The 72,089-nt window shown below is 39.8% G+C and overlaps 1 protein-coding gene and 1 pseudogene across 1 annotated transcript; both read right to left on the minus strand.

Moving 5' to 3' along the window:
* Positions 1 to 8,343: 8,343 nt before the first annotated feature.
* Positions 8,344 to 9,017, minus strand: LOC138910517 (uncharacterized). Its single transcript, XM_070201761.1, has 2 exons — positions 8,817 to 9,017; positions 8,344 to 8,685 (listed from the first exon to the last, which is right to left on the minus strand). Exons 1-2 carry the CDS (start codon positions 9,015 to 9,017, stop codon positions 8,344 to 8,346), a joined length of 543 nt encoding a protein of 180 aa, XP_070057862.1.
* Positions 9,018 to 14,334: 5,317 nt separating this feature from the next.
* On the minus strand, positions 14,335 to 51,815 carry LOC104090112 (protein ROH1D-like; annotated as a pseudogene).
* Between the last annotated feature and the right edge of the window lie 20,274 nt (positions 51,816 to 72,089).

Consider the following 72,089-nt stretch of genomic DNA (forward strand, 5'->3'; position numbering starts at 1 on the left):
TGTGTGAAAAATGGATTAAAATGTGAAATAGAGCTTTAAAACTCAACTAAATTAACTTTGGTCAATATTTTGAGCAAACGGACTCTAGTCAGTATTTTGACAATTTCGGTAGGTCCGTATCGTGATTTGGGACTTGGGCGTATGCCTGAAATCGAATTCCGAGATCCCTAGCCCGAGATATGGAATTTTGATAAAAAATTAAAAGTTTTAAAACTTAATAATTTTTAAGAATTTACTGATATTTGATTTATTGACACCGGGTCCGTATTTTGGTTTCAGAGTCTGGTATAGGTCAACTATAATATTTATGACTTGTCTGCCAAATTAGGTGAGAAACGGAGTTGATTTGACGTGATTCGGTCGTCCGGATGTGAAAATATAAGTTTTAAAGTTTTCTTAAATTTTTTTTTGATTTGGTATCCGATTCGTAGTTCTAGGTATTATTTTGGAAATTTGATTGCCCAAGCAAGTTCGTATGATATCTTAGGACTTGGGTGCATGTTTGATTTGGAGACCTGAGGGCTCGGGTGGATTCTGGATGGTTAACGGATCACAATTTGGACTTGAGGAAAAATCTAAAATTTTGGCCTTCTCGTGTAATCACACCTGCGGTCAATTTTCCGCAGAAGCGGAAACCGCACCTGCGATCAATTTTCGCAAAAGCACAAATGCTGGACATAACACATAAAAATCGGATTTTAGCCATTTTTACTCATTTTTGAGTTTTGAGTCTCGGATTTTGGCGATTCCAAAGCGATTTTTCATGACTTTGAACTGGGTAAGTGTTCTATAACCAAAAGTGATTATATTTCATAAATCGATGTCTATATTCATCATTTATTTCGGATTTATATGGTAGAAATTGGATTTTTTGTAAAACTTTTCAAAAATAAAAATTTATGATTTCCATTTGATATCGGAATTGGATAATTTTTGTATGGTTGGACTCGTATCGGAATGGGTGTTCGGATTTCAAAAGTTTTTTCGAGATTCGAGACGTGGGCCCCACTGTAAATTATTAAAGTGAATTTTGGATTTTATTCGAAAAATTAGTAAATTCATATGGAATTAATTTCTATGATTCGTATTGAGTATATCAAATTGTTTGTGAATAGATTTGAACCTTTTGGAGACAAATTTAAAAGGAAAAGTTGTGGTCGAGTAATTGATTGAAATTACAAAGCGAGGTAAGTGTCGTGGCTAACCTTGACTTGAAGGAATAGAACCCCTGAATTATTTGCTATATGAATTTCATGTGCAACGATGTATAGGCAAGGTGACGAGTGCCTATACTTTGTTAATGTAATTGGTTGCTTAATTATTTAAATATCTTAAATTATTTTAAGATACAATTATTTCTCTCCTATTCTTTGTCAAATATTAATTCTGAATTCTTGCAATAATTGTTACATGTTTATTTGATTTATGTATCTTAATTGCTACTTGACATTTAGCATATTAAATATTAAACTGCGTATGTTCTCCTTGATTTTCATAATAAATTGTTATTTGTCATTGTTGTTTCATAATTAAATCATAATTATTGTATGCTTGTTGTCTTATAATTTCATATTAATTATTGCATTTATTAGGGCAAATTATTTTTATAAAAATTGGTAAATGAATATATTAAAGGAGTGGGTTGCACGCCGCAACAGAATTGATTAAAATGGACATATTAGAGTATCGGATTTTACGCTGCAACAGACTTATTAAAATTCCATATTGGGGGATCGGGTTGCACGCCACAACAGACTTATTAAAAGTCCATATTGGGGGATCGGGTTGCAAGCCGCAACAGGCTTATTAAAAGTCCATATTGGGGGATCAGGTTGCACGCCGTATTAGACTTATTAAAAGTCCATATTGGGGGATCAGGTTGCACGCCGCAACAGATTTGTTTAAAAGTCCATATTGGGAGATCAGGTTGCTCGCCGCAACAGACTTATTTAAAAGTCTATATATATATACTTGATTAAAATAAATATGTCGAGGATTGAAAATCAATATGTTGTGAGAGCGGGTTGCACGCTGCAACAGAAATTGATGAAAATATTAATTGGTTATGACTGTTGAATTGGCTTCAACTGTTAAAATGAGTTACCCGATTTATTTCTATTATTGTTGTTATTACTATTATTGCGTACTTGTTATTGTAAGTGACCTGCCTTAGCCTCGTCACTACTTAGTCGAGGTTAGGCTTGGCACTTACCAGTACATGAGGTCGGTTATACTGATTCTATACTCTGCACTTCTTGTGCATATTTCGGAGTTGGTCCCAGCAGCTTACCATAGACTTGCTCGGATTTCAGCTACCCATAGGAGACTTGAGGTATAACTGTATAACGTCCGCAGTTTTGAAGTCTCTGTCTACCTTATTTTTAGCTGTGTGTTTGCTTTCAGAAAACTTTATTTTATTCAAACCTTTATTTGTATTATTCTAGAAGCTCATGCACTTGTGACACTAATTCTGGGATGGTATTTAGACACCGTTATTTTTATGAATTATTCACTACATTTCAGACTTTACTTCCGCATTTGGTTCTTTGTTATTAATAAATTTAAAAATTGTTTTAAAATGGATAATATTATTCTAACGTTGGCTTGCCTAGCAAGTGAAATGTTAGGCGCCATCACGGTCCGAAGGTAGGAATTTCGGGTCGTGACAGTTGGTATCAGAGCACTAGGTTACATTTGTCTCCCGAGCCACGAGCCAACTTAGTAGAGTCTAAAGGATCGGTACAGAGACGTTTGTACTTATCTTTCAGAGGCTATGAAGTTTAGGAACAATATCACTTCTTTCTTATCTTGTCGTGCGATTTTATTCTATCATCGATGATTGAACCATTCTACTCTTATTCTCTCGCAGATGGTGAGAACACGTAATACATCTATCGATGGACAGGGACCAGAGCCCCCCGTGGATACTATGGCCAGGGGTAGAGGTCGAGGTCGAGGTCGTGTTAGAGGTCGAGGTAGAGGCAGAGGTAGAGCTCAGTCTAGAGCTCGAGCAGCAACACCTGTTGTAGAACCTCAGGTGAATCTTCCGGAGGAGGTTCCAGTTCAAAATGTACCAGTTGGACCAGTTCAGGTCCCGAAAGGATTCATAGCTACTCTAGTGCTTCAGGATGCTCTAGTCCGATTGGTGAGTCTTATGGAGGGCGTGGCCCAGAATGGTACATTTTCAATGGCACCAGCCGTCTCACATGCTGGGGGAGGAGCACAAACTCCCACTACTCCCGCTCCGGAGCAGATGGCTTGCCAGAATCAGGCTCCAGCAGCCCCGCCAATTGGGGTAGTTCAGCCAGTTATTGCGGCACAAACTGGGGATAGGCCCGCTATGTCTTTTGAGGACTTACTGAGACTGGATAAGTTCACTAAGCTCTTTCCAGTTCACTTTAGTGGTATACCTTCTGAGGACCCACAAGATTATCTTGACTGCTGCCATGAGGGGCTGCGGAACATGGGTATAGTTAAGACCAATGGGGTTGATTTTGCTGTATTTCATATGACGGGTTCCGCCAAGAGGTGGTGAAAAGATTATACATTGACCAGACCAGTCGGATCGCCTGCACTTACCTGAGAGCAGTTCTCTCAGCTATTTCTGGAGAAGTTCCTTCCTATTACGCTGAGAGAGGATTACCACAAGCAATTTGAGCCCGTCATGCTCTCCTTTTACTACCTACTGAGGGAGAGAGAGTGAGGAGGTTTATTTAGAGACTCACTCACCCTATCAGGCTTCAGATGACCAAGGAGACCGGCAGTGAGATTTCGTTTTAGGCGGCTGCTAATGTCGCGAGGAGGATCGAGATGATTCTTGCACAGGAGAGAGGGCAGAGGCCTGATAAGAGGCCTCGTCAGTTTGGTGGTTTCAGTGGTGCCTCGTTTGGAGGCAGGGGTAATTTTGGCAGGGGTCATCCTCCCAGACCATTTCATTCATCATTTCAGGCATCTCCCGCTGCTTCAGGGAGTCATAATCCTATTATGCCTTACTCTGGGCAGCTAGCATTTAATACATTCATCCCCTATCAGTGTACCACCACTCCAGAGTCACTACGGTGGTTAACTGCCTCGTTCGGGTCTGCTTCAGCTTCAACAGCCACGACATCAAAATGTGTGTGGGAACATTGGTCACATCAGGAGATATTGCCCTAGGTTGTTGAGTAACAGATCTCGTCAGGATTAACGTGCCATCATACTGGCATTGGTTTCTTCACCACTTGCTTAGCTAGTTAGAGGTAAGGGTCAGGCAGGTAGAGGTGGAGGTCAGGCCATTAGAGGTAGAGGTCAGACTGTTGTTAGAGGTAGAGGCCATCGAGTTAGAGGTCGTCCCAGGGACGCAATTCAGAGTGGTGGGGCTCAACCCCGATTTTATGTTTTTCTAGCTAGGCCTGATGCCGAGTCATCTGATGCTGTGATCATAGGTATTATTCCAGTTTGCCATAGAGATGCTTCGGTTCTGTTTGATCCAGGATCTATTTATTCCTTTGTGTCCTCCTATTTTGCATCATATATGGTTGTGCCTTGTGATTTTCTGAGTGCTTCTGTGTGTGTATCTACACCGGTGGGAGTCTCTATTGTAGTAGATCATGTCTATCGTTCGTGTGTGGTTACTATTGGTAGTTTTGAGACTAGTGTGGATATTCTACTTTTCGATATGGTAGATTTTTATGTCATCTTTGGTATGGATTGGATGTCACCCTATCATGCTATATTGGATTGTCATGCCAAGACAGTGACCCTAGCCATTCCGGGGTTACCTCAGTTAGAGTGGAAAGGAACTCCTGGTCATTCTGCCAGCAGGGTTATTTCTTATATGAAAGCTCGGTGTATGGTCAAGAAAGGGTGTCTAGCCTATTTGGCTTATATTCGCGATCCAGTGCGGATGTTCCTTCAATGGACTCAGTACCAGTTGTTCGTGAATTTACAGAAGTATTTCCTGCAGATTTGCTGGGAATGCCACACGACAGAGATATTGACTTCTGTATTGATTTGGCTTCGGGGACTAAGCCCATTTCTATCCCACCATACCGTATGGCCCCGCCGGAGTTGAAAGAATTGAAGGAGTAGTTACAAGACTTGCTTGATCAAGAATTGAAGGAGCAGTTACAATACTATTTATAAAGAAGAAAAATGGCTTTATGCGGATGCGTATATATTATTGACAGTTGAACAAGGCCACTATCAAAAACAAATATCCGCTGCCAAGAATTGATGATTTATTTGATTAGCTTCAAGGTACCAAGGTATTTTCGAAGATCGATTTGAGGTAAGGTTACCATCAGTTGAATATTAGCGCATCTACTGTCCCTAAGACATCTTTTCAAACTCGATATGGGCATTATGAATTCCTAGTGATGTCATTTGGGTTGACAAATGCCCCAACAGCATATATGAATTTGATGAATCGGGTGTTCAAGCCCTCTTTGGATTATTTTGGGGTTGTGTTATTGATGATTTCTTGATTTACTCCAGCAGTCGAGAGTAACATGAGAAACATCTTTGGAGTGTGCTTCAGACTTTGAAAAATAATCAGTTATATGCTAAATTTTCAAAATGCGAGTTTTGGTTAAGCTCAGTTGCATTTTTGGGGCATGTTGTATCAGCAGAAGGCATAAAGGTGAACCCTAAGAAGATTGTGGTTGTTCTTAGGATACTGATGATTCCTTGGATTCCTCCCGTAACAAAGCTTATCGTCTTTCAATGAGTCTCAACTTGCTTTCCAATAAATTAATTGTTCCAAATCAAACACCAAACTCCTTGAAGACAAGGAAATTGAAGAAAATAACTCTTGATTTGAAGTGGGTTGTGTTGAATTTTAAAACTTAATTGGGTCAATTGACATTTTTTAGATCTGCTGCACTTAGTTTTGGACTTAATTAGAAATAGTCCAACATTTTCGCTTCTGAGTTCTTTCCAGATGGAGCAGACATTGATGAAATTTTTGGTGAGGGTGGAGTGAGGATGAAGCAAGGGTGGTCCTTTGCATAAGGTGTTGTCATGAAATTGCCTACGTCCAATTGATTGACCACACATTGATTAGTGGTATTAACACCACAGTAGAATGTTTGTTGGATCATGTTGTCCGTCATATCATTGTTCAGGCACTCCTTCACCATAGTACGATACCTCTCCCATATTTCATGCAAAGGTTCATTGGGCTCTTGCTTGAAATCCAATATTTCATCTCGTAGAGTTGCCATATGCCCGGGAGTGAAGAGGTTTGAAATAAACGTCGCTGCAAATTTATCCCGTATATGAATAGAATGATTAGGCAAGCGTTCCAACCAATCCAAAGCCTTACCCCTCAGTGAGAAGGGAAAAATCTTTAACTGCAAAAACTTTTCTGAATCATTTGGTTTTTTGCTTCCCCAACAAGTAGCCTCGTTGCTCGAGTAAAGTGAGCATGGCGAAAGTTGGAAAATAGACGATTTTCGGAAAGTACGATCAAAGGTTGAATTTTTGATAACAAGACCGGAATCCGATTCTGGAAATTGGAATTATATCATTTATGACTTGTGTGTAAAATTTGAGGTCAATCGGACTTGATTCGATAGGTTTCGGCATCGAATGTAGAAGTTGGAAATTTCATAATAGACTAAAGCTCAAGTGAGTTCGCATAAGACCTAACTTCAAATGAGCATAACTCTCATGATACAAAGTGTTATATAGTGTATTACTATCAAATGAAAGATCTTTGAGTCTAGTTTCTAACGCTTCAAACCGTTTGACATTTGGACATTCCTACAAGAAGTGATGACCAAATTACCAAAGGCTGAAAAAAATATAATTTTGCGACCAATTTTGCGATCGCAAAATAGTTATGCGATCGCGAAACTGCTTCTATGACCGCAAACTGGTCGCAGAATGAACCAGAACAGCCCAGTTCTGGGCACAAAATTTTACGATCATTGTGCGACCCGCATACCCATTCTGCAGTACATTATGTGACCGCAGACCTGCTTTCGAAGGGTTAATCTTTTTATTTTCGTAACCCGACCTCATTTTAATAAATAGCCTTTGGGGCTTATTTTGGGGTGCTTTTATGAGAGTTTTAGATAGATGTAAGATCATTTTAGATAAAGAAGGAGGGAACCTAGCATTCTAATCATCCAATCTTCAAAAATCAAGGAAGCTAATGGCAGGAGTCTCTACACTAACATCCCTCACAAAAGCCAAATAGGATAGACAACCCTTCTTAACCATCCGCGGAGCCTTCAAGTATGAAATCTCTCTACTGGAAACATAGTCTATAGAACCGCTCCACTCAAATCTTGGCAACCCCAGTATCGCTAACATCACGGTCTTAGCGTGACAATCTAGAACAACATGACATGGAGACAACCAATCCATACCCAAAATCACGTCAAAATTGACCATACTAAGCAACAAGAGATCCATTCTAGTCTCCAGACTCGCAATAGTCACCACACATGTCCGATATACACGGTCCACAATGATAGTATCGCCCACTAGAGTGGATACATGAACAGATGCAATTAGAGACTCACGGGCCATAACCAGATAATGAACGAAATACGAGGACACATATGAATAAGTGGAACCAGGGTCAAATAATATAGAGGTATCTCTATGGAAAACTGAGACAATACATGTAATCACAGCATCTAAAGCAATGGCATCTGGTCTGGCAGGAAGAGTATAGAAATGGGCCTGGCCAACCCCTAATCGGCCTCCTCTTCTCGGGCGACCCCTAGCTGACTGAGCCCCACCTCGAGCTGGCTGGACGGGTGCTGGAGCTGTTGGTGCTGATTCCATCGACCGAGTACTCTACTGTGGAGCGCCACTCAACAACCTAGGGCAATCTCTCTTAATGTGTCCAAAATCTGCACACTCGAAACAACCCCTCCCCTGACGAAACTGCTGCTCTTGATGCCCCGAAGAACTACCCGTAGACACCTGAACTGACGAGGCAAGGTGGGAACTCTACGCTGGTAGTGCACTGAATGAAGACTGACCCTGCTGATAGTTGTGTGAACAATGGCCAGATGATGCACCACGGTGAATTGGGCAAGCCGTCTGAGCATGTCTGAAAGGACGACCCCTACCATGGTGGAACTGCCCCTCAAAAGGAACATCACTAAAGCCACCCTGGCCACGAGGCCTCTTGGCCTCCCTCTCGACATGCTCCTGGCTGCGAACCGTCTCAATCTGATGGGCAATATCGACAACCTCATCAAAATTAGCACCAGACACTCTCTCTCTAGTCATAAGCAATCGCAGCTAAAAAGTGAGGTCATCTATGAACCTCCTGATCCTCTCTCTGTATGTGGGAACCAACCAGATAGCATGGCGGGCCAACTCAGAAAATCTCATCTCTTACTATGTCACAGACATATCACCCTGACAAAGCTGCTCGAACTGCTTGCGCAACTCATTTCTGCGGGACTGAGGCATGAACTTCTCCAGAAAGAGAATGGAGAACTGCTGCCAAGTAAAGGGTGTTGCGCCGACCGTCTTATGCCTTTCGTAAGCCTCCCACCAAATGAATGCAACCCCTGAGAACTGAAAGGCAGTGAACGAAACCCCACTGGTCTCCAGAATACAGGCTGTACGGAGTATCCTCAGACATCTGTCCAAGAAGCCCTGTGCATCCCCTCCCTCTCCACCACTGAAAGATGGAGGCTGGAGCCTCCCAAACCTCTCCAATCTACGCTGCTCATCCTCAAGCATAGAAGGAACAACATAATCCTAAGCAACGGCAACCGGCTGGGCTGGTGGTGTGTCGGTGTCTGGAATACCTGTACCACCTACTCTGGTGTGCGGGCAACGGGAGTTTGAGCGCCTCCCCCGACCTGAGAAGTGGTTGCTGCGTCCGGAATAGAGACCGCCTGAGCAAGACTGGTACACGTGGTCAGAATATGAGCTAAGGCCTCCTGAAGGCCTGGAATCACAATGGGCACGGGTTGTGCCTGAGATGGTCCCACAAGCTCATCCCCAACTGGTGGGTCTACAGGTACTGCCCTAGATGTTGTGCGAGCTGCACCTTTGCCCATACCGCGACCACTACCGTGACCTCGGCCTCTCGCGGCCCTGACTGGTGGTACTGGTGGTTGTCCATCCTACCTAGTAGTACGAGTCCTCACCATTTGTGAAAGAATGAAAAAACAGATGGTTAGTTACTAGAATCAACAGATTCACACGACAAGAATTCAAGAATGTGGAGTTTCCTAGGCTCTGATACCAACTTGTCACGACCCAAAACCTAACCCGACGTGATGGCGCCTATCGTGATACTAGGCAAACCAGCCTTTCCAAAACACTTTCAAAATTTAACAGAAATGAATTAAAGACATTTAAAATAACCGAAGTTTTTTTCTCATAAAAATGGGGGTAAAACCCAAATAAAACATAAGTGCAGAAAGATAGCCCGACATCGGGGTGTCACTGAGTCATGAGCATCTACATGTCCAGTCTAATAAAACAATGTCTAAGTATCAATACAAAAAATAAGGAAAACATATAAGGAGAGACAAGGTCTGCGGACGCCGGCAGCTACCTCGTAGTCTCCGGTGCTCGATCGCGTACGAACTCAACAACCTCCGTTATCAAACACACATGGATCTTCACATGAAGTACAGGGTGTAGCATGAGTACAACCAACTCAGAAATTAACAGAAATAAATAAGGAACTGAGAAAGTAGTGACGGGCTATACAAATACAGTTCATTTTCAACAATTCCAGCAAAGAATAGACATGATTTCAAATCCGGTAATTCAAATCAAATCAGTTTTTATACAGTTACAGTGCAGGTAAATCCGTATATATAATCTTTCATAAATTTCACAACAATGACAGATAGCAACTATGTGCATCAACAAATGAAAATAAGAAGAGCAAGTACAGCCTCTTAGGGCAACAGTCACTCAACTCGTCACAACAGCTCAAATCACTCGGCTCTCAAACCTCAGTACTCCCACTCAATAGGTACCTGCACTCACTGGGTGTGTGCAGACTGCGGATGGGATCCTTTCAGCCCAAGCACTATATCCGCACGGACAACTCACGTGCTATAGTATCAATATGTGGAACCGCACGGACAACTCACGTGCTGCACGGACAACTCACGTGCCATAGTATCAATATGTGGAACCGCACGGACAACTCACGTGCTGTATGGATACCTCACGTTCCATAATATCAATAACTCACAGACATGCCCTCGGCCTCACTCAGTCATCAACCTCTCTAATCTCTCGAGCTCTCGGAAATCTCAAAGATCGGCCCAAACAAAGATAACATAGTGTATCAACAAGAATCAAGAAGAGGCTGAGATATGATACGCAAGTAAAACCATGACAGAGTACAAGACAACAATTAGCAAATACTTTAGTAAGTACGCGATTTCTGCGGGTCCCAACAGTACCATCACATAGCCTAAGCATGATTTCTAACATAATATACAGTCAAATTTCTATAACACAGAGGGAACATGTAATTAACAATAGGCAGTTAGACTTTACAGTCTCATGGGGCAGACCAAGTCACAATCCCCCACGGTACACGCCCACATACCCATCACCTAGCATGTGCGTCACCTCTAAAATAGTCACATAATACCAAAATCTGGGGTTTCATACCTTCAAGACCAGATTTAAAACTGTTACTTACCTCAACCGCGCAGAAATCCTACTCTGAAATGCCTTTGCCTCTCGAATCGGCCTCCAAATGCCCCGAATCTAGCCACAAACAGTACGAGATAATCAATATTGGCTAAAAGGATCAATTCCACAAGAAAACTACTAAAATATAGTCCAAAATTTGAAATCGGCTCAACCCGCCCCCGGGGCCACGTCTCGAAACCTGATGAAAGTCACAAAACTCGTAAGCCCATTCTCTCACGAGTCTAATCATACTAAATTTATCAAAATCCGACTTCAATTGCCCCTCCAAAACCCCAAAATTCACTCTCCAATTCCCAAACCTTAATCTCCCAAATCTTACCTCAAACACTCACCAACTAGGGGTAAAAATCAGTGGGGAAATACCATTATTGAAGATAAATAGGCACAAGGAACTTACCTTAGTGATTACTCCGAAATCTCTCTCAAAATTCCCAAAATCCGAGCTAAAAAATGATGAAAATGGTGAAAAATCTCGAAGTATTCTATTTATAGCTTCTGCCCAGACTTCTCGCACCTGTAGCTCCATTTCTGCATCTGCGGAGCCGCATCCGCGGGCAAAGCCCCACTTCTGCAAAAAAATCACTAAAACACTGCCTCCTCTCCTACGATCAAGTAACCGCATCTGCGCTCTTCGCAGGTGCGGGAACTATATCGCACTTGCGGTCCAAACTCGCACTTGCGCCCCTAAATCCGCTTCTGTGATCTTCACAGGTATAGGAATGCCATCACACCTGTGTCCTCTGCCCAGATCCTCCTTAGCCGCATCTGCGGCTCCTCCTTCACTTCTGCGGGCTCGCACCTGCGGTTCCCATTCTGCATGTGCGATTACACCAGTAGCAGCAGCCTTAGCTGAAATTCCTCAACTCCCATCAAGCCGTTAACCATCCGAAATCACCCCAAGGCCTCCGAGACCTCAACCAATTATACCAACAAGTCCTAAAACCCAATACGAACTTAGTCGAACCTTCGAATCCCTCAAAACAATATCAAAACGCCGATTACACCCGAATTCAAGCCTAAAGAACTTCTAAACTTCAGAATTCTACAAACGATGCCGAATTATACCAAACCACGCCCGATTGACCTCAAATTTTGCACACAAGTCATATTCAACATTACGGACCTACTCCAACTTCCGAAAATCTAATCCGACCCCGATATTAAAATTTTCACTTCCAGCCAAAATCGCCAAAATTTCAACTTTCGCCAATTCAAGCCTATTCTACTACAGACCTCCAAATCACATTCCGGACAAGCTCCTAAGCCCAAAATCATCTAACAGAACTCCATTCCGGAGTCGTCTTTTCACACTTCCGACTATGGTCAATTGCTGAGACTTAAGCTTTCGATTAAGTGACTAAGTGTCTCAAAACACTCTGAAACCAAAAACAAGACCTCCCGGTAAGACACATAAGCAGAAACAGATACGGGAAAAATAGTAAATAGGGGATCGGGACTAATACACTCAAAACGACCGGCCGGATCGTTACATCAATTGGCTTGAACATGTACTAATTTTTGTACTTTAATCATTCTTTAATTTAAGAAGAAAAAAGAGATGCCGACATAGATTCTAGTCCTTTCTATGAAGAAAAATGGTCATCAAAATGGATGAATTTTAATTCAAATAAGTTGTAGAATTGGATTCAAATTGCTGCTTATATTGATTTTCTTCTGAGACTAGAACTATCACTCTATAAACTTTTCAAAATAATCGAAAAGGACCTAGTAAAACAAAACTTGGTTGGTGAACTCAATATGGTTAAAAGAAGAAATTATGTCAAAAAGCAAATATTTGGCACTTACTTCCTTATGTCCTATATACTCCTAGAAGCAAAAATTATTAATATAGAACTTCTTCTAGATGTTGAGGTCCACTTTCTTTGTAGCCTACCATAAAATCAGCCAGCTAATATTTTTTTGGCAATTAAAGCACACCTTCATAATACTTGTAGATTCATTCAAGAAAAGGTCCTCAACCTCTCACCACTTAGTGGCCTCTCAAATCCTACTATTGATAGCTATTGCATAAAATGCCAAATCTCAAATTTTTGAACATATTATAGATCTTAATAAACATGCCAGCTATGATCCAGTTCTCAAAATCAGCAATTAGCTGGCCAGAGAGATATCAAAATCTACAAGGGGTTATTGAGGTGGGGATTTTTGAGGGGGGAGTTGAGTTCCTTCTCTACCATGTTCTCAACTCTTTGGCAAATTAAGCAAACATGTGATTAATTATTTCAAGATAGGCTATCCTGCTTTGTTTATCTACTCTGGTTTTTGGATTATATCTATGTATTGGAGTCCTCTAAACTAACCACATCTTATGATTTTTCTGAAATAGTTTTAAGTTTTTGTGCATGACTTTTCATAGTAAGCCTATATAATTACTTGAAAATTCATTAGCAATCTGATATATTAAATTATGTTGATGGGTGTAAAAATTCTTTACAATCAGTGCATGTAACTTAAGTCCTTTTGGGAATTATTCCTAATCCTCTCAATAGTGAAAAATGGTTTCACTAAATGCGATTTGATACATTTTTTAAGGTCGTTAAACAACTCCAAAAACAGTAAATATCCCTTGTAAAAGTATGATTATTGGTACTAACAACAACATCAACCCAGCAAAATTTTACAAATGAGATCTGAAAAAATATCGTCTGTGAGGATCAAACCCACAACCACGTGGTTAAAAGCTACGCGCTCTACCACTAAGCTAAGAAGGCTAGTTTATTATAATTGACACTAAGTAAAAAGAAAAACGCCATTAATAATCCATGCCAGCAGAGATAGACAAGTTGCTCTACACAATAATAATCTACAAAAGTTTAGTTAATTTATGCCCAATTGCCAATGAGTTAAAAACAAGGAACAAGAAAAGAACGTCATCCTAGTCTGTCTTAAGGCATATTTGTTTTTTCACAAGACATAACTAACGTGCCTTCCACAAATAAAAATAGTATGAAATATCGTCTCGGTCAACAAGAAAGGCAAAGGTTTGACCAAAACCTTGAGACAACCACCTCTTCAAAATCACATGCTGAAGAAATGTATATGACTTTCCTCAAAGATGAGAAAATTTCAAGTGGTAGATAACAGAAACTGCAAACTCAGAGAACTAATGTCAAACAAACATTTTAATAACTCATTAATAAAGTTTCTGTTCTTGACCAAATAGACACTACATGACAAAGCCAGCTCTAATGTCAGAACAAAAACAAAATTGGCCCCAACAAAGGTAACTTCAAAAGTATCAATATTTTGGGATTGCAAAAGGGTTGTCTTTGATTTAGGATAAAACGAGCCTAAATCAAATGGGCGTGTAATGAGCAGAGAACAGCCTTGAACAAGAGCAAATCACATAGCATAAGAAAAAACTATTTGGAGTAGATGACCAAATTGAACCTGTGACATTCCTTTTTATAATGACAAGTCATTCGGTAAGCTTTAAAGAAGGGAAAAAGTCAAAAAAACATAAACTTGGTTTGAAAGCAAATGTATTGTCAAACAAGAAGATAGAAACAGAGTGACAATGAATGATTTTAATGACCATTTCTAGACAGTTTAACATCTTAATCAGAAAAATTCTAATTTGATTGTCAATTCCAGTTTAATCAACGACATGTATCAATACATATCAAGGTTGTAAGCAACAAAAACAAAGAAATTGATACAAACGTCTCAGTTAAAAAGCAACTTAAGTCAGAAATGTGATTATACAATTCCAAACAAGATGAACATCACCAAAAATGGACCAAAGATGCACCTTTTTTCCTAATTTCTTTACATATATAAAGTGCAAATACATGATTTTCACCTCTTTAAACTACTTATTCTTTAGGCACATTACACCATTAACCATTCTCCCTCCTCTTCTCATCTAAAAAAAGGGTCAAACAAAGAAAAGAAAAAAAGGGGAAAATCTATATCATATTATGCTCATGTTCTAATAATCGATGCCTTCTCAAAAGACAACCATTACCCAATTCTACACAAATTTGTCACTCATGATTTCATCTTCCAATAGAGTCAAGGCCTTCAGTCCTGCTCCGAACGATCCTATGAAACACTTCTCTAACCTGGCGCTCCAAAGGATCCAATCCACTCTTTAAACCATCATAGACAAGCCCAAGTTCATGAATTCTTTCCTTTACTTCTCCATCTTTTTCCTCTGTGATTGGGAACTGAACAGTATCGATCAATTCGTTCATTTGGTGCACGCATTTCTCAATCTCCTGAATCTCCTTCAACAATCCACAAGCATTTCTACGATCCCTCTTCTTCGATTCCTCCAAAATCCTTTCGTGAAGAGACAAAATTGGGCCGGCCCAAACGAATTGCCTAGTCACATAAAAATGTGTTTGCAGGCCGCGGTCTTGTCAAGGAATTGCAGCCACTAGTGCCCACATTACTAAGTACAACACATAACTCATTGTAAAACAGCCAAAGCTAATCCATTAGTAGCAATAATTTCATTACTTTTCGGAGCAACTAAATTATTACCAATTGCTTGGACCTGCTTAGCAGCAGACCAATTCCTCGATACATTCCACGATAACAATCTAAAATGCCCCATAGACCTATGATCATTCTGAGTATTGTTTCGCCCGAATGACCTGTTTCTATGGTTAACAGTTGCATTAGAATTGTTGGCGGAGAGACTGATGTTGTTATCAATTTCAAGATATTATTTTTGATTGTGTGTAATTTTTAAGTTGTGTAAATTTTATAATTTTTGTGAAGAAGAATGTTATCAAGAGGATTTAAGAAGAAAATTGGTGAGAAACTTGAAAATGTGAAGATGACTGATTCAGGCGACAAATGAGAGTGAAGAAGAAGAAAGATAATAGCAAATATAAAAAAAATTACATTTTAGCTATTCATTCACGCGCTGGACCTGAAGTGAAACTCACTCTTTGTGCTACATGTGCATAAATGGTTCAATAGGTACAAGTATTTGAGAGTCTAATAGGTACAAGGGTTAGTTGAGGTGTTTAAATGGATTTTGCTGCCAACATTAAGGGGCAGTCTATGTATTTGGCCTTATAATATGATTACTAGCAAGCTTTTGTGACATTTATATCAATACCCAAACTAATGGGCCGCGACGGGCATCCGGTACCTTACTCAACCGAGTACCAACGTAACATATCTTTCTTATTACATCATCATATACACATGACATACAGGCTTAATAGGCCAACATGATCATTTATAGACTCAAAACATAGGCCGACAAGGCCGTGCAATCTTTCACGTACACGACATATGTCTACAAGCCTCTAAGGATACAGAAATATCATAAAGGTCGGGACAGAGCCCCGCTATACCAAACAATACACATCTAATGTGATGACCCAAAATATCATCTTTAAAGTTAATAATTAATTCTGTATTCTAAGACCTTGAAAAATACTATTTATCATTACTCGACTTGCATGCCCAATCAGTAAAATTTTCCGGGAAGTTTTTATGTGAAAAATAGATTAAAATGTGAATTAGAGCTTTACAACTTAATTGAGTTGACTTTGGTTAACATTTTGAGCAAACGGACTTGGATCAGTATTTTGACAGTTCCGGTAGGTCCGTATCGTGATTTGGGACTTGGGCGTATGCCCGAAATCCAATTCTGAGGTCCCTAACACGAGATATAGAATTTTGATGAAAAATAAAAAAGTTTAAGTTCAAATAGTGACCGTATGTCGAATTATGTGCAAACGTCCCCGGAATAGAATTTTGATAATTCGAACAGTTCTGTATGGTGATTTTGGACTTAGGAGCGTGATCGGAATTTTATTGGGAAGTCCATAGTGAAATTAAGCTCGAAATGACTAAAATAGAAATTTAAGTTTGGAAGTTTGACCGAGGAGTTGACTTTTTCATATCGGGGTCGGAATCTATTTTTGAAAATTTTTATAGTTCCGTTATGTCATTTATGACTTGCGTCTAAAATTTGAGGTCAATCGGACTTGAGTTGATAGGTTCCAGTGTTGTTTGTAGAAATTGAAAGTTTCAAAGTTCATTAGGCTTGAATCTATGTGTGATTCGTGTTTTTAGTGTTGTTAGATGTGATTTGAAGACTCGACTAAGTCCGTATGATATTTTAGCACTTGTTGGTATATTTGGTTGAAGTCCCAAGGGGCTCAGGTGTTTTCAGATGGTATTTAGAGTATTTTCCTTCATTTTGGTACTGCTGGTAGCTACTAATTTATGGTATTTTAAACCTTTTTCGCGATCGCGTAGGCTTAGTTGAGGCAGTGTGAATTTTGTTCTTCGCGATCGCGTGAGTTCAACCGCGATCACGTAGGTTTGGCAAGCTGTGCATCACGATTGCGTGGCATTGTTTGCGATCGCGTAAGGTTAATTGAGGGCTGCTAAGTTTTGTGCTTCATGATCGCGTGAAGCGGGATGCGATCGCGTAGCTTTGAGACCTTGTGACTCGCGAACGTGTGAAAAGGACTGCGATCACGTAGAGCTGGGAACTTTGTGCTCTGCGATCACATAAGGATATACGCGATCGCGTAGAGTTAATTTGGGCAGTGGTAATTTGTGCTTCGCGATCGCATGTGGATATTCGCGATCGCGATGAGTAAAACCCTGGGCAGAATATTTAAGTTCTGAAAATGGGACTTCGTCCCTTTTTTTATTTTTAATGATTTGGAGCTCGGATTGAGGCGATATTTGGGATATTTTCAGAGAAAATATCGGGGTAAGTGTTCTTAACTCAATCTTGGTTAGATTGCCCGAATCCATTATTGTTTTTAACATTTAATTGGTGATTTTAGTTGGAAAATTTTAAAACCCTCTTGGATAGATTTGATGGTCGAATCGTTATTGGAATTTAGTCATTTTGGTATGGTTAGACTCGTAGTTAAATGTGCGTTCATATTTCGTAACGTTCGCCGGATTCCGAGACGTGGTCCCCACAGGCCATTTTTGAGTTAATTTCGAATTTTTATTGAAAAATATAGTATTTTCTTATAGAACTAATTCTATAATTTTTGTAGACTGTATTGAATTAATTATGACTTGATACGAGTCGACCGAAATCGGAAAATCGAGGAAAAAACATACTACTTAGTTAAATTGGAGCAAGTCGAGGTAAGTGATTTGTCTAACCTTGTGTGGAGGAAATTTTCCCTAGGATTGCTATTAACTGTAATGTGATGAAAGTCGTATACACGAGGTGATGAGTGTGTACACGAACTAAATATAAAGGATTATGTTTTTAAATTGTGAAAATCACTATTGCATATTAATTAATTTATTAAATCTTGTTATATTCTCCATTATTGATTTGATTTGTAATACTTTTAATTTGCTTGACATTTTTCTGCTAATTATTTTACATGTTTAGTTGAAACTTGGTTACTTTTATTCTGTGCATTATTTGAAATTAATTTTCTTAAATTTAAATATTATTAATATGAAGTATTTGACATTTTAAATTTGGCAATGAAGCAAAGTATTAAAGATTCTGAAATATTATTTTACTGAATTATTTATTCCTGAATATTTGTCTGAGATTTTTGTACTCATTGTGATGGAGCCGTGAGCTTTTTATTGTGAAAAAATATTATTGATGATTTATTTTGGCATGAGCTGTGAGCTCTTTATTGTGGAAAAATTTTATTGATAATTTATTTTGGCATGAGCCGTGAGCTCTTTATTGTGAAAAATATTGTTGTTGAATTATGTTGGCACGTTAAATTATTTGTGCACTTGAGGTGCAAATTGCGATATATTGTGATATTGATACGCATGCGGTGGTATAAGGTCTAGGTATTGAAAAACATGCGGTGAGATACGGGTGACTTGATGTGCGTGGCTAGTAGAGGGAACTACTAAAAGTCATGCAGTATGATAAGGATGGTTAAAACGCAAGATGCTATTTCAGGAAAAATATTTTCTTTAAAATAAATTGTGAAGGCTTCCGCGGTGAGATAAGTAAATGACATATTATAAATTTATTTATGATTTGGGACTACGAGGCGGTACCTCGGTAGTGCCCTTTTTGATATTGATTATGGTTGTAGTTGCCTTTGAGTTTTATTGTGATTTTTCTTAAGTTGAAAAGAAATTATGTTTTGTTTCCACTAGGTATTTATTTGCCATTACTTGGTATAATTAAATGTGACATACTACTTGATTCATTTATATTTTCATTTTATCTTATTAAATTGGTTAAACATTTTTCCATGTCATTATTTATTCTCCAGTAGGGCCTGACCTGACCTCGTCACTACTCTACCGAGGTTAGGCTTGGCAGTTACTGGGTACCGTTGTGGTGTACTCATACTATGCTTCTACACATCTTTTTGTGCAGATCCAGGTACATCTTACCAGTCTAGACGTCAGTGAGTTACCTGCGCACGGAGACTTCGAGGTGTATCTGCCAGCGTCCGCAGACTCCGGAGTCTCCTTCTATCATTTTTATGTTGCTTCCTTATTTTTCTCTAGACCTTAATATATAGAGACATTGAGAATAAATTTTTAGAAACTTGTGACTTATTTCTACCGGATTTTGGGAGTTGTAATTATTTGAATTGTAGTTTATTTATTTCAGATATTTATGATTATTACGCATTGATAGGCTTACCTAGTCTTAGAGACTAGGTGTCATCATGACCTCCTACGAGGGAAATTTGGGGTCGTGACAAGTTGGTATCAGAGCACTAGGTTCATAGGTGTTATGAGTCACAAGCAGGTTTAGTAGAGTCTTACGGATCGGTACAGAGACGTCTGTACTTATCTTCGAGAGTCTATGCAACTGTAAGGAAATATTCACTTCTTTGATTCCTTATCGTGCGCCTTTGTTGATTTCAAAGTTCTAAACAATTGTCTTTATATTCTCTCACAGATGGTGAGGATACGCACAACTGGATCTGATGATCAGACAGTCGTGCCCCTTGTTGGAGTCACAAGAGGCCGGGGTCGGGGCATAGGCTGAGCCAGAGGCCGAGGAAGACCACGTGGTGCAGCCAAAGCACCTGCACGAGTTGCTACACCAGAGCCACCAGTAGCTCCAGTTAGAGAGCAAGCACCTGAGACGCCTGCTACTACTCCTACACTTCACGAGCCTCTTGCCCAGGTTTTGAGCATGTTTGGCACTCTAGGTCAGGCAGGGTTAATTCTATTTGCTCCTGCCACATCTCAGTCCGGGGGAGGAGCACAGACTCCCGCCGCCCGTACTCCAGAGCTATGGGCCCAAGTTGACCATGCCCAAGAGGTTATACCAGTGCAACTAATTGTCCCAGTTTGGCCTGAGATTAGGACAATAGTCTCAGAGGGGGAGCAGCTCAGGCTCAAAAGGTACAAGAAGTACCACCCTCCCACTTTCAGCGGTTTAGCTTCACAGGATACTCAGGGTTTTCTGGAGGAGTGTCACCGTATCCTTCATACTATGGGTATTGTGGATTCTAATGGGGTTTCTTTCATGACATTCAAGTTTAGAGGAGCATCCTACCAGTGGTGGCGGGCATATGAGTTGGATAGTCCGGCTGAGGCAACTTCACTCACTTGGACTCAATTTTCAGATATGTTCTTAAGGGAGTGTGTTCCTCAGAGTCTTTGAGATGCATGGCGCGCAGAGTTTGAGCAGCTGCGCCAGGGTTCTATGACCATGTCAGAATATGCGTTTCGATTCAGCGATTTGGCTAGGCATGCACCAGCCTTAGTTGCTACTGTTCGAGAGCGGGTTCACAGATTTATTGAGGGTCTTCACCCTAGTATCAGATACAGTATGGCCCAAGAGCTAGAGATGGACATCACATACCAACAAGTGGTGTCAATTGCTAGGAGATTGGAAGGTATACGGACTCGGGAGAGGGAAGAGAGGGAAGCTAAGAGACCCCTGGATTCTGGTACATATAATAATTCTCGTGCCCCAGTTGCATCCCGTCATGGTAGAGGTTATGTGAGTCGTCCTATTCATTCAGCACTTCCAGTTTCTAGTGGTATTCCGGCTACTCCCAGAGTTCAGGTTCCATATTATGCACCGTCAGTGTCTTCTGTATCTCCTGTACGGGGTGCTTTTAGCAGGCAGTCTAGTTGCTCAGGCCCGAGCCAGTCCCAGCAACCACGCCCTCTTAGGGCTTGTTTTGAGTGTGGTGACACTCGTCATATCACGAGCGATTTCCCCAGACTTAGGAGGGGTGCACCTCCATGGATTTCTCAGGCCCCACCTATTCCACAGGGTCCTCAAGTTTCTCAGGCCATGATTACTGCACCAGTTGCCACTCCACCTGCACAGCCAGCTAGAGGTGGAGGTCGGGCAGGTAGAGGTCGTCCTAGAGGGGGAGGCCAGGCCAGATATTATGCCCTTCCTGCTAGGATAGATGTCGTTGCATCTGATTCTATTATCACATGTATTATTTCGGTCTGTCATAGAGATGAATCAGTCTTATTTGATCCAGGCTCCACTTGTTCTTACGTGTCATCTTATTTTGCCCCGTATTTGGGTGTATCACGTGATTCCTTGAGTTTTTATGTTTATGTATCTACACCCGTGGGTGAATCTATTATTGTGGACTGTGTGTATCGATCGTGTTTAATTGTTATTAGTGGTTTTGAGACCAGAGCTGATTTATTATTGCTCAGTATGGTGGATTTCGATATTATTTTGGGCATGGGTTGGTTGTCTCCCTATCACGCTATTCTTGATTGTTACGCCAAGACGGTGACATTGGCTATGCCAGGTCTACCGTGGGTGGAGAGGTACCTCAGATCATGTTCCTAGCAGGGTTGTTTCATTTCTTAAAGCTCAACGAATGGTTGAGAAGAGGTGTGATGCGTATCTGGCCTATGTGAGAGATGTTAGTAGTGATACTCATACTATGGAGTCAGTTCCTGTAGTAAGGGAGTTTCGGGATGTATTTCCAGCGGATCTTCCGGGTATGCCACCCGACAGGGATATTGACTTTGGCATTGATTTGTTACTGGAAACTCAGCCCATTTCTGTTCCACCATATCGTATGGCCCCAGCAGAGTTGAAAGAATTAAAAGAACAGTTACAGGGATTTCTTGATAAGTGTTTCATTCGGCCTAGTGTATCGCCTTGGGGTGCTTGTGTCTTATTTGTAAAGAAGAAGGGTGGTTCTATGAGGATGTGTATTGATTACCGCCAGCTGAACAAGGTTATAGTGAAGAACAGGTATCCATTGTCACGTATTGATGACCTATTTGATTAGCTTCAGGGTTCCAAGGTATTCTCTAAAATTGACTTGCATTCAGGCTATCATCAGTTGAAGATTCGGGAGCCAGATATCCCGAAGACTGCTTTCAGGACTCGGTACAGTCATTACGAGTTCCTTGTGATGTCTTTTGGGCCGACCAACGCCCCAAAAACATTTATGCACTTAATGAATAGTGTCTTTCAGCCCTATCTTGATTCTTTCGTTATTTTGTTTATTGACGACATTCTAGTGTATTCCCGGAGTCGGGAAGATCATGAACAACACCTGAGGAAGGTGCTTCAGATTTTGAGAGAAAGAAAGTTATATGCAAAATTTTCAAAGTGTGAATTCTGGCTTGATTCAGTGGGATTTTTGGGTCATATAGTTTCATGCGAGGGAATCAAGGTAGATCCGAAGAAGGTTGAAGCGGTGCAGAGTTGGTCTAGACCGTCTTCAGTTATGGAAATCTTGAGTTTCCTTGGTTTGGTAGGGTATTATCGCCGGTTTGTAAAAAGGGTTTCTCTTCTATTGCTGCATCTATGACCAAATTGACCCAGAAGGCTGCTCCGTTCAGGTGGACCGAGGAATGTGAGGAGAGCTTCCAAAAGCTCAAGACAACTTTGACTACAGCCCCAGTATTGGTATTACCTACATGTACAAGGTCTTATACTGTGTATTGTGATGCGTCGCGTATTGGTCTAGGTGCAATGTTGATGCATGATGGTAGGGTGATTGCCTACGTGTCCAGACAGTTAAAGGTGCATGAGAAGAATTATATTTTACATGACCTTGAGTTAGAGGTTATTGTTCATGTCTTAAAGATTTGGCGGCATTATTTGTACGGTGTCCATTGTGAGGTCTACACCTATCACTGGAGTCTACAACATCTGTTTAAATAGAAGGATCTTAATTTGCAGCAGCTAAGATGGTTGGAGTTGCTCAAGGATTATGATATCACCATTGTCTATCATCCTAGGAAGGCCAATGTAGTGGCCGGTGCCTTGAGTCGTATGGTGGAGAGTTTGGGCAGCTTAGCATATTTACCGGTAGCAGAGAGGCGTTTAGCCTTGGATGTTCAAGCCTTGGCCAACCAGTTTGTTAGACTGGATGTTTTCGAGATGAGTTGAGTGTTGGCTTGCGTGGGTTCTCAGTCTTCTCTTTATGATCGTATCAGGGAACGTTAGTATGATGACCCCCATCTGCTTGTCCTTAAGGATACAGTTCAGCCTGGTGATGCCAAGTAAATCACTATTGGAGATGATGATGTATTACGGATGTAGGGCAAGCTATGTGTGCCTAATGTGGATGGTTTGCGTGAGTTGATTCTCCAAGAGGCTCACAGTTCATGACACTCCATTCATCCGGGTGCTGCAAAAATATATCAGGACTTGAAACATCACTACTGATGGAGGCGGATGAAGAAAGACATAGTGGAATATGTAGCCCGGTGCCTAAATTGCCAGCAGATGAAATATGAGCATAAACGATCGGGTGGATTGCTTCAGAAGTTGGAAATTCCAGAATGTAAAGGGAACGGATCACTATGGATTTCGTTGTTGGACTCCCACGGAATCAGAGGAAATTCGATGCAGTTTGGGTGATTGTGGATAGATTGACCAAGTCATCTCATTTCATTCCTGTGATTACTACTTACTCTTCAGAACAGCTGGCTCAGGTATATATTAGCGAGATTGTCAGACTTCACGGTGTACCAGTATCTATTATCTCTGACCGGGGTATACAGTTTACCTCATGGTTTTGGAGGGCTGTACAGCGAGAGTTGGGTACTCGTGTGGAGTTGAGTACATCATTTCACCCTCAGATGGACGGACAATTTGAACGCACTATTCAGATACTGGAGGATATGCTTCGTGCGCGTGTGATATATTTTGGGGGTGCATGGGATCAGTTCTTACCACTTGCGGAGTTTGCTTACAACAGTAATTATCAGTCAAGCATTCAGATGGCTCCGTATGAGGCCTTGTATTGTAGGCGGTGCCGGTCTCTAGTCGGTTAGTTCGAAGCGGGCGAGGCTAGACTATTGGGTACAGACTTGGTTCAGGATGCCTGGGAGAAGGTTAGGTTGATTCAGGATTGACTTCGTACAACCCAATCAAAACATAAGAGTTATGCGGATCGGAAGGTTCACGATGTTGCATTCCTGGTTGGTGAGCGGGTATTGCTCCGGGTTTTTTGCCTTTGAAGGGCGTGATAAGGTTCGGGAAGAAGGGCAAATTGAGCCCTAGGTATATTGGGACTTTTGAGATTCTTGAAAGAGTTGGAGAGGTGGCTTACAGACTTGCGCTACCACCTAGTCTCTCTGCAGTTCATCCGGTATTCCATGTTTCTATGCTTCGAAAATATCACGGCGATCCGTCTCGTGTGTTAGACTTCAGTTCGGTTCGGTTGGACAAGGATCTATCTTATGTTGAGGAACCAATGGCTATTTTAGATAGGCAGGTTCGAAAGCTGAGGTCAAAGAACATTGCTTTTGTGAAGGTTCAGTGGAGGGGTCATCTAGTCGAGTAGGCAACTTGGGGGATCGAGCATGATATGCGCTGCTGTTATCCACACTTATTCACCAGCTCAGGTACTATTTCTAACCCCGTTCGAGGACGGACATTTGTTTTAGAGGTGGAGAATGTGATGACCCAAAATTTTATCTTTAGAGTTAATAATTAATTCTGTATTCTAAGACCTTGAAAAGCACTATTTATCATTACTCAACTTGCGTGCGCAGTTCGTAAAATTTTCCGGGAAGTTTTTATGTGAAAAATGGATTAAAATATAAATTAGAGCTTTAAAACTCAACTGAGTTGACTTTGGTCAATATTTTGAGCAAACAGACTTGGATCAATATTTTGACAGTTCTAGTAGCTCCATATCGTGATTTGGGACTTGAGTGTATGTCCGGAATCAAATTCCGAGGTCCCTAGCCTGAGATATAAAATTTTGATGAAAAATAAAAAGTTTAAGTTCAAATAGTGACCGAATGTCCAATTATGTGCAAACGACCCCAGAATTGAATTTGATGATTCCAACAGCTCTGTATGGTGATTTTGGACTTAGGGGCGTGATCGAAATTTTATTTGGAAGTCCGTAGTGAAATTAGGCTTGAAATGGCTAAAATAGAAATTTAAGTTTGGAAGTTTGACCGGGGAGTTGACTTTTTGATACCGGAGTCGGAATCTATTTCTGAAAATTTTCATAGCTCCGTTATGTCATTTATGACTTGCGTACAAAATTAGAGGTCAATCAGACTTGATTTGATATGTTTCGGTGTTATTTGTAGAAATTGAAAGTTTCAAAGTTCATTAGGCTTAAATCTATGTGTGATTCATGTTTTTAGTGTTGTTAGATGTGATTTGAAGACTCGACTAAGTCCGTATGATATTTTATCACTTGTTAGTATATTTGGTTGTGGTCCCGAGGGGCTCGGGCGTGTTTCAGATGGTATTCAGAGTATTTTCTTCATTTTGGTACTGTTGGTAGCTACTGATTTATGGTATTTTAAACCTTTTTCGCGATCGCAAAGATTGGGACGCGATTGCATAGGCTTAGTTGAGGCAGTGTTAATTTTGTTCTTCGCGATCGCGTGAGATCAACCGCGATCGCGTAGATTTGGCAAGATGTGCATCGCGATCGCGTGGCATTGTTTGCAATCGCGTAGATTTGGCAAGATGTACATCGCGATCGCATGGAATTATTTGCGATCGCGTAAGGTTAATTGAGGGGTGCTAAGTTTTGTGCTTCGCGATCGCGTGAAGCGGGATGCGATCGCGTAGCTTTGAGACCTTAGGACTAGCGAACGCGTGAAGAGGACTGCGATCGCATAGAGCTGGGAATTCTGTGCTCTGCGATCGCGTGAGGATATACGCGATTGCGTAGAGTTAATTTGGGCAGTGGTAATTTGTGCTTCGCGATCGCGTGTTGATGTTCGTGATGAGTAAAAGCCTGAGCAGAACGTTTAAGTTCTGAAAATGGGCCATATTTAACGATTTGGAGCTCGGATTGAGGCGAATATTTGGAGATTTTCAGAAAAATTATCGGGGTAAGTGTTCTTAACTCAATATTGGTTAGATTACCCGAATCCATCACTGTTTTTAACATTTAATTGGTGATTTAAGTTGAAAAAATTTGAAAACCCTCTTGGATAGATTTGATGATTTGAGGGTCGAATCGTTATTGGAATTTAGTCATTTTGGTATGGTTAGACTCGTGGTTGAATGGGAGTTCAGATTTCGTAACTTTCGTCGGATTCCCAGACGTGGGTCCCATAGGCCATTATTGAGTTAAGTTCGGATTTTTATTGAAAAATATAGTATTTTCTTATAGAATTAATTATATAATTTTTGTTGAATATATTGAATTAATTATGACTAGATACGAGTCGACCGGAATAGAAAAATCGAGGAAAAAGCATACTACTTGGTTAAATTGGAGCAAGTCGATGTAAGTGATTTGTCTAACCTTGTGTGGGAGAATTTTTCTCTAGTATTGGTATTAACTGTAATGTGATGAAAGTCGTATACACGAGATGACGAGTGTGTACACAGACTAAATGTGAAGGATTATGTTTTTAAATTGTGAAGATCACTGTTGCTTATTAATTAATATTTTAAATCTGGTTATATTCTCCATCATTGATTTGATTTGTATACTTTTAATTTGCTTGACCTTTTCCTGCTAATTGTTTTACCTGTTTAGTTGAAACTTTATTTCTTTTATTCTGTACATTATTTGAAATTGATTTTCTTAAATTTAAATATTATTAATATGAAGTATTAGACATTTTAAATTTGGTGAAGCAACGTATTAAAGATTTTGAAATATTGTTTAGCTGAATTATTTATTCCTGAATATTTGTGTGAGATTTTTGTACTCATTGTGATGGAGCCGTGAGCTTTTTATTGTGAAAAACTATTATTGATGATTTATTTTGGCATGAGCCGCGATCTCTTTATTGTGAAAAAATCTTATTGATGACTTATTTTGGCATGAGTTGTGAAATTTTTATTGTGAAAAATGTTGTTGTTGAATTATGTTGGCACGTTAAATTATTTGAGCACTTGAGGTACAAATTGTGATATATTGTGATATTGATACGCATGCGATGGTATAAGGTCTGGATATTGAAATGCATGCGGTAAGATAAGGGTGGCTTGATACGCGTGGCTAGTATAGGGAACTACTAGAAGTCATGCAGTATGATAAGGATGGCTAAAACGTGAGATGCTATTTCGGAAAAAATATTTTTTTTAAAAGAAATTGTGAAGGCTACCGCAGTGAGATAAGGAAATGAGATATTGTAAATTTATTTATAATTTGGGACTACGAGGCGGTACCTCGGTAGTGCCCTTGTTGATATTGATTATGGCCGTAGTTGCCTTTGATTTTTATTGTGATTTTTCTTAAACTTGAAAAGAAATTATATTTTGTTTCCACGAGGTATTTATTTGCCATTATTTGGTATAATTAAATGTGACATACTACTTGATTCATTTCCATTGTCATTTTATTTTATTAAATTGGTTAAATATTTTTCCATGTCATTATTTATTCTCTAGTAGGGCCTGACCTGACCTCGTCACTACTCTACCGAGGTTAGGCTTGGCACTTACTGGGTACCGCTGTGGTGTACTCATACTATGCTTCTGTACATCGTTTTGTGCAGATCCAGGTACATCTTACCAGTCTAGACGTCAGTGAGTTACCTGCGCATAGAGACTTCGAGGTATATCTGCCAGCGTCCGCAGACTCCGGAGTCCCCTTCTATCATTTTTATGTTGCTTCCTTATTTTTATTTAGACCTTGATATATAGAGACATTGAGAATAAATTTTTAGAAGCTTGTTACTTATTTCTACCGGGTTTTGGGAGTTGTAATTATTTGAATTATAGTTTATTTATTTTAGATATTTATGATTATTCCGCATTGATAGTCTTCCCTAGTCTTAGAGACTAAGTGCCATCACGACCTCCCACAGAGGGAATTTGGGGTCATGGCATCTAAATCATACTGACCAAATAAGCAACTTCGAAGCAAATAGAGTACACCAACATCTTCCACTGAGCTGATCTCCTACTTAGAGGACTCTCGGCCTGTCTATCGAGACCTGCGGGCATGAAACACAGCGTCCCCAGGCAAAATAGACGATAATACAAATAATGTATCGAGTGTGTAAGGAATGAAAATCAGTAAATAATAGACATGGGAGAAACATGGAGTAAAAGACTCGACGGGTACGTCTGCATAGATCTGTGAATCATTTCATATTATAATGTCATGCATATGCATATAAATATCATACCATGCATGGGTATATGCGTTCATAACATCATCAAATCTCTGAGGGAATCCCATCATATCATCCCGGCCACTGTGGGCAAATCATCAACGTATACCGGCTGATCAGGTGGTGGTGCGTATATAACGTCCTAACCTTTTTCCATATACCATATACACACACATAAAGACACACACACACACACACACACACACACACACATATATATATATATATATATATATATATATATATATATATATATATATATATATATATATATATATACACACATATATATGCGTATATAACGCATCTGGTCATAGGTCAATGTATATGTATAAATGCATGAAATGCATAAGAAATATGTTAATAATATTTTCGCTGAATGTCATAAAAATAATATGCCTTAAGAAATACGTTAATAAGATTTTCTTGGAATGTCATAAAAATAATATGTCTGTCGGATAACTTTTATCAAATACGTTTTTTTTTTTGAGACCCATGAACAGAAGATATAATAATAATTCACATGGGAAATCAAGAATATAGACACCCCTAATATTTTTATGAATAGAATCATTTATGGAAATTGTGCATTTGCTCGTTTCGTATAGATCATGCCAAAAGGAAAGAAGGGATAACCTTAACATACCTGGAGTAGGGAAAAATCTGTACGATATTCTTGGAAAAGGTTGCACCGTACTCCCTTAGAATCGCAAAATCCTGTTGTTATTACACAGTGTAATTTTGTATGAATTGCTTTACTAATCTAAGAATAGCCGTTGCTACTGTAACATGAAGTCTTATGTGAGCTTCCAACATCTCCTCCAAAAATGAATTTGATATCAATTGAAGATCATTTGTAAAGATGACTAACTTGAAATTTCTTCTACATTTTTTAATGGCAAAGTGTAATTTCCATGTGTTATCTTGATAGATTGCCCAACGACCCCTTAAAGCCACCTATCTTAGTGACTAATGAGTCATCAACTTGGCCTTAATTTGCTGCCACCTTGAAGAGTAATGCTTATCCAAATGTGCTTAATTAATCACCCAATAATTCCTTAATTAACTAGGTAATTTTCCATTACCCAATAATTAATCAATTATCCATATAACTAAGAATTATCTCAAATTACTTAAAATACTACTTATTTTTAATACACCCTTATACACCATACTATTATGGTCATATGGTACCTTGTATGACACTAGTCCATAAATACGGGGTATTATAGCTTGGACAATATTTTATCCTAAATTTTCAAATTTCGACGAAACTCATTTTCTTCTATTTGCTTACCTTCTCTCCTTCACGAATTTACTCATCACGTGTTTGAAATAGCATAATGCGTATAATCCTAAAATAATCTCATTCCCGGACTTACGTCGATTATCTTATGTCGAAACTTAAACATACGAAAATGCGGGATGTAACATCTCATTCCCGAGTTTTCATCAATTCACTTATAGCATATGTTTACGTAAGAAAATATGGGGTGTAATATTATTCCCTCCTTTGGAACATTCGTACTCGAATGTTGACTGATTCACTTGTGCTTTTCATAACCTATGTCTTCCGAATACTTTAGTATTCTCTTTGCCATATGTGAAACAGTTCTGTGAATAAATCCAAAGGCTAAGGCATTCCCCCCTTTAGGTCTCTTTCCCCATACCACGACTTGTGGTCGGAATCCTCCCAATCTCGTAACTGTTGCTACCTTCTATCATTCAATATGTACGACTCTGACCTTATAAGTGCACCTATGCGACTCTTCTTTCCCTTTTCCTCCGATTTTTTATCCATTACTGAAGTTCATTGCTTGGCACTTTTTTGAACTTACGAATGTTTCCATATCTTATTTCATAGACCTGGTTATCCATCTGCATGATTTTACTCTATCTAGATAGGTCATAGTGTGCCAGAACTCTTACTTCAATTTATCGTTACTAAGGTATGCTACCAAACTCCAGGTTATTCTCGTTTCTTATCCCATATGTATAAATCTAAGTCCTTTAATGTTTCCTCATTATTGTTCATCTTAAGAACGACGGTCTAATCTCATCTCGTACTTTATGATTTTTGTCCATCCATTATTGATTCACCTCAATATTGATCTATAATATACCACTGATAACTTGAAACTTCTTACGTAAAACCTTTCCACTAGGGCTTACGTTGCATCGAGGAGTATTTGAAGTGATTTCCATAATCGTATTTCATTGTATCTCGATGTGATTCGCCTTATGGGGGTATTCTGATCTCGTGCCATTCGCGAAATCGTTTCTCCTTCTCCCCTTTATTTTTCTTTCTTCAAATCATTATTCAGTCGAAGGCCCAACCATTATCTTTTATCTGTCACAATTACACCTTCATTTCACTACTAGGGCAGCATTCCATCTCTTCTAAATGCTACTAGTCTTAGACTCCTTTGAGTTCATTCAGGATATACTGAGCCTTCTATAACTTAGAGAACCCATCGGCTCTCATGTTTTCACGGGCTTAATCCGGAGAGCTGACCCATTCTCGTCGTTTTCTTACTCGCCCTTTCTCATCCTTACTCCTGTCATAAAACCTTGTCGCTTTACTATACTTTAGCTTGCGACCTCTACGTATCTAATTATACTATTCACAACCTTCCTTCAACTTGCTTGCACCATTGATTCCCTTATGTTATTCTGGAACATTAAGTGAGACATCACATCGTCTCTAACTCTTCTTTACTATCTTGACTAGATCTCTCAATACTTAGAAACCATAGGCTGGAAGGTACGCCACTGACGACGCTACTATCGTTCTTGGATATTGAATCCCAGTGCTTATAGCCTTCTATCTGAAGCATGGACTATTCACAATCTTCTGCCTTTAAGTATCTTGTACGTTATTCAGCTTTACCTTACTTACCTTAAAATCCTGCATCATATCTTCTATCTCTTTCATGACCTCCCTTCCACATAGGTATAATTCACGTCCATAACTTGAAGCTCTATTATTATACTTGCAACTCTAGTGTATACACAATCCAGTGGGAGTTTCAAACTGACTTCTTATGAGGCTGGTACTTTTCTAACCGGCTTTATCGTAGGGCCGATATAGAATATGGTTGTTGTACTATCCCTCTGGTACCTCTGATATTAAGAGTAATCCTGTAATGTTCTCAATCACGATTTCTATAATTTTCTGGGTCCAATAATCAGATTCTTGATTTACTTCGTTGATATAACTCTTTAGTTTCCCCCTTCTTCTGATCAACCTTTATGTAGGCTTAAACTATCTCTTGATCTACGACTGATGGTATTAGTTATTACGTTTAGCCTTTCATGGGTGCTGAGGAATGTCCATGATACAATCCTTTAATAATACAATCCTTCATCTATGATCTGGGCTAAATTCTTTCTTTTAACTTATACCGAAATCTTCTACGGCTGTATATGCTGCATGTATAAAACTTCCAAACTCTTAAGTGCGTTCATAACGTAACTAACTCTGAATCATGAATTTAATAATTCTTTTTGTTCCATATCAACTTTCTTCAAACGTAAGCAATTACTTTTCCTGATCTTTCTGCCCCCTTTTTGCGTGCATACTTGGCTTATCTTCGTGCCCATGCATATTGGAATTCCATACAACTCATATGATCTTGAATATCACTTCTGATTTTACTTCCCGTTCATTAGACATAGTAGGTGCTGTTTTCTTATGAAGTGCATACAATGTTATTGTGAGACTGTTGTTATAAAACCATTTCCTCCTTAGGTCACCCAGCTTAGGTTAAAGCTTCATTCCTTTATTTCTCAGCCAGTCTCTGACTCGTGTAAATCTTCGCGCTAATTACACCAAATACTTAATGTCCTTTCTCTCTTATAATTATCTGTAGTTACTTACTTCCACGCCCTTGTTCTTGTAGGGTTGTTCTGAACTAATATTTTGACTGTCTTCCCAGTGGAACTCTCTTTTATTTTCGTAACATGCATACAGTACCTTTACTACCCCGACTCCTATATGAATATTTCTCAAGTATCACAATGTCATACTACGAGACTGAAGTCCCCATGTTGGGGTTCACTATGTTCATCTTGCACAATCTGTTGATTCGTCTGTGTCCTCTTGTTTAGCCATAACTAGGCTCTTCCTGGATCAACTACTGACTACTCGTTGGCCCATTCTCATATCAATATTCCGCGTAATCTTTATTGGGTCATTTCCCTTATCTTAACTTACGTCTCGTACGTGCTCCTTATCTATCAATAACATCTCAGGCAGGAACCCTTACTTCATCTCCTTGATGTCGTGCTTACATAATATTCGGGAATTATAGCACATATGTAGGATTTGAATACGTGCAATCTCATCCCCTTTTCATTTTTGTCGCACTCATCCTTTACTATTCCATAGTTACTAGAATTACATAATTCCGACTTAATGCCACGTAACTCCATATTCCCCTATTTAGGGGAGTACTAAGAGCTGAAGCCACGAGGATCTACCTATAGATATTTTAACTCTTCATCTTTGGCGTTGTTTTACAACATCAATGACCCTTACTCGCCTTGCAGCAATCCTTCTGTACCAAGGATTACAAATTCCCTTACTCGCAATGGTGACACTTAGTTTAACTGGCACATACAATCCCTTAAGCTTAACTTTGCTCATATTGCTTGCTTTAGGGAAACGTCTTCCTGAATGACTATTTTTTGAATTTCTCATGAATCGTCTTCTGTTGTCCATTCTATTATCGCCGGAACGCAAATCTGTAATTCTAGTGACGTTGACCATTATCGAATCATTCAGTCCCTAATTCATGCTTAGTTTATCATGTTCACCAGTCCATACTGATTTCTATTACTCCGAGGTCTAACTTTTCCTTCTGTTAACCATGTTAGAGTTGCGAACTTATCTCTCGAAATGAGGATGTGACCGTATGGCCTATACTCTTTTGTTGTCTTAAGTCCCATCACCTCTCGTCTCTTTCTTTATTTGACTATAGATTCTGTAACACTCTACCGTTGCCATCCATATATCACATTTCACTTATAATGCTTCATTATCCCTCTTCGTACTTCCCTGCTAATATTTCTACCTATTATTTTATTCTGAAAATTTTAACAAGACATTCTTTCGCTTTTACCTCCCCTTGCTCCATCAACTGGATCTTTGGGCTGCCTAACATTCTCCCTTTCCTAGGGACGAGATCCACACTAAGATAATATTTATCCCTTCTAGGCTTTCCGTGCCTATCTTTGTAGTATTAATATCAAGTTGTACTATTTTAGAGTGCACTATGTGGGTGTCTCACAAGGTGATTTATTAGCACCTTTGTAATATCCTTCGGAAATGTTAACTAATGCAAACAATTCATCCATATTTTTGGTTACTCTAACCCCAGCCAGATCATGATATCTTATCCTTTTCTTATACTACTTTTGTTGACCCCCATGGGGCATAACTAGAATGGGTGTGACTAATTGTACATACCTCTGCTACCATTAAAGGTAACTCAAAATTCTTTTATCTCCCGTCATGAATGGTAAATAATGATAGTCTTCATTAACTGGGTGTCTCATACCCTTCTTCACCTTGCTTCATTTACTTGTTGAGACTTGTACTATCTTCTGAATTCTCATTGCCTTTTACCATAGGGGTGGATAGATATCCTTGCCTTAGGCTCCTTATCAAGAGGCTTACACATTTTAGTACACACATGATGTAACGACCCGGCCAGTCGTCTCGAGAGTTGTAACCCTGTTTTCCCCATTCCTACTTCTTTTTATGTTATTCAACTATATTATGTTATATCGGGTTAGTTGGTTCGAGTCCGGAAGGAACTCAGAGTGAAATGAGATACTTAGTTTCATAATTGAAAATTTTAAGTTGGAAAAGTGGACCGGATATGGACCTATATGTAAACGACCTCGGATTTAAATTTTGATTATTCCAGTAGCTCCGTATAGTAAGTTTGGGCTTAGGAGCGTGTCCGGAATATTATTTGGGAGTCCGTAGAGGAATTAGGCTTGAAATGCCGAAAGTTTTATTTTTGAGAAGTTTGACCAGGGGGTTGACTTTTTGATATCGGGGTCGGAATCCGATTTTAAAAATTGGAATACTTCTGTTATGTCATTTAGGACTTTTGTGAAACATTTGAGGTCAATCGAACGTGATTTGATAGGTTCCGGAGTTGTTTGTAGAAATTAGAAATTTCAAAGTTCATTAGGCTTGAATTGGGGTTTAATTCAGGGTTTTAGCGTTGTTTGAGGTGATTTGAGGATGCGACTAAGTTTGTATGATGTTTTAGGATTTTTTGATATATTTGGTTGAGGTCCCGAGATCCTCGGGTGAGTTTCGGATGGTTAACGGATAAAAAATTGAACTCGAACAGCTGCTGCAATTTCCTTATGTTGGAAATTGCTTCTGCCCAGAAATCGAGCTCAGGGTCGAGGGCCACGATCGAATCCCATATCGAGCTCAGGGTCGAGGGCCACGATCGAAGCCATGATCGAGCCCAGGGTCGAGGGCCACGATCGAAGGCATGATCGAGCTCAAGGCCGAGGGCCACGATCGAAGCCCAGATTGAGCTCTTGGTCGAGGGGCACGATCGAAGCCATGATCGAGCCCAGGATCGAGAACCAGGATCTAGGGGCAGTACCGGGGACCAGGATCGAAGACCTCGATCGAAGGCCAAGATCGAGGTCCAAGGTCTAGGAAGAATCGAGGATGTCTGGGCAAATTTATAAAAACAGGAACTTCGTCCCATTTGCCATTTTTGACAAATTGGAGCTTGGGGAGAGGCGATATTTTGATATATTTTCAAGGAAAACTTGAGGTAAGTCCCTTGTGATCATATATACTCCATAATATTGAATTATCATCGAGTAATCCGACTAGATTACATGATTTTTAGGTGTAAATCAGAGATTGAAACTTAGAAATTTGGAAATTAGATTTGTAGATTTGAGGGTCGAGTTGATGTCGGATTTTGGTAAAATTGGTATAGGTAAACTCGTGGTTGAATGGGCCTTCAGATTTTTATAATTTTTGTCGGGTTCCGAGACGTGGGCCCCACATGTAATTTTTGAGCCAATTTTGGGTTTTGGTCTCATTTTGAAGCTTTTCTTGTGGAATTCATTTCCATTAGCGTATATTGATGGTATTATACTGATTTTGAATAGATTTGGAGCATTTGTAGGTAGAGTCCAAAGGCAAGAGCATTGCGGGGTAGAGATTTGACCGGTTTGAGGTAAGTAAAGATTGTAAATCTAGTCCTGAGGGTATGAAACCCCGAATTTCGTATCATTCTATTATTTTGAGGTGACGCACATGCTAGGTGACAGGCATGTGGGCGTGCACTGTTAGGGATTTGTGACTTGGTCCGTCCCGTAGCAACTGTAAAGTTGCATACTTTTTTGAAACCATTTGATACTTATATGTTTTAGAAAGAATTTCAGTAAATTGGGCTGAATGCCGTGTTTGGGCCTTGCGCCAATGCTGTTTGGACCCTCAGGAGCTGTTTCTTATCATCCTCTCACTGTTTTCGATTGAAAAGCTATACTCAGTCATGTTTATATTTGTTTACTGCATAACTCAGTTTTATGACTCTATTTTGATGCATATAAATATTTTGGGCCGAATGTCCTGTTTTACTGGAATGCCCGAGGGCTTGATTTGTGAGGATGAGTGTGGATCGGGGCTGCCCGCCTGTAGCATACTTGTGACTGAGTGAGGTCGAGGGCCTGATTGGTGAGGATGAGTTTTGATCGGGGCTGCCCTCCTGCAGCATACTTTATTATTATTGCACGTGAGTTATCCATGCAGATTATGGCGCTTGGGCTGAAGGAGCCCCTCCGGAGTCTGTACACAGCCCTAGTGAGCGTAGGTACCTACTGAGTGTGAGTGCCGAGTGCTGAGTGACTGGGAGGCAAGAGTGATTGTGAGGTATGCCCGAGTGGCAAGAGTGATTGTGAGGTATGCCCGAGTGGCATGAGTGACTCTAAGGTATGCCCGAGTGGTTGTTTATGATTTAATCATTTTTTCTCACCTTTGCATTGAGCCTTTGTTTGAAAAACTATTGGAGAATAAAAATGTCTTTAAAATGATTTTTATTAGAACTGGGTTTAAACGAGATATTTGATTCAAATCCTGATTTTTAAGAGCATGTGGTATTTTACTGAGATTTCCTGATATGAACGTTATATGTTTTATTGCTCGTCACTACTGCTCAGTTTTTATTTATTGTTGTTACTTATTGAGTTGGCGTACTCACGTTATTCCCTGCACCTTGTGTGCAGATCCAGGTATGGCTGGACACGGTAGCGATTATTGAGTGTTCTGGTTGCAGATTTTCTTGGAGATAGCAAGGTAGTTGTTTGGCGATCGGAGCCCCTGCTCTTCTCCCTCTTATCTTCCTCTAGTAGTATTTAGCTATTTTTCTAGGCTGAGTTAGCCTTGATATTGTTTGACAGATTATAGTAGATGCTCATGTCTAGTGACACCCCGATGTCGGGCTTTTCTTTTTCGCACTTCTGTTTTTCTTTGATTTGAACTCTTTAAATGGAGGTTTTTATTAAATAACCTTGAAATTATCTTTGAAATGAAAATATCATTTTGTTTTGGAAATGATTCGGCTTGCCTAGTTCCACGATAGGCGCCATCACGACAGGGGGTTAGTTTTGGGTCGTGATAGATTGGTATCAGAGCCTAGGTTACATAGGTCTCACGAGTCATGAGCGAGTTTAGTAGAGTCTTGCGGATCGGTACAAAGACGTCTGTACTTATCTTCAGGAGGCTGCAGAACCTTTAGAAAACTCCACATTCTTGAATTCTTGTCGTGCGAATCTATTGATTCTAGTAACTGAACATCTGTTGTTTAATTCTCTCACAGATGGTGAGGACTCGTGCTACCGGTCAGGAGGGTCAGCTACCAGTACCACCAGCCAGGGCCGCGAGAGGTCGAGGCCGCGGTAGAGGCCGTGGTAGGGGCATAGGTGCAGCCTGTACATCAGTTGGGGCAGTACCTACAGATCCACCGGTTGTCCCGGATTAGGACCAAGTTCTAGTTGTTGATGCACTAGCTTAGGCACCACATGTGCCTTTTGTGATTCCAGGCCTTCAGGAGGCCCTAGCTCAGATTCTGACAGCGTGTACTGGCCTTTCTCAGGCGATCTCTATTTCGATGGTCGCAACCACTTCTCAGGTCAAGGGAGGCACTCAGACTCCCGTCGCTCGCACACCCAAGCAGGTTATTCAGGGACTTCAGACACCAGAGGCACCACCAGCCCATCCGGTTGTTGTTGCTTAGGATTATGTGTTTCCTGCTATGCCTGAGGATGATCAGCGTAGGTTAGAGAGGTTTGGAAGACTTCAGCCATCACCTTTCAGTGGCACAGAGAGAGAGGATGCTCTGGACTTTTTGGACAGGTGTCAGAGGATACTCCGTACTACTTGTATTTTGGAGACTTGTGGGGTCTCGTTCACTACCTTTCAGTTTTCTGGGGCTGCACTCAGATGGTGGGAGACTTACGAGAGGCATAGGCCTGTTGGCACAACACCCCTTACTTGGCAGCAGTTCTCCGTGGTCTTTTTGGAGAAGTTCGTGCCTCGATCTCGCAGAGAGGAGCTGCGTAGACAGTTTGAGCGGCTACGCCAGGGTGATATGTCTGAGACGAAGTATGAGAAGCGGTTCTCCGAGTTGGCTCGTCATGATATCTAGTTGGTTCCCACGGGCAGAGAGAGAATCATGAGGTTTATTGATTGCCTCACTTATCAGCTACAGTTGCTCATGACTAGAGAGCGAGTTTAGGGTGCTACCTTTGATGAGGTTGTCGACATTGCTCGGCAGATTGAGATGGTTCGTGGTCAGGATAGGGTTGAGCGGGAGGCCAAGAGGCCTCGTGGTTAGGGTGGATTCAACAATGCTCCTTTTAGGGGTCAGTTCCAGCACGGTAGAGGTCGTCATTTCAGACATGCTCAGTCAGCTTGGCCATTTCATCGGGGTACATCATCTGGCCATGGTTCTCACAGTTCTCATCAGGGCCACTCATCACTTAGTGCCCTTCCAGTTCAGAGTTTGTCCCGTGCTCCACCTGTTCAAGGTTCTTCTACCAGTCATCCCGGTGCTAGGGGTTCCCTTCAATTTCTGCCGCCAGCACCAGGGAGTTGTTTTGAGAGTGGTGAGCTTGGGCATATGTGGAGGAAGTGTCCTCATCGTCATGGAGGTCTATCTCAGCAGAGGAGTCAGCCTCCGACTACATCCCCAGCTACCTCACCATCCGCCCAGTCAGCTCGGGGTGGAGGTCAGTCGGCTAGGGGTCACCCTAGAGGGGGAGGCAGATCAGGGGGTGGTCAGACCCGTTTCTATGCTCTCCCTGCCAGACCAGATGCTATTGCTTCAGATACTGTGATTACAAGTATTGTCTTAGTTTGCCACAGAGATGCCTCAATATTATTTGACCCTGGTTTCACGTATTCATATGTTTCCTCGTATATCGCCCATTTTTTGGATATGCCCCGTGAGTCCTTAGTTTCATCTGTACATGTATCTACTCCTGTGGGCGATACTATTATTGTGGACCGTGTATATCGGTCATGTGTTGTGATTATTGGGGGTCTGGAGACCCGAGTAGATCTATTATTGCTCAGTATGGTTGACTTTGATGCGATATTGGGTATGGATTGGTTATCTCCATGTCATGATGTTCTAGATTGTCATGCTAAGACAGTGACCTTGGCTATGCCAGGAATTCCGAGGGTTGAGTGGAGCGGTTTTGTAGATTATGTACCAAGTAGGGTGATTTCATATTTGAAGGCTCAGTGCATGGTTGAGAAGGGTTGCCTATCTTATTTGGCTTTTGTGAGGGATGTTAGTGCAGAGACTCCTGTCATTTATTCTGTTCCGGTGGTACGTGATTTTCCGGATGTGTTTCCTGTAGACCTACCGGGCATGCCGCCTGACAGGGATATTGACTTTGGTATTGATTTGGTGCCGGGCACTCAGCCCATTTCTATTCCACCGTACCGTATCTCCTTGATAAGGGGTTTATTCGGCCTAGTGTGTCACCTTGGGGTGTACCAGTTCTATTTGTGAAAAAGAAGGATGGTTCCATGAGAATGTGTATTGATTACAGGCAGTTGAACAAGGTCATAGTCAAGAACAAGTATCCTTTGCCTCGTATTGATGATTTATTCGACCAGCTTCAGGGAGCGAGGGTGTTCTCCAAGATTGATTTGAGGTCCGGTTATCACCAGCTGAAGATTTGAGATTTAGATATTCTTAAGACAGCTTTCAAAACCCGATATGGCCATTATGAATTTATGGTGATGTCTTTTGGGCTGACCAATGCCCCAGCAGCGTTCATGCATCTGATGAACAGTGTATTCCAGCCCTATTTGGACTCATTCATCATTATATTCATTGACGACATCCTGGTGTACGCTCATAGCCAGGAAGAGCACTCTCAGCATTTGAGGCATGTATTGCAGAGATTGAAGGAGGAGAAAATTTATGCAAAGTTCTCTAAATGTGAGTTTTGGCTGAGTTCAGTAGCATTATTGGGGCACGTGGTGTCCAGTGAGGGTATTCAGGTGGATCCGAAGAAGATAGAGGCGGTGCAGAGTTGGCCCAGACCGTCCTCAGCCACGGAGATTAGGAGCTTTCTTAGTTTGACGGGTTACTACCGTCGCTTTGTGGAGGGATTTTCATCTATTGCATCGACCTTGCCCAAATTGACCCAAAAGGGTGCTCCATTCAGGTGGTCGGATGAATGTGAGGAGAGCTTTTAGAAGCTCAAGATTGCTTTGACCGCAACTCCAGTGTTAGTTTTGCCATCAGCTTCAGGTTCTTACACCATGTATTGTGATGCCTCAAGGATAGGCATTGGTTGTATTTTGATGCAGGAGGGTAGGGTGATTGCCTATGCCTCGCGCCAGTTGAAGACCCATGAGAAGAACTATCCTATCCATGACCTTGAGTTAGCAGCCATTGTTCACGCCTTGAAGATTTGGCGTCATTATTTGTATGGGGTTCATTGTGAGATCTATACTGATCACTAGAGTCTGCAATAGCTATTAAAGCAGAAGGATCTTAATTTGCATCAGCGAAGATGGTTTGAGCTCCTTAAGGACTATGATATTACTATCTTGTACCATCCGGGGAAGGCCAATGTGGTGGCCGATGCTTTGAGTCGCCGGTAGAGAGTTTGGGGAGTTTAGCCTATCTTCCAGCAGTAGAGAGACCTTTGGCATTAGATGTTCAAACCTTGGCAGGCCAGCTTGTCAGATTAGATATTTCGGAGCCTAGTCGGGTATTGGCTTGTGTGGTCTCCGGGTCTTCTCTTTATGACCGTATCAGGGAGTGTCAGTATGATGACCCTCACTTGCTCGTTCTTCAGGACAGGGTTCAGAGAGGTGATGCTAGGGATGTGACTATTGGTGATGACGGGGTGCTGAGAATGTAGGGCCGGATATGTGTGCCTAATATAGATGGGCTTCGAGAGTTGATTCTTGAAGAAGCCCACAACTCGCGGTATTCCATCCATCCGGGTGCCGCGAAGATGTACCAGGATTTGAGGCAGCACTATTGGTGGAGGCGGATGAAGAAGGATATAGTTGGGTTTGTGGCTCAGTGTCTAAACTGTCAGTAGTTTAAGTATGCGCATCAAAGACCGGGTGGCTAGCTTCAGAGGATAGAGATCCCAAAGTGGAAGTGGGAGCGGATCTCTATGGACTTTGTAGTTGGTCTCCCATGGACTTCGAGGAAGTTCGACGCTATTTGGGTTATTGTGGATCGGCTGACCAAGTCCGCGCACTTTATTCCAATTGGTACTACTTACTCTTCAGAGCGGTTGGCTAAAATTTACATCCGAGAGATCGTTCACTTGCATGATGTCCCAGTTTCCATCATTTCAGATAGGGGTACTCAGTTCACATCGCAGTTTTGGAGGGCTGTGCAGCGAGAGTTGGGTACTCAGGTTGAGTTAAGCACAACTTTTCACCCTCAGACGGACGGGCAGTCCGAGCGCACTATTAAGATATTGGAGGACATGTTGTGTGGTTGTGTCGTTGAGTTTGGGGGTCATGGGACCAGTTTCTGCCACTCGCGGAGTTTGCATATAACAACAGTTATCAGTCGAGTATTCAGATGGATCCATACGAGGCTTTGTATGGGAGGAGGTGTAGATCTCCGGTTGGATGGTTTGAGCCGGGTGAGGCTAGGCTCTTAGGTACAAACTTGGTCCAGGACGCATTAGATAAGGTGAAATTGATTCAGGAGTGTCTTCGCACGGCGCAGTCTAGGAAGAAGAGCTACGCGGATAGAAAGGTCCGTGATGTGTCTTTTATGGTTGGGGAGAAGGTTTTGCTGAAGGTATCACCCATGAAGGGTGTTATGATGTTTGGGAAGAGGGGCAAGTTGAGCCCCCGATTCATTGGGCCTTTTGAGGTGCTTCAGAGGATAGGAGAGGTGACTTATAAGCTTGCCTTGCCACCCAGCTTGTCGAGTGTGCATCCAGTGTTTCATGTTTCCATGCTCCGGAAGTATATTGGAGATCCGTCCCAGGTTTTGGATTTCAGAACGGTTCAGTTAGAGGGTGCTATGACTTATGATGTGGCGCCGGTGGCTATTTTGGATCGGCAGGTTCGAAGGTTGAGGTCAAAGGATATAACTTCAGTGAAGGTGCAATGGAGAGGTCAGCCAGTGGAGGAGGCCACTTGGGAGTCCGAGCGGGAGATGCGGAGTAGATATCCATGCCTATTTGAGACTCCAGGTATGTTTCTAGACCCGTTCGAGGACGAACGAATGTTTAAGAGGGGGAGGATGTAACGACCCGGCCGGTCATTTCGAGAGTTGTAACCCTGTGTTCCCCATTCCTACTTCTTTTTGTGTTATTCAACTATATTATATTATATCGGGTTAGTTGGTTCGAGTCCGGAAGGAACTTGGAGTGAAATGAGACACTTAGTCTCATAATTGAAACTTTTAAGTTGGAAAAGTGGACCGGTTATGGACCTATATGTAAATGACCTTGGATTTGAATTTTGATGATTCCAATAGCTCCGTATGGTGATTTTGGTCTTAGGAGCGTGTCCGGAATATTATTTGGGAGTCCCTAGAGGAATTAGGGTTGAAATGCCGAAAGTTTTATTTTTGAGATGTTTGACCGGGGGGTTGACTTTTTTTATATCGGGGTCAGAATCTGATTCTAAAAATTGGAATACCTCTGTTATGTCATTTAGGACTTGTGTGCAAAATTTGAGGTCAATCGAACGTGATTTGATAGGTTCCAGAGTTGTTTGTAGAAATTAGAAATTTCAAAGTTCATTAGGCTTGAATTGGGGGTGTAATTCATGGTTTTAGCGTTGTTTGAGGTGATTTGAGAATACGAATAAGTTCGTATGATGTTTTAGGACTTTTTGGTATATTTGGTTGAGGTCCCGAGGGCCTCGGGTGAGTTTCAGATGGTTAACGAATAAACAATTGAACTAGAACAGGTGCTGCAATTTCCTTCTGTTAGAAATTGTTTCTGCCCAGAAATCGAGCCCAGATCGAGCTCAGGGTCGAGGGCCACGATCGAGCCTAGTGTCTAGGTCCACGATCGAAGGCATGATCGAGCTCAGGGCCGAGGGCCACGATCGAAGCCCAGATCGAGCTCATGGTCGAGGGGCACGATCGAAGCCATGATCGAGCCCAGGATCGAGAACCAGGATCGAGGGGCAGGAACGAGGACCAGGATCTAGGACCTCGATCAAAGGCCAAGATCGAGGGCCAAGATCGAGGTAGAACCGAGGATGTCTGTGCATAATTATAAAAACTGGGACTTCATCCCATTTGCCATTTTTGACAAATTGGAGCTTGGGGAGAGGCGATTTTTGATATATTTTCAAGGAAAACTTGAGGTAAGTCCCTTGTGATCATTTCTACTCCATAATATTGAATTATCATCGAGTAATCCGACTAGATTACATGATTTTGAGGTGTAAATCAGAGATTGAAACTTAGAAATTTGGAAATTAGATTTGTAGATTTGAGGGTTGAGTTGATGTCGGATTTTGGTAAAATTGGTATGGATAAACTCGTGGTTGAATGGGCTTTCAGATTTTTGTAACTTTTGTCGGGTTCCGAGACGTGGGCCCCACATGCAATTTTTGAGCCAATTTCGGGTTTTGGTCTAATTTTGAAGCTTTTCTTGTGGAATTCATTTCCATTAGCGTATATTGAGGGTATTATACTGATTGTAAATAGATTTGGAGCATTTGGAGGTAGAGTCCAAAGGCAAGAGCATTGCGGGGTAGAGATTTGACCGGTTTGAGGTAAGTAACGATTGTAAATCTAGTCCTGAGGGTATGAAACCCCGGATTTCGTATCATTCTATTATTTTGAGGTGACGCACATGCTAGGTGACAGGCGTGTGGGCGTGCACTATTGGGGATTTGTGACTTGGTCCGTCCCGTCGCAACTGTAAAGTTGCATACTTTGTTGAAACCATTTGTTACTTATATATTTTAGAAAGAATTTCAGTAAATTGGGCTGAATGTCGTATTTGGGCCTTGCGCCAATGCTGTTTGGACCCTCAGGGGCTGTTTCTTATCATCCTCTCACTGTTTTCGATTGAAAATCTATACTCAGTCATGTGTATATTTATTTACCGCATAACTCAGTTTTATGACTCTATTTTGATGCATATAAATGTTTTGGGCCAAAAGCCCTGGTTTACTGGAATGCCCGATGGCTTGATTTGTGAGGATGAGTGTGGATCGGGGTTGCCCGCCTGCAGCATACTTGTGACTGAGTGAGGCCGAGGGCCTGATTGGTGAGGATGAGTGTTGATCGGCTTTTCCCGCCTGCAGCATACTTTATTATTATCGCACGTGAGTTGTCCGTGCAGATTATAGCGCTTGGGCTGAAGGATCCTCTCCGAAGTCTGTACACACCCCCAGTGAGCGCATGTACCTACTAAGTGCGAGTGCCGAGTGACTGGGAGGCAAGAGTGATTGTGAGGTATGCCCGAGTGGCAAGAGTGATTGTGAGGTATGTCCAAGTGGCACGAGTGACTCTGAGGTCTGCCCGAGTGGTTGTTTATGATTTCATCATTTTTGCTCACCTTTGCATTGAGCCTTTGTTTGAAAAACTATTGGAAAATAAAAATATCTTTAAAATGATTTTTATTGGAAATGTGTTTAAACGAGATGTTTGATTCAAATCCTGATTTTTAAGAGCATGTGGTATTTTACTGAGATTTCTTGATATGAACGTTATATGCTTTATTGCTCGTCACTACTGCTCAGTCTTTATTTATTATTGTTACTTACTGAGTTGGCGTACTCACATTACTCCCTGCACCTTGTGTGCAGATCCAGATGTGGCTGGACACGGTAGCGGTTATTGAGTGTTCTGATTGCAGATTTTCTTAAAATTTGAGGTCAATCGGGCTTGATTTGATAGGTTTCGGCATCAGATGTAGAAATTTGAAGTTTTAAAGTTCATTAGGCTTGAATCGATGCGCGATTCATTTTTTTTGCATTGTTTAATATGATTTAAAGGCTTGTCTAAGTCCGTATAATATTTTAGGATTTGTTGGTATATTCTGGTGGGGTCCCGGAGGCCCCGGGTGTGATTCGGGCTTGAATCCGAAACAAAATTGGACTTGGTGCATAGCTGAAGGATTGCTGTGTCTGGTCCAATCACACCTGCGCATTTTGGGCCGCAAGTGAGGCATCACAGAAGCAACCATCGAGCTACAAAAGAGAAATTTAGACTGCCCCGCTGAGACCGCAGATGCGATCAGAGTCCCATAGAAGCGGACTCTCAGAAGCAGGCATTTGGCTGCAGAAGCGGTGCTAGCTTGGCCCAGCTGGGATTGCATGTGCGAGGTAAGGGCCGCATCTGCGCATCCGCAGATGCGGAGGCAAGACCGCATAAGCGAATGGGATGACCTGGGCTATGGTTGCAAAAGCGGGATATTCGTCACAGATGCGAGCTCGCAGGTGCGAGCCCTGGTCCGCAGAAGCGGAAAGCCTGGCCATAAGTGGATTCCGCACCTGCGTTGATTTTTCCGCATGTGCGACTGGGAGCCCGCAGAAGCGAAATCGATAGGCAGAAAAGGGCCAAGTCTGAGAGTTTGATTTCATTCTCCATTTTTGAACCAAGAGAGCTCGAATTGAGGCGAAATTTCGAGGGTATTTCAGAGGAATCATTTGGGTAAGGATTCTTGGCTTGTTTTTTATTAATATCCATTAATCCATCATTAATTTCATCATTTAATTAAGTTTTTGGGTTGAGATATTTGGGAGAAAAGTTGGAAAGTTCTTAAACCCAATTTTGCGATTTTGATTGAGAGTTTTGTATAGGATTTGAGTAATTTTGGTATGGGTGAACTCAAGGTTGATTGTGTGTTCATATTTTTTGTGACTTTTACTCGATTCTGAGACGTGGGTCCGGGTCGACAGTTTGGGCTAATTTCTAATTTCTTCCTAAAGTCTTGACTTCATTAATTAGATTAGCTTCTTATAGCTATATTTATGGTATGTAATTGCATTTGGCTAGATTTGGGCCATTCGTAGTCGGAAAGTCGAGGAAAAGGCATTCTTATTGACTGATTGGGCTTAGATTGAGATAAGTGGCTTACCTAACCTTGTATGGAGGAAATCCCTTTAAGATTGGTACTATTGTGACAAATTCTGTGATATGTGAGTGTCGTGTATGCGAGGTGACGAGTGTGTAGACATGCTAATTGTTGAAAATCCGATTTTTACTGACATTAACTTGTTATATCATAAATAAGTCATCCCAGCATGTGTAGTTATCCTATTTAGTCTAATATCGTATGCCCACGTATCTTAAATGCTTATTTGAAATTTGTGCAGCATGCTTAGTTGAATTCCTGTGTTTCTTTAATTTGTAATTAGTCTTTAATTGTAGGATTTCTTGATGTTAATTGTTTTTTTCATCGGTTTTGAGCTGTGTGTTTACTTTTTGGACTACGAGGCGGTACCTCGAGATATTCCCGTTACATATTTATTTTTGGGGCTACGAGGCGGTACCTCGGGAGATCCGCGTTGCATATTTACTTTTGGGACTATGAGACAGTACCTCGGGAGATCCCCTGTTGCATATTTATTTTTGGGACTACGGGGCAGTACCTCAGGAGATCGCTTGTTGAGTATTTACTTTTGGGACTACAAGGCGGCACCTCGGGAGTGCCCCCTGTTGTTTACCCCTATTTGCTGTGTAGTTTCCTCTTCTATATTTCTCGTTATTTAATTCTCAGTCTTTCATCATATTACTATATCTTCTGCCTTAAATTTATTATATTCCAGTGGGGCCCTGACCTGACCTCGTCAATACTTTACCGAGGTTAGATTCGACACTTACTGGGTGCCGTTGTAGTGTACTCTTGCTACTCTTATGTACATATTTTGTGTGCAGACCCAGGTACCTCCTACCAGCCCCACTATTAGTAGAGAGTCGTGCTGCCGCAACGAATACTTCAAGGTATATCCGCCAGTGTCCGCATACTTTAGAGTTCCCCTTTATCCTTTTATGTTGTTATTATTTATTTGTTTTCTAGATACTAATGTATGGAGAAAGTTAGAAAAATTCCTTAGAGATTGTGACTTGTGACTACCGGGTCTTTGGGAGATGTTATACTCAGAGTTGTTGGTTTTACTTGTATATGCCGAGTGGTAGTTTTCAAGTTTTATCTATCTATCTATCTATATCTATCTACTGATGTTGTTAAGGTTTAGCTGTTATTTCTGTTATTATTTTAGTTATTCTGCAACTTTTAGGCTTACCTAGTCTTAGAGACTAGGTGCCTTCATGACATCTTACTGAGGAAGATTTGGGCCGTGACAGTGAGGCCCCTCGAATTTTCTATTGGTCCGAGGCCATAAGCACGCTCACAAGCCGCTTAATTATCGTCTTTCCTTTCCACGAGAGGTTAAGGATGTGAACAACTTAGATGATCATGATATTCAGTGTATGAAGTGTATTGGATGTTGTTAGGGTCTAAGGAGATCCTTAGAATTAAGACAAGTTGAAAGATATGCAATGGGCCAATGTTTCAAATAAATTCCCATAAGCTACGACTTCAAACACATGCAACTACCAAAATATAAAGACTTAGGTAATCATATACCTATAAAATTAAATCCCTTTGAGTGTAGTTTCCAACGCATCAAACCATTTGTCATTTCGATGTTCCTATAAAACGTTATAGGCGTCTTACTGAAGACAAGCATGTCAGAATAATAGGTCGCGTTTTGGGAGCCCAAGAGGGCGCTAGGCGCGAATCAAAACGCCAAAAGTCAGAAGTAAAATTTTGGGGCATTTTGGGTGGCGCTGGGAACGGCCCGTGACACCAAAGGCGTGGAATTGAAATAAAAGGGATGAGCAGAGAGAAAATAGCCTCATTCTTTAAAGATTAAACCTCCCCTATCGTCCTCAAGTCATCCAAGAGTTCTCCTACTACCTAAGGTGAGTTTTTAAGTGTGTTTTTATGATGATTTTCCTTATCACTAGTTACAACAAGGTTTTGATAGTATTCCGTAGGATTTCTTCAAACTTTCAAGAACACCCCAAAAGTAGTCTTTCAAGATTTGGTCTACAAGAGGTATGTCTACCATCTCTAACTAATTAATGGTGATTATTTATGTACAAAATATGTGTTAGGACTTATGGAATGGTGATTGGAAGCAATGAGTGCCCAACCTAGGTGTGTTGGTATTGTAGAGATTGTAAAATGAATTAATTGATAAGATTTGTGGGTTGGGGCTGAATTGTTGGGCACACATGTGCTAAGGGAAGTTGTGGATGGCCTAGAGACGATTGTCAGGTGAATCATTTGTGTGGAAGGTGGTTGTTAGGTGAAAAAATTCCATTGAAGGAGGTTGTATAAAGATATGCACATTAGATGTTTGATAAAATGTCTAAATGACTTAAAGTATAGAAATATTAATAATATTGGTACAATTGTGTTGCATTTTTGTAGATTGAAATTTGTCTAGTGTGGTGGACCATCGTAGTATTATTAAGGGGCGAATTTTAGATTTGAGCTGTCCGAAAGTCAATTTAAGCAAGAAGGTTATTTTGGAATATCGGCCTCGCTTCGTTAAGGTAAGTGTCTTGTCTAACTTTGTGGGGGGGGAGGGGACCACCCCTTAGGATTTGGGATGATTGTGTCATTAGTGTTATGTGAAAGTTATGTACGCGATGTGACGAGTGGGTACACAACCTATATGTGGTATTTGACCGGTTTTGACCGTTAGGTTCCTTTTATATAATTGATTGTAAATACCATTTCATGATTATAACTTTTGTTGTTAGAATTGTTTGTATGTGCTTTACTTGTGATTGTTAGCACATGTTCCATCATTGTTGTCAAGTTCACCCTTATATGCTAATTGTTGATTGTAATCACTCGTTGAATTCATGCGTTATTGTTAATTGATTCTCATAAATTATGCCTTGGATTATAGATTGACATTTCCTTGTTATTTGATTTCGTGAGCTATCGTGTAGCATCGTCATTTCTCTTAATTTTGTGGTATGTCATAGTTGGTTTTAAATTGATTTAATATTAAGAGGGATCGAGTTGCACGACGCAATGAATATAATTTAATATTGAGTGGGATCGGGTTGCACCCTGCAAAAAAATATAATTTAATATTGAGTGGGATCGGGTTGCATGCCGCAACCGATATGATTATTATTGTGAGGGATCGGATTCACGCCGCAACAAATGTACAAATATCAAATTATTGTGATATTAAGGTTAATGTTGATTGTGATTCTCAAGATACATTTCATGCTAGGACGGTTACTGTGGTTCCTTAAATCACCTCATTGTATTTTGATTATAATTAATTAATCGTCAATATATTAAAAATGGATCAATATGGACTTATTGTGTGAGTCATGCATCCTATGTGATATGTTAAATTGCTTAGAATTTAGCAAAAGTAAATAAAAGAATTTCAAGCTATTCCACTTGTGTGTCTTTCAAAAATAAAAACTCATATCTTGTTCAAACATTTACTAATTTAAATGGTGATTATATTGTTACTCTAATTGATACCCCAACTTCCTCATTATCATATTGTCGTGTAATTGTGTGAAAAATGGATAATACATTTTACTTTAATAAAACCCATATTTATCTCGTTAAAATTTAATTGAATGTCTTAATTTTCATAAATACAATATTATATTGGATCTCATATTTTTCTATACTAAATTCAATTGATATTCTATTTGCACAACCTCTCCACTATTTTACCTTATTTAAATACTAAATTGGCTTAATAACTTATTTGATGATTTACTATGTTCAAGTTGGAATTATGTTTAAATTATTTATCATTTCATGGTAAGGACGAGAGTAAAAGTACGAAGGGTGATGCCGTACTGTTTTTATATTATATTTGTACTTTGACTGTGTTGTTGCTCAATTGCTTAAATGTTTGCTCGATGCCTTCCATGATCTCATTATTTTCAATGTTGATTTGTATTGGAAATTCTTCTATTATTGGTCTTACATTGATATTCTTTCCTTGTTAGTTTGATGTACTATTTTGTACAGGTTTAAATGTCCGGTAGGTGTCTTTCCTGGCTTCGTCACTACTCTACCAAGGTTACGCTTGATACTTACTAGGTACCGCTGTGGTGTACTCATACTACTATTCTAGATATTTTTGTGCAGATCCAGGTACGCTAGAGTTATTGATATTCTTGTTAGTTGATCGAGCATTGTTGTGAAGACTCAAGGTATACTTGTTGTCGCGTTAGCAGGCTTCGGAGTCACCTTCTGATATTTGTTTTGTAATGATGATTCTACTCTGGAACCATTGCATTTAGGTATTTTATAGTAAACTTTGTAGAGTTTATGACTTGTACTATCGGTTTTGAGATTGTAAGAAATTTCTATTTCATATTTAATAATTCTTGGTTAAGTTACCACTAATTCAGTAAGTGTTAGGCTTACCTAGTCCCTAAGACTAGGTGCCATCACGACAACCTACATAGGGAAATTTGGGTCATGACAATAAGTGCCATCACGATATCTAAGGGGAGATTTTGGGTCGTACTCGGCTAAAACTTGGTGATGTTTTTATATAAAATAAATAAAAGTGATTTTAAACAATGTACTTTTGGATATTACATTTGAGATGCTTTGAAGGGATTTTAAACTTGATCATGATTAATTCAATATATACTTTTAAAAGGAAACATAATCTTCTTATGTTTATCTAATTAAATGATAGAGGTAGTAACCTTACGCAACATTTTCAATTGAATATGTTGAATTGATTTTGAAAAGCTATGGCTATAGAGCCCTTATTGTTGACGGTTAAGGTTTTGCATATTTGCGTGTGGAGATATATGTATGAGAAATAACAAAAAAAAATGACTATAGGTCTTGTTTACCCGAAATATGGTACAATTAAATTTATTCGTGGTTTCTAGACAAATGAATCAATTAGATCCCAAAAGATAATGAAGTAATCGATTTAGCTATAAGATATTTAGCTCAAAACATAGATGAAATGATAGATTCGAAGAGCCCGGGAACAAGATTTCACGGCACAATTGTAATAAGATTTATAATAGAGAGGGAGAGATAAGGTATTGAATTGTTGTGTGGAATATAGTCAATAATATCCAGAAAACCGGTCCCTTACAATGATAGTTGAGCCTATTATTTATATCTCAGTGGGCATAAGGGTCGGGCACACCATTAGTGAAAATTATTGGAGTGTGATAATGAAAACTTAACGGTAAACATAAATGCTCACATTTCTTTAATGAGTCGTTACTCTTTAATGTTGTGGAATATTTTTCATTATATGCCACCGGGCGCAACATGCTTAATGCCCTTATGAACTTGCCTTTCTCGGTGACACACAAGGTAGCTGTGCCCGATTTTCCATCCTCCTGGTGTTGATTCCACGCGTCCCCTTCTTCGGTGGCCACGCAACATACCGTATTCTACCCAATACAGATAGTCCCCCTACTTTTCGGTGATATAACTTTGTGTTACCTGGAAGTTGGTGAGAATCCTCTTTTGGCCGGAATTACTATAATTTATTTTGTAAGTTATTGACGGTTGTTTAGACGCCCATCGATCCGCATTTAATGCCAAGAACACGCGTCTTCTGGTGATTTAGCATACCTTCTGCCGGTTATCGAGGTAATTAGAGCCAAGTATTTTAGCGGCCCAAAAATTAATCTATAAGTATCAACTCCCTTTTCCTTTGGGACTTATGAGTTGCTTGACCTTCCAAACTGCATTCTTGCTCTACATCACTTCTCTAATCTTTTCCAAACACAATTTGTTTTCCCGATATATCGGAGCGAGTGACCCTCCCAGAGAGGTCTTCACATATTTTTACACATACCTCTTTACCTTGGGTACGTTTTCTTTGATTGAGGATCTTAATTCCGTGATAGCAAAATTTTGCCTCCACTACCAGGTATGTTTGGAACAGGTAAGCCCCTATATGTGGAGGATGGTTTCCTACCTTGGCGCTTGTGCTCTGAAACATGAGAAGAGTCGACCTTGGCCCACATGATGAATTTGTATTCCCCCAAGATCTTCTGCGTGGGAATGATAAATCTTTGTAATCGTGGTTACCATGCTTTGATATCCAGCATGGATGATGACAATGACCGAGGGTGGATGGAACGGTTTGTTGCAATTTCCTCCGGTGACATTATTCCAACAACGACCTCATCCTTTCCGGTTGCTTGGAACCGTTCCCGTAAGTTTCTTTCATTACATTCTCCCCTTCGAAAATGTTTTTTTACATATGTATTTATCTTTCAAATTATGTATGCTATAGCGATCCGATGGGTCCCACTGGCGGTAGGAGGCTTGGATCGGTGGGTTCAAAAATCTTTGGACATCACCACACCTGAAATTCACTTCTGGAAAGAACTGTCCATCAAATATGGGTGGAAGGCCAAAAATTATGGTAAATGTAATTCGCTTTGCTTTAATATCTATATATTCGAATTTTTGCTGAATCCCCTGACTTGTTTGCCAAATTAGGTCTACCCCCGGGCTCAGTCGAAATCCCCGAAGAGGATATTTTGGTCGACCCCGCCGATGCGGTGAGGCTGCTCCAGGAGGAGCTTGCTCGAACGGGTGCCTCCGGATCTGCTCCGAGTCCCCGGCCAAAGAGAATACGTTCCTCTATGGCCGGGGAGAAGAACAAGAGGGAAAAGGTTGATGCCCCTAAATCATCCCCGGTGGCGACTTTGGCCGGCCCTCCCCCGGGTCGGTCGTAAACACCGTAGTGATTGATAATGAAGAAGCTAGTGATACAATGATCGTTATCTTATCAACCTTCTTCGCCACCAGCGGTTGTTACATCTTTTCCATCTTCATCCACGCTTCCAGCAACAACCTCATCTCCAAAGGCCGCATCTGGCCGTGCTGAAGGCGTTCCTCCTCCTTAGTCCCCTATTCATGGGAATATAGGGCAAAATTATGCTGCCCCTTCAGAGGATCCTCAGATGATGAGGAATGTTACACTTTTAGTTTCTACCGGGTGCAACCTTCTTTCCCGGCCGGTGGAGCTTGCAAACTATCTGAAACCTTTGGCTTCAGAGAAGGACTAGAAAAAAATTCAAACATTCTCAGGATAGTGTTTGTTTAACAATGCCATGCATAATGCTGCAATAATATGTTTCTTTCTCTGCTATTTTTCAGCTTTCAAATGATTTCATTTTAAGTCTTACCTTTTCTTATCTTGCAGGCTAATTTTCCTGCTTCCAAGGGGCTTCAAAGTTTAATCAGTGAGAAGGAGGAGCTCTCTTCTGAATGGGATTAGCTATTGGAAGAGCTGGACCAGACCGCCCTTCGCCTCTCAGAACTTGAAACTAGGGCCACTGAGGCCATCGTTTTGGAGGCCCGCTTGCAGCAAATTAAGCAGGAAGTATAGATTTTTAGCCCTGAGATAGGGCGGCTGAGAACTAGGTTGAATGAAGTCAAGTCTAAATAGGCCGAGGTTCAGGATGTCATTCTTGTTGCCAATGATAGTGAAGTTGCTGCCGCTGAAAAGGTGGCTAACTTTGAAGCAGTCTTGAATTCTATGGGCGAAGAGCTTACTGCTACAAAGGCAAGATATGCCCGATTGGAGGAGAAGAATAAGAAAACTATTGAGAATAACAAGCTCTACAGTTCAACTGTCTGAGATCTTGATGTTAGTCTTCGATCTGCTAGGTACGCCCGGGATACTCTTTACACTGAGATCACCGAGCTCAAAGAGAAACTCGAGCACTGAGAGTCTTCCCTCGTTGTCGAAAAGACTTACACCATGTACTACATGGGGATAAAAACCTTGGAAGAAGCCAAAGCTGGCACTATCAGTTTTGATGCCGAAATTGCTAAGGCACATAAGCTTGTGTTGACTGCAAAATGTGGACTCCCAGCACGGTCTGACGCTTCAGGTTCTTCTGATTCTATTTCAGAGATTTTGGATACTGAAGAAGAGTTGGAATACGACGATGTCGAAGACCCAGTTAGAGAAGATGCCGAGCCATCGGTAGCACCACCTACTGTTCCCAGGGATGCATATACTTCTCTTCCTCCCGGTTCCGGCGATGCTGTAGTTTAGCTTTTCCTTTTTCTATTTTGTATTTCCTTTTGGTACATCTTTATGAACAAAGACTCATAAAGATGTGTTGTTGCTTAAATATTTGGCTGAGTCCTACTTTTGCTTGGATATATGTGAAAGGATTTTAATCCTTGTGCATGTTTTCCTGCTTTTCTGCATATGGTCTCAGATATATTTTCTTCGATGCACTTTGTTTCTGAGGAAACCCCCTTTTCGAGAGGGTTACAATAGATATTCATGCAAGTCTGTTTTTGCGTCTTTTTCATATGTGGATGCGAGTGTATTTTCCCCGATAGCATTTTGATTCTAGGCATACATTCTTTCGGGATCAACCCTTCAACGTGAGGGTTTTTTTACAAGTATTTGCCCAAGTCTGCCTTTGGCGTATTTTTCATATATGGCTACGGGTGTATTTTTCCCCGATAGCATTTTGATTCCGGGCATTCATTCTTCCGTGATCAACCCTTTAACGTGAGGGTTGTTTTATAATAGAGGGCCCTCTTATGTTTACGCTGCTCTTAAAGAGGACGTCTCATATTCATTACGACACTAGCATTTGAAGTACTTGTTTAACTTTCAAATGATAACATTACCTCATCATTCGAACAAGAAACAAGATTTTAGTAAAAAGGGCTTTACTTTATCCCTTATGTTTTCAGAGTTTTACATAAGCATTTTGCTATGCAAAAAATTGCCATGACTTGTGGTTATGTTGTACAACTTGTTTCTACGGGGTTGTCTGTGCATTTTCCGGCCCCGATGATACGTTTTGTTGGCGGAGTTTTGTTCTCGGTAGACGTGGCATTCAGTGTTGCCTAGTATACATTTTGTTGCCGAATTTTCGTTCCCGATACATATGGAAGTCAGTGTTGCCGAGTATGCATTTTATTGCCGGATTTTCATTCCCGGTAGATGTGGCAGTCAGTGTTGCCGAGTATTCTCATGTGTCTCCCCACAGAGTTCTAATGTGATGAATATGAATTGGAATATTGGAAGTCTTGTTCCACCAACATATTGCTAGGTAATCCCTCCATTTGATAACATATGTTGCTTCCCCTTAGGAGTCCATGCTATCGAGTAGAAGGATACCCAGCAGCCCTTTAGTGGTCTATGCTCGTGAAGTATCAGCAACATCTGTCAGGTAGTAGAATTTACTTCTCAGTGGGAATATGGTATCGAAACAAAGATTATCTTATCGTCCCCAAGTGAACACCTATTTACTTGCCATGTCATCGAAGGTCTCACTGCTTCTATCTTCGTATTATGTTTTTACGTTTGCTTGCTATTTCTCAGCATTAATATTTTTTTAGGTGAGCCACATTCTAGTTGCTGGATAACTTGTCCCCGTTGTGGTTTTCTAACTCGTATGACCCTTTACCAATGATAGCTCAAATCCGGTAAGGGCCTTACCATGTTGAGGCTAACTTGCCGGAATTCAGTTCTCGTGTGTTCTGAGTCACCCTCCTCAAGACTAAGTCCCCTACTTTGAAGTAACGAAGGTTGGTTCTTTGATTGTAATACCGCTCCATCCTCTACTTTTGAGTTGCCATTCTGACATGTGTCAGGTCCCCGTGTTCCTCGAGAAGTTCTAAGTTGATTAGTATTGCCTCGTTATTTGATTCTTCATTTGCCTAGGAATACCTTAAAGTGGGCTCCCCCAATTCCACCATATCAAAGCTTCCGCGCCGTACACGAGGAAAAAAGGAGTTTCTCCTGTGCTTGATTTGATAGTTGTCCGGTAGGCCCATAGTACCCCTCCCCCTCCCTCCCCCCCCCCGTCAATTCTTTGAGCCATCGGCCTTTTGCTGCTTCTAGCCTTTTCTTTAGATTTTGCACAATTGTTTTGTTTGTTGACTCTGCTTGTCCATTTGTGCTTGGATGGTAAGGTGACGAGGTAATCCTTTTTATCTTCAAATCTTCAAGGAATTTTATAACTTTTGCACTGATAAAGTGTGGCCCGTTGTCGCATGCAATCTCCTTAGGTATTCCGAACCTGCATATTATATTCTCCCACGGGAAGTCGACTACTTCGCATTCTCTGATCTTTTGGTAAGGAACTACTTACACCCATTTGGAAAAATAGTCAGTCAAAATTAAAAGAAATCTTACCTTTTTCGGAGCCGGTGGTAGTGGTCTGACGATGTCCATCCCCCATTTCATAAATGGCCACGGGGACATAATTGAATGCAGCGTTTTGCTGGTTGATGTACCAGTCGTGCATGGTGGTGGCACTTATCACATTTTCGTACAAAGTCATTGGCATCTAGATCCATACGGGGCCAATAATACCCTGTCCGGACTAATTTCAGCACAAAAGAATCTGCGCCCGAGTAGTTGACACATATTCCTCCAATTTTTACATATGTGGGTAGCGAGTTTATGCTCCCGATAAAATTTTGCTAACGTAATATTTAGGGAATTGAGTACCTTCCCCCCCCCCCCCCCCCCGCGGACTAAAACTGCGCTTAACATAACTTCTGAGACCGCCGGGTAGACCAACAAGAGAAACAGAGGGCTTGATAAATATTTCTTCAATTCCTTCAAGGCTTGTCGATACTTTGGCGTCCACTCAAAGTTATTTTCCTTTTTAGTAGTACGAAGAAGCGATGACACTTTTCTGATGATCGAGAAATGAAACTGCTCAAAGCCGCTAATCTGCCTGTGAGTCTCTGTACTTCCTTTATGTTGAATAGTTGATCCGGGATATCCTCTATGACCTTGATGTTTTCAGGATTCACCTTACTTACTCTTTGTGAGACCAAGAATCCTAAGAATTTACCTAAACCGACCCCGAATGCACATTTTTTGGGGTTAAGCATCATATCATTCTCCCTCAGTGTGTCAAACATTTCTTGAAGGTGTCTCAGGTGGTTACCTGCATCTAGAGACTTAACGAGCATATCGTCTATATATGCTTCCATAGTTTTTCCTATTTGTTTTTCGAACATATTATTTATGAGCCGTTGGTAAGCGGCTCCGATATTTTTTAGTCCGAATGGAATTACGTTGTAACAGTATGTACCAAAATTTGTAATAAACGAAGTCTTTTCTCGGTCTTCCAGGTTTATCTTAATCTGATTATACCCGGAATAGGCATCGAGGAAACTCATTAACTCATGCCCGGTTGTAGCGTCGATCATTTGATCAATATTTGGAAATGAGAATGAGTCATTTGGGCATGCCTTATTAAGGTATTTATAATCTACGCACATGCAAAATTTATTATTTTTTAGGAACTACTACCACATTAGCTAGCCATTCTGGAAATCTTACCTCTCAGATTGAACCAATCCTAAGTAGGCGGGTTACCTCTTATCTAACAAATTTATTCCTTACTTCTGCAACAGGGTGCTTCTTTTGCCTTACCGGAGATATGCTTGAATCCAAGCTTAAATTGTGCACGGCTATCTCTATTGGGATTCCTGTCATATCGTTGTACGACCATGCAAAACAATCGACATTAATTTTAAGGAATTCAATAAAATTTGACCTGAGCTTCGGGTGTAGCCCTGTTCCCAAATGGAACTTCCTTTCTGGGAATTTTTTGAACAGTTCAACCTACACTAGCTCTTCTACCATGGATTCGTTGCGTTTGTTTCTTCCGGTACCTAAAAATACCTTGGTACATGATATTGCTCCAACTCTCCTGCCTTTGGGGAAACTTCTTCTGGTTCGGGGTCGGGAGTCGGTTCCGATAAATGCTATGCCACATGTTCTTTTCCTTTGTTGTGGGAGATTGAGATCGCATTCATCCCCCTTGATACTGATTGATCACCTCTTATCTGCTTGATCCCCTCAGGTATTGGAAATTTTAGCGATTGGTGTTACGTTGAAGGCATAACGTTTATCTCATGCAGACATGGCCTTCCCAGGATGATGTTATAGCCCATGTCCCCCATCTACTCCTTGAAAAAGAGTTGTTTTCGTTAAGCCCTCGCCATATGTAAGCAGTAAAATTTCACCTCGAGATGTCACGCTTGCAAGATTGAATCCAGCAAGGAGCTTTGTTGCCGGGATGATGTTCCTAGTGAGTTTAGCTTGATCTAGAAATCTCCATTATATCATATTGGCGGAGCTTCCTAGATCCACTAAAACACATTTAATTTTGAGATTTAATACATTTAAAGAGATTACTAGTGCGTCATTGTGTGGCAGTAGTAATCTGTCCGCGTCTTCATCTGTGAACGTGATATAGTCTTCCCGGAGCCTCGTACTATGAGTTGTCGATACTTTTGTCTTCTTTGTAGCAGAGAAAGTGATACCATTAATATCACTCCCTCCAAATATCATGTTTATTGTTTGGCGTGGAGGTTCCTCTTTTTCTTTCGGGGTTTGCGTGTCGCCCCTGTCTTGAACGTAGTTGTTTTTGGCTCGGTCACTCAAGAATTCTCTAAGGTGACCGTTTTTAACAACGTTGCCACTTCTTCACGGAGGTACCGACCGTTTCTAGTCATGTGACTATTAGTTTCGTGGTATTCACACCATAAATTTGGGTCCCTCTAGACGAGATTAGACATCATCGATCTCGAGAACCGTGCCTCTTTGATATATCTCATGGACGACACTAACTCCACCATACTGATGTTGAAGTTATATAATGATAACTTTGGATAGGAAGGACCTCGTGGCCCCGGGGTTTCTCTATCTTGTAGCGATCTGTTATTTCGCCCACGATCAGTTCTCCTATCATTAATAAATTTTTCTATAGACCGGAAGCTCCTGCCATGACCTTTTGTCTGCTCGTAGGGTAGAAATTGGCCCCTTGAAACTCGTCTATTTGAGTCGACACCATCTTTCTATTTTTCCTAGTCCTTCTCTCGTCCCTTTATCGATGACGTGAAGTCAACCTGATCGTCTTCGATCCTTATCTTTGACTCTTACCGGTTGTGGACATCTATTCAAGTTGTTGCTTGGAACCCGAGCAGACTTTCCTTAAATTTAGAGAAGCATCTAAACTCCTCGAGTTTAAACTCTTAGTGACCGCTACAGCTGCTCATTCGTCCGGGATGGCTGGTAACAACATCCTTTCCTTTAGGAACCAGCTAACGAATCATCGTAATAACTCGGATTCTCCCTGCGCGATACTGAATATGTTGGAATTTTGGGCTTGTACCTTTCTGGCACCGGTATGGGCCTTGATGAATGAATCCGCGAGCATTTGAAAGAATCTATGGAATGTTTGGGCAATAATGAGTACCACATAAAGGCTCCCCTCGTGAGAGTCTCACCAATTTCTTTCAACAACATAGACTCAATTTCGTGAGGAGCCAGATCATTTTCTTTCACCGTTGTTGTGTAGGGGGTGATGTGCTCCTTTGGATATGAAATTCCATCGTACTTTGGTACTTCAGGCATTTGAACCATTTTGGTATATGTTCCTAGGCTGCACTTGTCTTGTATGGTAATTGGATATACTTCTTTGAGCTCGGGCTTCTCAATACCGGAGATGCGCCCGGTATTTGGTCCATGCAGGCGTTTACTTCCTTCATGAACCGTAAGAGTTCCTCCTTGAACGGATCATTGTCGTTGTTGAGGCAAGATTTACTCCCCCCAGTCCCGTCGGAGCCAGCTTCGCCCCTGGGAGTGTTGTTGTCGATTCTCTACGTTTTTTGGTTTGTAGGAACAACGGGAGGAATTGGATCTCACCCGTTTGCATTATTTGAAGCGCCTGATAGCGTCTGTTTCAACTCTGTCATAACTTGATCCTGCCGCTTGAGGTGGCCTAGAATAATTGCATGTTGTTCTTACAGGATCCTCACCACATCCGCTACGTGCCCCTAGTCAACATCATCTGGAGTCACCTCCCGTACTTGTCTAGGGTACCGTGCGCCATACACCGACGTGGCATCCTCCCCCTCATTGCGAGTGACGCTGATTGAGTCCTCAAAATAGGAGTTTTTCCCTTTAACCTCATGATTGCGAGGGTTATTAATGGTATTGATTTCCATTTTTGTGACTTTTCTAAAACAAGAATGATCAAAGCTTGTGAGTGTAAGAAGTAACGATCAACTTTACCACACGATTATCAGTGGGCGCCAAACTGTTTATCCTGAATATGGTACAGTTGAATTTATTCGTGGTTTCTAGATAAATAAATCAATTTGATCCCAAAATATAATGAAGTAATCGATTTAGCTATAAGATACTTAGCTCAAAACGTAGATAAAATGATGAATTCAAAGAGCTCGGGAATACAATTTCCCGGCACAATGATAATAAGATTTAGAAGAGAGAGGGAGAGAGAAGGTATTTAATTGTTGTGCTGAATATAGTCAATAATATCCAAAAACACCATCCCTTACAATGATAATTGAGCGTATTATTTATATCTCAGTGGGCGTAATTGTCGGGCTCACCACTAATGACTATTATTGGAGTGTGATAATGAAAACCTAACGGTAAACATAAATGTTCAGATTTCTTTAATGAGTCGTTACTCTTTAATGCTGTTGAATATTCTTTATTAAATGCCACCTGTCGCAACATACTTAATTCCCTTATGAACTTGCCTTTCTCGGTGACACACGAGGTAGTTGTTCCCGGTTTTTCATCCTCCGGTTTTGATTCCACGTGTCCCTTTCTTAGGTGGCCCGGTAGCATAACATATTTTATCCAATACAGGTGTAACATATTTAGTATGTCATCGTGAGATACATCATTTATAATGTTTTGTTATTGTTTATATATTTGATTCTTATATAAGAATATATAATGTTAGACAAATAAAAATTAAAATTAGATCGAGTAAAAGAATAATTAGAAATAATAAAAGGTGTAATGGATCTTATTCTTATTAATTAAATTGATTCGTTGTTCTCTCATCAAAAAGATTAATCTCATGCAACTGAAAAATATATGATTGATACTATTGTCAAGTTGCAAATTGGAAAGCTACTTTTGGAGGGCTCGTAAGAAATGATCAAGAAAAATGAATGTTGGGTTACTCAAATAAGCTGCATCCGAATTACAAAATCATGAAACATAAAATAAGGGATACAAGTAGCATAAAAAGTGGGATACAAATAGTTAGAAGTGAAAACATATTGTCTATTGGCCGTCAAGATTACGATTGAGTATTGAGTTTTTGATTATTAACAAAGTTTGATCAAATGAAATGTTCTAAGAACTAGGTCCTCAACATAACTGCTTAACTGATCTAAGAACCAAATCCCCAGGGTTAAGGACCAACTCCTCAAGGATGATGATTGCGCGTCTTTGCAAGACAATAACTTTATCTCAAAATTACCCATGTTATAGTTTGGTGGAAGAAGACTGCTAAACATGATAAGGGTTGTTGCACAAGCAAATACGTATGCATAAGTGAGAGATGAGTCCCAAGACTTGTGGAATTTTTAGAACAGTAGGAGTCCTATCAAACGAGAATTTGACTACGCATAGGACTCCTAGAAGATCTTGGAGTCCAGGAAATTTAAATACTAACCTTCTGGACTGCTGGGACTATCCTTTTGCACATCAACTGAAGAACTACATTTTACACAATCTAGTCGAGTACTTGTGCTGTGTTCTTCTTGAGTCTGTCTAGTGAATGTGTTTTAAGAAATCGAGTTGCAATCAAAGTGTCAGAAACAATTTGTGAGTTGGAGTGAGTGTTTGTTTTACAAGTTAGAGTAACTTGTAAATAAAATAGTTGTAGTATAAGTATTTGAGAGTATTGAGTTACAATTTTATAATCGATACATATGGCCCATTGTTCTAGTGAAGTTAAAGTTGGAAATCATACGTAGTAGGTCGTGGTTTTTGCACCTTTTGAGTCGGGTGATTTTTCATGTAAAAATCGCTGTATTTACTTTACTGCTTATTTTACTTCATATTTAAGGAGTAAGGTAAAGAATCAAGTTCTTTAGTAAGTCAAAAATCACTCAAACTTACCAATGAGAAGGATATGTAGTGTGTAACGACCCGACCGATCGTTTTGCTTTCTAGGTACCCATTTCCCTAATTAAGACACTCTGTATGTGCTTTTACTATTTTATGTCTTGCGGGGAGGGTTGACTTGGTGTTGAAAGGGTTCGGATTGAAATCGGAACACTTAGTTCTTTAGTAGTGGCATAAGATGTCCAAGTTTAACTTGAGTCAACGTTTTTAGTAAACAACCTCTGAACCGGAATCTGATAATTCCAATAAGTTCGTATGATAATTTTGAACTTGGATGTATGTTTAGATCAGGTTTCGAATGATCTGGGAGCATTTCAATGCTTAATGTTGAAAGTTAGCACATTGAAGGTTTTCTAGTTCTTTAAATTTGATTTAGAGTAGACTTTAGTGTTATCAAGGTCCACTTAGGATTTTGAGCCAAAAGATAGTTATGTATGCTGATTTATGACTTGTACGCAAAATTTTGTGTCATTCCGAGTAGTCTATGTATGATTCGGCGCGTTCAGAGTAAGTTGAAAAGCTTGAAGTTCATAACTTAATTCAATTTAGTTTTGGAGTGTGATTCCTAATTTTGATGTTGTTTTACGTGTTTCGAGGGTTTATGTAGGTCTGTAATATATTTACAGACTTGTTGGTGCTTTTGGAGGGGGTCCCGATGGACTCGGGTCATTTCGGACCACCTAGAGCTAAGTCCAAAAAGATGTCGCCATTGTTCTAGTATCCTTCTTCGCGAACGCGTAGCGAACCTCGCGATCATGAAGAAGGAATTGAGGACTGGGTGGTTTTGTTCTTCGCGTTTTTGAAGTCTTGGCCACGTTCGAGAAGGCTTGGATCCAGTGGCCTTCATGCTCGCGGGTGACTTGTCGCGTTCGCGTAAAGTTCGTGGGCCTGGGCTTGGGCAACCTAGTTGCCTTACGCATTCACGAGTGGGGGCACACGTTCGCAATGAGAGGACAACCCAGTGCATCACGTTCGCGAGTGTCCTCTGGCGACCGCGAAGAGGAATTTTCCTGGGTTCTTCAGTTTTGCCTTCGCGATCGCGATAAAGGCATACCTAGTAGAGACTTTTTAAAAGTTGGGATTTTGGCTATTTTGCTCATTTCTCTCACTTGTTGGATGATTTTAGAGCTCTTTGATCAGGGGTTTTCATCAAACTATTGAAGGTAAGTATTTTATATATAACAATGAGTTTAATACATGCATTATGGGTAGAGTTAAACATTGAAATTGTGAAAAAATTAGGATTTTGTTGAAAATCTAAGTTTTGATAAAACATATGGGATTAGAACACAAAAATGATTATGGAATTGAGTAGAAATTATATATTTGGGTTCGTGACGTTATGGGTAACATTTATTTTCAATATATTCTAGAATTCGTGCCAATGGCCCGTGGTAAATTTTAGGAATCTTCCAATTTGGGTTGGGTAGTTACTCTAATAGCTAAATTATGAACTTTTGAGTATATATTGATTAATTTATACGATATTTGGTTAGTTCCAGATTGTTCGACACCGACTTGATGCTTTTAGAGTGATTTATGGACCGAAAGGTGAACTTGGGAACGAGGTAAGTCTCTTGCCTAACCTTGTAAGAGAAAATTTACCCTATACATGTTTAATTGTTATCTGTTACTACTTATGGGTGCTACGTACGCACGAAGTGACGAGAGTTCGTGCTCAGCTAAAAATCATACTTATGTCCGGGTAGTTGTAGGACTCTACCATATAATACTTGTCTTATTTGTACTCCACCTGTTAGTTTAAGTACTTAAATTATATTGATACTTGATAATTGATTCGTAAAGACCGAACTTCATTACTTGGGATTTTTGGCTAGTTACTGACCGTTAGTAGAAATTGTAACTCCTTGTGTATTATAGTAGCCATTAAATCGAAGTTGATAGAGTATTCTCTCTTCTTGTGGATCGGACTGAATGCCCCGGCAGTATAATAGATACATCTATGGTTCGCGTCAATCGATTTTCGGCAGTGTACACATTATTCTGGATCGGACCGTATGACCTCGGCATAAATCGTGCGTGATATTGCTCGGAGTCCGATTATAATTGATATTTCTTCCATGATTGAGAAATTATAATTTACTTGATTGCTCTTACTTGTCGAGGTCAATATCTGTTAGTTGGAGATCTTAATAGACATCTTGGTAAAGAATCATTTATTATTGTGCATTATTGCGATGTATTCTATGCCTATTTAGAATTTTTTTACTTTATTTATTTTCCCATGGTAAGTGTCGATGTCGACCCCTCACCACTACTTTTTCGAGGTTAGACTAGATACTTACTAGGTACATGTTATTTATGTACTCACGCTATACTTCTGCATTAATAGTGCAGAATCTGAGGCAGGTGCATCTGGCAGTCCTTCAGGTGCGTACGCCTGTTACCCATAGGCTTAGTGGTGAGTTGCTCTCTATGCCCGTTCTGTGGTGCCCGAAGTCTCTCCTTATTGTATTTATTTTCTGTCTATCTTATTCCAGACAATAGTATAAGAGGTTTTGTATATTATACTAGTTTGCTCATGCAGTTGTGACACCAAATTTTGGGAGTATTCTAGTTGACATTTTATAATTTTGGGTATTAAGTTCACTACTTGTCACGACCACAAATTCCATCAGTATGATGTCGCGATGGCACACCTAGTGTTTAAGACTAGGTAAGCCTATCAATACGGAATAACAATAGAAATTTGAAAAAACTAAATGTGCAATTCACATAATTACAACTTCAAAAACCTGGTAGAAATAAGTCACAAGCTTCTAAGAATTTATCCTCAATGTCTCTATATCTTAGAGACTAAAGTAACTAAGGAAGCAACATAATAAGTATAGAAGGGGACTGGTAGATATACCTCGAAATCTCTGTAAATAGGTAGCTCACTGATATCTGGGCTGGTAGGAACTACCTAGATCTATACAAAAAGATGTGCAGAATCGTAATATGAGTACACCACAGCGGTACCCAGTAAGTGCCAAGCCTAACCTCGGTAGAGTAGTGACGAGGTCAGGTCAAGCCCTACTGAAAATAATAAAATACATGGTGAAATTTTTAACAATATAACAACAATAAATGACAATGGAAATGAATCAAGTAAGTAGTATGTCACCATTAATTTACATAGAATAAGGGCAAATAATACCTCGCGGAAAGAAAACAGAAATTTACAACTTTAAGAAAATCACAACAATAATCAAAGGCAAATGCAACCATAAAGAAATATCAACAATGGCACTCCTGGGGTACCGCCTTGTAGTCCCAAATCATAAATAAATTCACAATATCTCATTTTCTTATATCACCGCGGGAGCCTTCATATTTAATTTTAAAAAAAAATATTTTTTTCCGAAATAGCATCTCGCGTTTTAGCCACCCTTATCACACCGTATGACTTCCAATAGTTACCATACTAGCCATGCGTATCAAGCTATCCTTATCTCACTGCATGCGTTTCAACACCTAGACCTTATACCACCGCATGCGTATCAATATCACAATATATCACAATTTGCACCTCAAGTGCTCAAATATTTCAATTTGGCAAAATAAATCAACAACAAAAATAATTTTCACAATAGGAGAGCTCACGACTCAATCACAATGAGTACAAAATCTCACAAAATATTCGGGAACAAATAACTCAGCAAAAATAATATTTCACAAATTTTAACATGTTGCCTCAATACTAAAATTAAAAAATCAAATACTTCATATTAATAATATTTAAATTAAATAAATTCAACCGTCAAATAATGTACATAATAAAATGAACCAAGTTTTAACTAAACATGTAAACTAATTAGCAGGAAAAGGTCAAGCAAATTTAAAGTATAAAAATTAAATCAATGATGAAGAATATAACAAGATAAAATATTTTAATTAATATGCAGCAATAATCTACAAAATTTAAAGACATAATCTTCCACATTTAGCCTGTGTACACACTCGTCACCTCGTGTACACGACTTTAAATACATTACAATTATCACATCAATACCAATCCTAGAGGAAATATTTCCCACACAAGGTTAGACAAGTCACTTACCTCGAACCACGCTCAATCAGTCAAGTAGTATGCCTTTTCCACGATTTTAGAACTCCGATCAGTTCGAATCTAGTTATATTTAATTCGATTCAATCAATATAATTCATACAAATAAATTCCATATGAAAATACTAATTTTCTAACAAAATATGAAATTTAACCCAAAAATTTTCCTAGGGCCCACATATCGAAACCCAACAAAAGTTACAAAATATGAACGCCCATTCAACCACGAGTCCAACCATATAATTTTTACTAAAATCCGACATCACCTCGACCCTCAAATCTTCAAATTAAACCAAGAGGGTTTTCTAAATCTTCCAACTTAAATCATCAATTAAATATTAAAAACAACCATGGATTCGGGTAATTTGACCAATATTGAGTTAAGAACACTTTCTCCATTGTTTTTCTTTGAAAATCTCCCGAAAATCGTCTCTTCCCGGGCTCCAATTTGTCAAAAGTCAGAACTTAAAGTTTATGTCCAAGAAATGCTTCTTCGCGAACGCGACCCTTGCCTCGCGTTCACGAAGCACAAATTGTGCTACCCAAAATTTACTCTACGCGAACACGAGGGTCCTGTCGTGAATGCGATGACCAGAGGTCCCACCATGTTTTACTATATTTATATTCAAAAATATCTATGGTGTTTTGATTTTACTATAATTTCCTATTTATGGTAGAAGAGCACCGCCATGTTTTGGGTAATTCCAAAAAATTAGAAAAGATTAGAAAATGAAGAACATACATACATATTCTTGAATTTATGTTGCAACACCTATCACAAGTTATAGGAAGATGGGTAATAACCCACCTGTAAAGTACGTATCGCACAAGTAAGAGATTGTCACAACTTCAGGAGTAGTGCAATTTGTGATAACCAAGTTAGTAGATAGTGGAGTAAAAATATTGAGATGGAGAATCTGATAAGATAAGTGGTATCCTAAGACTCAAAATAGATAAAAGGAACGTTAGATGTAAATGATTTAAGGGCAGCAACAGTCCCATGTGGAAGAATAGTGCCCCGAGATTGAGGTTGTGAAAATATGGTATATAATAAATATGCGGTCTATAAGAAAAGTACATCTACTCTGAGAAGAAAAGGGAGGTGATGTCTCAATCCCCCCAAACCTTTTGTCAGAAAGAAAAAGCAAGAAAGATGTGCCTAAATATGAGTCATGTTTCCGACGTAACTTTCTGATTTTTATGAGCATACCTACAATAGAGGGTGCATTTACCAACCTATATGTGTCTTTTCATGATGGAATAATTAGAAGAGAAGTGGAATAGTGCGTATGGTTAAGTCGCAAACTAGAACAGTAAGAGTGGCTAATTCGAACAAAAAGGCTGAATTACAAGCGAGGGAGGTTATTATAAAATTATAATTGTATGGTAGCTTAATGATATATAAGGGAACTTACGTTGGTTTTACTATTATATAATTTCTCTTAAAAGTCATGAAAGATCTATATACAAAGTCATGCTCCATACTATTCTCAAAATTGGTAGAGACTTAGAAAAGGCTACATGGGAAGCAACACAAGACATGAAGAAAAAGTACCATCAGTTATTTGAGGAAGAGGTAGGTAAATGTTCCAAGTTTAAAAAAATATTTTTCTACTTATACGTGTACAAGTATTGATAGCTATGTGTGATCATGAGCAATCTTGATTTTGGGTTCTAGTTGTATAGCTGTATGGGCTATAAATGATTGAGCTTTAACAGATTTAAAATTTTGCGGTTGCTCAAGTACCAAAAGAGGCACTATAGAGATTTATAAGAAATTCAAAGTGTTGGCCAAAGTTTGTATTTAGGTAAACTATGCAAAAGAGACAAAGAGCTAATGGTGGGAGTTTTAACTTATGAGACACATTCAACATTCGAGGACGGATGTCATATAAGGGGGAAATATTATAAAGCCCCAGAAAACTTTTGCTAAGTATTATGTTATCGCTCAAGCACTAAGTTAGACACAAAGATGTGTGAAAAGTTATGAAGGCAGAAAATACATAAATCTTATGTTTATAAGGTTTAATGGATGGTTATAAGAGGAGAAGAGTAAATTGAAATCCATTGGAGTTGTTTAAGGGATATTAAAAATGACCTTAGCCGCATATGACCTATGTTTCAATGAGTATATCTATCAATGTATAATGAATTGAGATTTGAGATATAAATTAAAAGAAAGACCTCAAAGTCTAGTTTCTAACATTTCAAATTGTTCATCATTTCGATGTTCCTATATCAAAGTTATAGGCATTTTACTACGCAACATCATGTCAGAAAAATGGGGTGTGCCAGGCGCGAATCAAAACGCCAAAATCATAAGTAATTTTATTTGGGGCGTTTTGGGTGGCGCTGGGCGCGAACCGTGACGCCGAAGGTATGAAATTGAAAAAAAGAAACGGAGAGAGAAAAAATAGTCTCATTCTTTAAAGATTAAACCTCCCCTCTCATACTCAAGTCATCCAAGGGTTCTCATACTACCTAAGGTGAGTTTTCAATGCGATTAACGTTAGAATACCACTTCCAACCATCAATTCTAATAATATTCCATCTCAAAATCGCTAGATTCTCAACAAGAACTCAAGAACAAGGTCTCTTCGCTAATCTAGGGTTTTGCGATTCAAGGTAAGTATCGTAACCGCTTTCAACCATGATTGTTAGAAGGTTCATGGTTGATAATTGTTCCTAGAAACTACTAAACAAACTTAGATTAACGATGAACCCTAGAAGGAGAGAAGAATCATACCTAGGGTTTCTATATTTTGAAAATCTTGGAAAGTCTAGTATTGATATTTAAATTAACAATGTATAGATTTGTTTGGTAAGTTGAACCCATTGAATTGGAGCAAACGATCATGATATAAGTATTTGTTGGACTATATAGTACGTTAATGTGGGCTCTGAATGGAACAATTGGACTCACATTATCCATTAGAATTATAGAAAAGATCTTAGATGATTATCATGGTTAATAACTCAAGAATAGTATGTTGTTCCGTAAATCATGTCTCATGCATCCATGACTTGCATATATTTCTTAATGTATACACTATTGAATTTCTTTTACATGGTTTTATAAAACTATTTTGATGAGGAACTGTGAAGATATATCATTGTTTTAAATTTTGTAATGCAAAAATTACTCAAAAGCATATTTTGGGAGTTTTCTTAGATCTCTGAGAGGGTTCATAAACTCTAGTGATTTATGTTACCTCGAAACTACTCGTGTCATAGTAGGAGATTAGTGTATCATCAGTTCGGGCACTATGATAGAAGTGCCCTAGTAAGGCACAAAAACGCGAGCATGCTAAACCTTGAACTGTCAGGCACCAAAGGAATGGGGTCCAGGCGATCAGGCTAGGATCGTCCACCATACCGATCATATGGTGACATTTTCAGAAATAGAATCAGAAAGAATGTCAGAATCAATGGAACTCCCTATAAAATAAAAGATAAAAGAAAAGATAATGCTTTAGAAAGTTTGCAAGGATTGTTTCCAGAAGGTTTATTTATTTATCTATTTGAGTTTTATATTTTTCCAGAAAGGAGGAGGAAAGAAAAGAAAGAGAATATTTATGAATGATATCAAGAAGAATTTTATAATAGATGTATGAGTTTTCTATTACACTTTGCGATCATGTTGACAAGTTCACGATCGCGGGAGATTTGTGCTTCACGATCGCGTGAATGAGTCCGCGGTCGCGTAGAGCAAATGTCTCGGCAGAGAGTTTAAGTTCTGAAAATGAGAGAGAGGCAATTTTTGGAGCTCGGAGAGAGGCGATTTTTGGGAGATATTCAAAAAAAATAACGGGGTAAGTGTTCTTAACTCAATTTTGGTCAGATTACCCGAATCTATTGCTATTTTTAGCATTTAATTGGTGTTGTAAGTTGGGAAAATTGTGAAAACCCTTAAGTTTAGATTGAAGATTTTAGGGTCGAGCTGATGTCGGAATTCGATAAAATTGGTATGATTGGACTCGTGGTTGAATGTGCATTCATATTTTGTAACGTTTGTCGAGTATCGTGATGTGGGCCCCTTGGGCGATTTTTGAGTTAAATTTTAGATTTTGTTGGAAAATTAATATTTTCATATGGAATTAATTCCTATAATTTGTATTGACTGAATCAAATTAATTATGACTAGATTCGAGGCGTTCGGAGGCCGATTCGAGAGGCAAAGACATAGCAGAATAAAGAATTACACAGTTTGAGGTAAGTAACACTTCTAAACTTGGTTCTAACGGTATAATCCCTAAATTAAGTGTTAAATAAATTATTGGGAGGTGACATACATGCTAGGTGACAGACGTGTGGGCGTGCACCATAAAAATCGTGACTTAATTGATTCTGTGGAGTTGCATAGCAAATAATCATGTCATTATCCACATATCCTCCATGTGTTAGAGAAATTGAAATGAGGCTCGTATTAAAGATCATGTTACGTGCTAATATTTTGGGACCCACAGGGTCTTGATACTGTTGAATTAATTATTTTAAAAATATAAATTTCATACTCAGTCATGTTCATCCATATGTGAGGATATTTATGGGATCGAGTTGTGCCGCAACAGGCCATATTTGCTTTATATATATATGGATCGGCACTGCACGTCGTAGCAGGCCTTATTAGCTTTATTATTATGGGATCGGACTGCACGCCGCAGTAGGCCATATCGGCTTTATATAGCGCTTGGGCTGAAGGAGTATGTAAGACCCCCTAAACAAGTCTTATGCGACCGAGTCAGTCATGCCCAGTTTTAGAGGTCAAATTATGGCCGATATGTGGACTGCATATCAATTATGCGATCACATATGCGATCACAGACCTTGTTCCAGAGCTTCATTTTTGGATTTTTATAACCCGACCCTACTTCGTTAAATAGACGATTTGTACCATTGTTTTACCAAAATTCTGATATTTTTAGAGTGAGAGAGTGCCTTAGAGTGAGAAGGTCTTCTTCAACAATTTGTTCTTCAATTCTTGATCGAATCTTGGAAGATTTACACGGAAAACTCACTAGGTCTTCATCCTAGAGGTAAGATTCTACGCCCTAACCCCTAATTTCAAAATTTATCTAAAGATAGGTAATTAGCAAGACAATTCTTAGGTAGGGGAGTTGGTTATTTTGCATGTATATATTATCAAGGGGTGTAGGATGATTGTTGAACTAAATATGATAAAGAATGAATTGTGGGATGATGGAATCCTCTATAAAAGGACCTTGAAAGCTTAATGCATACCTAGTGTTTGATAAAATGCTCAAATGAGCTGAAACCATGAATACCTTCCTAATTTGTATTCAATTTTGTTATGTCTCAAAATAGATTGGGATTGCTAGAATTTTCGGAACGTTGTAGTAATTTAAGTAAAGCTCAAAGCGATGTATGTTGTCTAAAATACTCTCTTAAAATTGAATTCAATGATGTTCTCAGAAGTTTCAAGTATGCTTGTCTCAAGTTCCTTATTCTATGTTTCAAGTTGTTCCCAATAAAGTCGATTGTCCCGAATAAGCAAAGTGCCGAGAATTAAGTATTCAAAACGTGTGCCGAATATTCTTATCACATTATGTTATCTTTTGGGAATGTGTTCAAGAATGATATGTGTATTAAAATGCTATGTCTTTGAGTTGTGTTTCAAATGAAGGTTATGAGGATAAATTGTGTGAGAAAACTCAATATGCTTAATACTCTTAATTGCTCATATGTGTACCTAAAGTCTTGATTGGAAAAATTTTACTGTTGATAACCTATAAAGATGGTTGGAAGTGAAATATGTGAATTGGGGATATAAAGTGTGGCCAACGTGCCAAGAGTGAAAGTTATACTTGTCGCCAATGGTGCCAATGGAATGAAAAGATGTGAAAGAAGTATGAAATATGATGATTGATATAAGTGAAAGTTATACATGTGGACAATGGTTCCAATAAAATAAAATGATGTGAGAAAGATTATGAAATGAGCTTTGATTGAAATATTCCAAAATTGACTTTGATAATAGAATTGCCTAAAAGCTTATGAACTCAAGTGATGGCCATATGTGGCTGTTTTAGCTAATGCTATGCTTTGTGAGTATTTTCAATATGTTTTGTGTTCTTACATATTTGTGAGTGGAAATTATGTATTGTCCTTTTTAGGGAAAAGTATTTCAAGAATAAATAATATGTTACTTGTGTATGATTTTAACTTGTGCTTCGATTGCCACTCATTTTACTCCATTACTTGAAAAGAAATCCATTGTGTTTAAAGCCTTCATTACTAAGTTGTGATTTCCAGAATATTCTATTTGTTGATAATTATGATGATGATCCATGAAAGGGAAGAAATGAAAGTGTGGATTATAAAATACGGCAATTGTGCCATGAATGAAGAATCATATGTATGACCAAGAGAGCCAATGAAATA

Source organism: Nicotiana tomentosiformis, chromosome 4 (genome assembly GCF_000390325.3).
Source record: "Nicotiana tomentosiformis chromosome 4, ASM39032v3, whole genome shotgun sequence".
NCBI lineage: Eukaryota > Viridiplantae > Streptophyta > Magnoliopsida > Solanales > Solanaceae > Nicotiana > Nicotiana tomentosiformis.

Coding starts and splice junctions, on each gene's coding strand:
- LOC138910517 (XM_070201761.1), bottom strand. CDS start 9,017: ATGGGCAAAGGTGCAGCTCGCACAACATCTAGGGCAGTACCTGTAGAC. Junction 8,686..8,816: donor ACGCAGCAACCACTTCTCAG/GTCGGGGGAGGC, acceptor TCTATGCTTGAG/GATGAGCAGCGTAGATTGGA.